Source organism: Dryas octopetala, chromosome 5, assembly GCF_963921425.1.
Source record: "Dryas octopetala chromosome 5, drDryOcto1.1, whole genome shotgun sequence".
Lineage (NCBI taxonomy): Eukaryota > Viridiplantae > Streptophyta > Magnoliopsida > Rosales > Rosaceae > Dryas > Dryas octopetala.
In genome coordinates, this window is record NC_141370.1 from 4,256,733 (window position 1) to 4,321,719 (window position 64,987).

The 64,987-nt window shown below is 36.6% G+C and overlaps 3 protein-coding genes across 3 annotated transcripts; 2 read left to right on the plus strand and 1 right to left on the minus strand.

The window, feature by feature from the left end:
• Window positions 1-254: 254 nt before the first annotated feature.
• FCLY (farnesylcysteine lyase) lies at window positions 255-7,041 on the plus strand. Its single transcript, XM_086245327.1, has 5 exons — window positions 255-1,016; window positions 1,120-1,293; window positions 2,669-3,028; window positions 3,148-3,323; window positions 6,598-7,041. The coding sequence occupies exons 1-5, from the start codon at window positions 468-470 to the stop codon at window positions 6,860-6,862; spliced, it is 1,524 nt and encodes a 507-aa protein (XP_086101453.1). The 5' UTR covers window positions 255-467; the 3' UTR covers window positions 6,863-7,041.
• A 3,551-nt stretch (window positions 7,042-10,592) lies between these two features.
• Window positions 10,593-15,058, minus strand: LOC147283651 (vacuolar protein sorting-associated protein 20 homolog 1-like). Its single transcript, XM_086244453.1, has 6 exons — window positions 14,832-15,058; window positions 14,338-14,490; window positions 13,980-14,132; window positions 13,049-13,132; window positions 10,896-11,040; window positions 10,593-10,818 (listed from the first exon to the last, which is right to left on the minus strand). The coding sequence occupies exons 1-6, from the start codon at window positions 14,931-14,933 to the stop codon at window positions 10,793-10,795; spliced, it is 663 nt and encodes a 220-aa protein (XP_086100579.1). The 5' UTR covers window positions 14,934-15,058; the 3' UTR covers window positions 10,593-10,792.
• A 41,378-nt stretch (window positions 15,059-56,436) lies between these two features.
• Window positions 56,437-59,856, plus strand: LOC147283652 (RNA polymerase II transcriptional coactivator KIWI-like). The gene is made up of 4 exons (XM_086244663.1): window positions 56,437-56,639; window positions 56,739-56,844; window positions 59,406-59,428; window positions 59,502-59,856. The coding sequence occupies exons 1-4, from the start codon at window positions 56,511-56,513 to the stop codon at window positions 59,559-59,561; spliced, it is 318 nt and encodes a 105-aa protein (XP_086100789.1). The 5' UTR covers window positions 56,437-56,510; the 3' UTR covers window positions 59,562-59,856.
• Window positions 59,857-64,987: the final 5,131 nt, after the last annotated feature.

The following is a 64,987-nucleotide window of genomic DNA, read 5'->3' on the forward strand; positions in this document are numbered from 1 at the left end:
ACAAAATTAGAACCCAAAGTTCACAACGAAACAACAAATTAACAAATAATAATGCTAGGTGTATCATATTTTGGTATCATTATGTGTATTACCTTTTTAATAGAGATGAGACCTATTTATATTAGTGGGTCTTACCTCTATTAGAGAGTTTGTACACGAGATAATACTAAAATGTGATAGATCTAATATTTTTTATTAACAAAAGTCCAAACATGTAGGCCAACAAAAACAAAAGTTCAGAACTAAGCAAAAGCCCATAGGAGGACTAAAGAAGCAATTTGAGAGTCAACGTAGCATTAGCTGCCCTGCAACTCTCATCTCTCTCACCCAACAAGAAACCAAAGAAGCAATATTGACAAGTGCCAACAACAACAAAAAAAAAGTTATCATTCTCCGATCTATAGAACCTCAGCTATATTGACAAGTGCCAACAACAACAACAACAACAAGAACGCTAAATTTGAAACATGTTATCATCAATTCCCCCAACAATCACCTTAATCTTGATGTTGCTCCTATCAATAACAACAACACCACCTTCCCAAGTTGTTGCTGGTCATCCTTCACCCACTGCCACTCCCACTCCCACTACTACCGTCTGCATCATCGGCGGCGGCATCGGCGGCTCCTCCGTGGCCCACTTCCTCCGCCACTACTCCCCCCCTAATCTCAACAGCAACAACTTCACCATCCGAATCTTCGAGCGAAATGCCGTCGTCGGGGGTCGCATGGCCACCGTCAACGTCTCCGGCCACACTTTCGAGGCCGGCGCCTCCATTCTCCACCCCAAGAACTTACACGCCTTGGCCTACACCAACCTCCTCAACCTCACCGTCAACGACCCATCTTCTGCTTCTTCAGGTTTTGGAATTTGGGATGGTAAAAAGTTCGTGTTCAAGACTCTCACCGTCAAATCCAAGCTTCCCTTTGTGGATAAGATTGTTTCGCTTGCGAATTCGCTGCTCTTGTTCGTTAGATACCGCTTCTCGCTCATCAGAATGGATAGATTTGTAGAGGTTAGCTACTGTCTTCTCTTTTTTTTTTTTTTTTTCTCATCTATGTATGTGTATATGTTTGTGTGGGTTTTATTGTTGATTGTGATATGGGTTTGTGGTGCAGAGTGCTGTAAATAGCTTCTTGAAGTATTATGAAAGCTTTGAGACAAGACCGGTTTTTGAGACAGTGGATGACATGCTTAAATGGGCTGGTTTGTACAACCTTACCACAAGGACTTTGGGTGTTGAATTGACTGATGCTGGGTTGTCTCCCTTACTAATACAAGAGCTTGTCACTGTAAGAACTTTTCGCTTCAACAATTTTGGAGGGTGTTTTGTTTAGTTATTAAATATAAAAAAAAAATGGCATTCTATAGTTTTTCTTTTTCTTTAAATATAAACAAATAGGGTGTTCTTTAGTTTTTGTTTGTTTGTTTATGGCATCCATTACATTTGTTAATAGTTTAACTTCATTTAAATTCTTTTGTGACTGTTATGTAAAAAGAAGATTGGAGTTTATGGTGTGAAGCAACTCCAAAATGCTAGATAATTAGGTTTGGATACGCATATGGTCCACATGTATGTAGCTTGTATGCCTTTAGAAGCTTTGAATTCATGCTATAGCAGTGTATTGGAGCCTCTGGAGCTTGTAAATATAGTAGAAAGAAGGGGGGGGGGGGGGGGGGGGGGGGAAGGGCCTTTGTGATTCTCTGATGGTTTTGTTAGAAACATGGTTAATGGGGTTTTGAAATTCAGAAATGTGGTGTGGGGCATGATCGACTTTCTGTCTCTACGTAGAATAGTAAGAGAACTCCCAACCAATAATTATAAACAAAATAGAAAGACAAAGAAACAATGCCAATCAAAATATTTCAGTTAGAAAGAGTTGACTGCTAATGTATAAACTAGTTAAGAGTGTGTGTGTGGGGAGAGGGGGGGAGAATGAATCTATTAGAATGGTAGCATGATTCTATTGAGCGTAACTTTTATTGGCAGTAGAAATGTAAAAAAATGGATACTAGGAACCTGCAAAATGTAGGATATCTTATGCTCTATTGTGAGTGGATTCAAAACCATGCAACTACAAGTTTTTTACAAAATTGGCACAAATCAATACAGTGTTTACTATCCTTTATGATCTTTCATGGGATTGCTAAATTTGCAACATATGTAGCTTAGAGTTGTAAAATGTCATTTTGGTGTTTAAAGTGATATTCTATGGAATTTGGTGTTTACTAGGAAAGGATATAAGTTTGCAAGACAGGGGATTGAATACAATGTATGGGGTTTACAAACTCAAATAAAGAACAAGCATATGCGACCCTGCTCACCCTACTGTGTTGGCCTAGCTTCAAGTTTGAAAATTACTTTCTTTGATTTTTGGTTTTCTTGTATGTGTATAAAATATTTGCTCATGGATGAGGATGAGGGAAATGTTTAGTTTTATGTTTTGTTGGAGTAGGCCATGTCATTCATTTTCCTTATCCTACAATTGTTATTGCAGTTCTTTTATGTTTAGATTGTTTTTAGCATATAGGGTTTCTAGTTTTTCTGGTTTCATTTCATTAAGTGTATATTTTGATATGTTGAACTATAAATTTCGCTAATAATTGTAGCAGTCTTTGAGGGTTTAGAAATTTCATTAGAAGTTATTACTCTTCTGAATTCTTCAGGTCATCACAAGAATCAATTACGGCCAAAGTGTCAGTATGAGTGGGCTTGCTGGTGCAGTTTCTTTGGCAGGATCTGGTGGAGGATTGTGGTCCATCAAAGGAGGGAACTGGCAGATGGCTGCTGGACTGATTGATCATTCAAATGTTGCATTGCACCTTAATGAAGAGATAGAATCTCTCTCTTCAAATGGAGAATATTATGAACTTAACTCCACCCTGAGAAACAGTTATACATGCGAAGTAGCAGTGGTTGCCACACCTCTAGATGAGTTGAGTATTCAGTTTACTCCTCCAATTTCAATTCCTAAGAGAGAGTTACAACACACACATGCAACTTTTGTTAGGGGCCTCTTAAATCCCGTAAGTAACCCGGCATGGATAAAACTCATGTGTGACTTCTATGCTTATTTATTTAATTATGTTTGGAGTTAAATTGTTTGTTATCACAAACCATTTTCTATATATTTACTTTGGGCTAGGTATATTTTGGTCTGAATGCTGTAGTAGAAATTCCAGAACTGGTTGGGACAGTTGAGGATCTTGACCTTCCATTCACAAGTATCTCCATTCTCAAGCAACATGATGAGAAGGACATCATTTACAAGATATTCTCTCGTAAACCAATGGCGGATGCAATTCTAGATAGCATCTTCAGGTAACAGTCTAAGTTTCTAACTAGCCAGCACTCATTTGCATTCAACAAGAAAAGAGAATATGATGGGTGCATACACTTCCACTGATGCAGGATATGATACTAAAGCCAAGATTAACCAGAATTAATTTTAAGCTTTGAATTTAAATTAGCTAACACCCACACTCATATAAGGAAAATAAGTAAATTAGTATGAAACGAATCAGCTTTAAACCCACATAAAGTTCCTTGTAAAATGTTGTGTTCAAGTGGTAATAATGAATGTGTTGAATCCTCTAGCTTAGGGTTGTTCTAATTTAATGCAGAGAACTAAATAGAATATAGTAGTGAGTTCAACAATAGATGTAAGATTGAAGAAACAAAGAAAGAAAGAGTTTGCAGGGAAAGGGAATAATATATCAAGGAACACTTACTTGAGAGATGTATAATGAAAGCTAAAAGACAAGAAAGATTAACCTCAAATTATAGACAGATAAAGTAGCTGGATGATCACAAGGTTTCACACCCAAAACTTGGCTTCACACCAAAAGTTCCCATCGCAGGAAAATTAACAAACCAGAAAATTTTTGATAAAATGTTTTATTCATCATCATCATTATTTTTCTCCAGCAAGATACATCAAAAAATACCTCCCAAATAGACTAGCATTAAAGTCCCAATTACAAAGAAGAACTCCCCAAATTCCTAAAGATAACTAATGCATAAGTGTCCTAATTAATTTTATGAAACTGAAACTTATGCATTAAAAGTTTATTTGAACTGAAACTGACACAAGTATTGAAGAAAATAAAACTGAAAATAAACCCAATAAATTGCTGGAAACAAAGCCATAAATGCAGAGAAGTAATGGTCTGCACTTAATCAAGCCACAATGAAAGGACTCGATCATTTTTTTTCTTTTTCCATCTTTTCTGCTCATAAACCTTGAATGGTTTAATAATGATGTCCTCATCATCTACCCTCAGAGCTTGCTCGGGTTTTTCGTATTTGGTCTAATGTCAATAATGTTAATCTTGAATCTTCAACATTGTTTCATTGTAAATCTTCTGTTCAACATCATTATATAAAGTGGACAGAAGAAAATCTTGCGACTTTGAAACCAGATTCAAAAAGTGACAGGATTAAAGTTGAATAACCTCAGATATCCCTTGTTTTTGCTCTCTCTCTCTCTCACACACTTTCTCTCTCTCTGAAATCTCTGTTGAAAATATTCCTAAACGCTCTCTCAATCTGTTGGTCTCTAGCATTTGGTCATAAAACTATTTCTTTTATTTTTTTTTCTTTTGCTGGAAAAACCATTTGTTTTAGTTTCTGGATATTATTTGTTTTTTGAGCAATAATATGTTGTAAATGAAAAATAAATTTTAAGTATCTTGTCTACATGGAAGTGACATGCTAGACCTTTCAGCTAACATAACGGCATTGGCCATTTGGTCATAATATGTTGTAACAATTTAAAAATTTCAGGGTTGACATTGTTGAAAACTTGAAATTTAGCCTGGGGTTAAAAATAAACATCGAGCAAACACTGAGGGTTAGAGGTGTACAGCACAAAATCTTTATGTTTTCATTTAATTTTTTTTCTTTTTCTTTTTGGGTCAATAGAGAACTAGGTAGTTTCAAAAGTCTATATTTGCAAATCTTAGTGAGATAAGAAATACAAAATGTTGATGTCAGCCAACAGCGGTCAACAGGTCCACTAGGCAGCTTTACCTTTTCTTGTTAGCTAAGTAGCTAATCTGTAATTTTAGAGTTCTTCTTGATTGGGGGGGAGTTTTGTTCTGAGTGCCTATCGGACTTTGGTCTTTTTTATGCTGTTTTAGTTGTTTGATGGACTTCTCATCCTTGTTGTTTGTAGTTCCTTCTTCTTTTCTAATTAAATTGTGTTTCTTGTAAAAAAAAAAAGTAGTATTTGGGTAACGTATTTGTTATGTTTGAGAAGCTAGATTGTTGAATGCAATTCAGTTTTGATTAGTTATTCTTCAGTTTTTGCTTAGATGAAAGGACTTTTTGACAGACCATTCCCTAATAATAATCCAATAGGTTGAGGTGCTATCGATTAATTTACCATTTTTTTAGAGTGCTGCTATTTGCACACCCTTTTTTTCTCTTTGCACACCCTTTCCTAAAAAAAAAAAAAAAAACCTCAAGGGAAAAGACCCTTATACCCCATTTATTTTTCTTTCTGCACACCCTTCCTAAACAGAAAAAAAAAACACACACCCAAAAATCACACACCCCATCCCCCATCTCCCCCCCCCCCGTACACACTCCCTCACCCACACACCCCATCCCCACCTCTCCTCTCTCCGGCACCACCTCTCCTCTCTCCGGCACCACCCCTCCCCTCCACCAAGCCTCAGCCCCGTCGCACCCTCCCTCCAGCCCACCTCCTTCCCCTCCACCCAGCCCGACCTCTTCCCTCCCCTCCACCCAGCCCCGGCCCCACTCTCTCTCCTTCCCTCTCTCTCTTTCTCTGTTAACACACCCGCGCAGAACCTTCTGCACCACCCTACTCGCAGCAGTACCACCACCGGACCTTCCTCGCGCGCAGGCCGTTCGGTAGTCATCCGCCGAAACCGGCGGGTTCGTTCGGTAGCCATCCGTCGAAGCTGTCAGTTTCGTTCGGCAGTCATTTGCCGAAACCATTAGTTTCGTTCGGTGGTTGTCTACCGAACCAACCGCAGCGACAGAGAAAGGGAGGGAAGAGAGAAGGGAGAGAGGAGAGAGGGAAGGAGAGAGAGAGAGATGGAGGAGCCGAGGAGGGGCTTCCGGGCTGGTTGTGGTGGCTGTTTTGGGGGTGCTGTGGTGATGGTGCATGCGGAGAGAAAGGAAGATGGTGGTTAGTGGTGGCGCGCGGTGGTGGTGCTGCGAGGAAGGTGGTGCTGCGCGCGGTGGTGATTGGGCGAGTGGAAAGGAGAAAGGGGCTGCCGGGCTTGGAAGGAAAAAAAAACAGAGGGCTGCGTGGGTGGGTGGGTGTGGTCGGGTGAGGGAGATGAAGGGGGGTGTGTGTGGCTGGGTGTGTGTGTTTTTTTTTGTCTGTTGATGGGGTGTGCAAAAGAGAAAAAATGGAGTTGGGGTGTGTTGGGTGAGGGTGAGTGTGTCTTTTCCTTTAATTTTTTATTGTTTTTTTACAAAAGGGTGTGCAAAAAGAAAAAAAAGGGTGTGCAAATAGCAGCACTCTTTTTTTATCCATAAACCATCAGAATCTTTGTTTGGTCCACAAAACGCTTGATCCTTTATATACTGATTATAGTTTTGCTTCTGCTACTTTTAGTGTGAGGATGGAGACAATTCGAATAAATTGGGGTGCATACCCACGATACAGTGCTCCTGAAGTTTTCGCACCATTTATTTTGGATGGTCAGCATTTGTACTATGTGAATGCTTTTGAGAATGCAGCAAGTACAATGGAGACGAGTGCTGTTGCTGCTGAGAATATTGCAAGACTCATCCTGTCAAGATTTTTTAGCCATGTACCTTTGAGTTTGGCAAACTTGAGCTCCCATTCCGATGGAGGGGCTCTTCATGTAGATCTGTGAATTGTACTTGTGTTTGCAAATCTTTAGTTTTGGTTGTAATTAAAGGTTAGGTGACACAAATGTAAGATTTTGTAATTCCTTGCAACAGTAAAAACAACTCAAAGAATGTATTGTTTATGAGTGATAGTGATACTACACAATATTTATTGTAGAATGTGAAGAACTTTAGTTTTTGTTTTTGGGCTGGTTTCAGAAGTACTGTACGGATTTACCAAAGTGTTGCATTCATAAAGCAAAAATTAAAATCCAACCTGCAATATTGTAGACATTAGTTTTGCCGACAAAAATAATTTATACTCTAACTTGCCTAATCTTTGGATTTTGTCTTTTTGGCAGCTAGGTTTGATGGTTAAATTCTTAAGTATGAATACTGAATGGTAACTTTTTTGCTAGTAGATTTCATCTGCAAGGATTAAATTGATAGAGCAAAAGCGTCACTATGAACAAATTGCCAAAAGCCAAAATACGGCATGAGTTTTGACCACAGGAGCTTTACCACTTCCCATCATCGGCTGCATTGGAGGAGCTTTAGCACCCATGTTTTTGAAGGGCATTATAGATTGTCTAAAAGGGGTGTATGTTTGGGAGTGTTTATGTAGAAAGCGTTTTTGCTCAAATGCGCTTTAACTAGAAGCGTTTTTGTTAGAAACACATAATTTTTTTAAAAAAAGTCGGTGTTTTTTGTAAATGTACTTGGAGGCTCTTTCTAAGGAAGCGCTTCCATAACCCAAAAATACTTTTAATTTTTTTTTTTTTCAAATACAAGCAAAAGCGTTTTTGACTATTTGAAATTAAAAGCATTTTTAAGTCTTCTAAAAGCACTTTTAAACAAGCCAAGTCTCTAGTAGTCCACAAAAAAATCTATTTATCATGATACTAGCAAAATTAAAGAAAAAAGAGAGGCCAAAAGATATTTTTGGTCATTGTCATTTGCCGCAACTTACACTTTTGTCCCGTAGTATTTTTTTTTTTGTCATTTTTATGCATATAGTTTCATTTTGTTTGCACTTGTGGTCCAAATCATCAAATGAGCTAATTTCTATTTATTTTCGGTGTTCATATTATCCATTGACAAACCCAATTTTAAATTGTTTGTTTTTGTTTAAAATGACCTTAGAGTTTTTAAAGAACTCTTTTTGGAAATTCTAATCTATTTTCAATTTTGATTTTCATGCTCATATGATGGGGTAATTGGTGTTCAAAGTTTTCTTAAGGTTTGATCTTAAAATTTGGGATTTATTTGACTCTGGTTTGAAAACCAAATTAAAGATTTTATTGAATCGAAAGAGTTTAACCAATTCCAACAAATTTACTTATGAATTTTAAATTTTCTTGAATTGGATCTATTTTAAATTTATATATCGAAAATATACTTACCTATATTCAATTGATACTAACCTTAGATTCTTGCCGTTGAGAAATGAATCAGTACTTCTACTCGAGCACCATCATGTACTATTTACTGCATGTTTTCGATCATTTGTAGTTTAAACGCATGAATTTAGATAAGTATTTCGAATTGATTTGAAGCATTTGAAGAAAAATTCATAGATGCATTTTATACCTCCCATGTTCAAATTGTCACTTTTGAGTTTCAATTTCTTTCACTCTATATAATTTATCAACCGTCAAATTTTTTTCATGATTTAAATTTATTACAAGCTTTAAACCCCATATAATTGTGTTGAGGAAATTACAGATTTAGTCCAGTTATTTTATACTTAGTTTAATTTTGGTCCACAATCTTTTTTAAGTTCTGTTTTGGTCCACTAATTGTTTCACTTGTTCAATAAAGGTCTAGATTTGTTTTCTCAAATTTGGCCTGCTTTTTACCCTATCAAATCTCACCCAAATTCAGCAAATATATACTTGTTTTAAAGCTATGCATTTATTCTTTACAACCATATAAAGATCATTCAAATTGGAGTTCTAAAACTCAAGATAATTGACCCTAAAGTAGGGTACCCAAAACTGCCAATTTTTCAAATTTCACCAAATCTCAATTCTCTTAGATTATAATACTCCAAATTTGTTTTTATGACTAAGAAATGATGAAATATAACTTATACTTCAATTATAATTGAAGAAAACACAACCCAAAAGATTTAAAGTCACAAATCTGGATCTTTATTGAACAAATGAAACAATTAGTGGACCAAAACAGAACTTAAAAAAGATTGTGGACCAAAATTGAACTAGGTATAAAATAAGTGGACCAAATCTGTAATTTCCTCTAATTGTGTTATTGAAATGAAGTTCTTACGGGTAAAAATGAGGCTGAACATCACAAGTTGTGCATGAAAAATCCTAGTTTTGAAACATTTAACCAAATTTACGATTTGGATTAACAATGTTAATAAAATGAAACTATAAGGACAAAAATGACTAAAAAAACTATATGGATGATAGTGTAAGTTGAGGCAAACTATATAATGGACTAAAAATGTATTTTGGCCAAAGAGGGGCCTGTTTGGTATTCTATTTAAAAACTATTTTTTGTTTTCAAAAACAAAAAAACAAGTTTTAGTTGTTTGGTAGACCATTTTTAAAAACAATTTTTAGAAAAAAATTCAAAAACATGCCTCTTTTTAAAAATGATAAAACATCGTTTTTCTCAATTTTTTTTACACTTTTTTTTTTTTTAGATGTCATCATTTTTTAAATTTAAAAATTGTTTTCAAATTTCATACCAAACACGTTTTCAAATTTTAAAAATTGATTTTGAAAACTCACATTAAAAAAAAAAATCTTAATTTTTGAAAAAAAAATTTGAGTAGATACTTCCTGGTATCAATTCTGGAAACTATTTTTTATTTTCATCTATAATATTTATAAATGAAATAAGAAGAATTTTTTTAAAAAATTTATAGATCTACAAAGATGTATACAGTATTATATAAAAAAGAACAAAATCAATCCTTACCAGCTAATTCTGTGTAAATTCAAGTCATAAAATTGCGTCCTATTGAGCTCTTGAAGAAGCCCTAAGTACTAACTGGCAAACTGCACTAATGCTTGAGTCCTCATGTTTGAGAACTAACCTTGTTCTTATGGCCAATCAAATGAACTCCACCATGAGAGAGAGAAGAGAGAGTTCGGGATGGTGAACCCCATCATAAGCTCATTTGATTGACCATGAGAATAAAATTGATCCTCAAACATGAGGACTCAAGCATTGCTTCTTTCAGATTGCCCAGATTTTTTGTTCTCTCGTCAAAGTTTACCCAAATTTGAAGTGCCACATTAGTACAGATGAATGCATCAAAGTTAAAAACTCCAAAACTCCACATTAGTGTTAACATTTTTTTTTTGGTTGGGCGCTAACCCCAACAAACAAAAGTTAATAACTTACAAGACGGCCTCTAGTGAGACCAACATAGTCCTTAAACAGTGATTGCTAGCAAACAGCAGGTGGGGGGTGTCAAAAACCATCAGACCCAGCTCCAACGACTGCCTGAGATTGGCAAACCCATCAACCACCATTTTAGACTCTTTATAGAAGTCAACATGTTTGTTTTGGTAGCAAAACGTACTAATTTCACAGCATCACAAAAGCCTACACAATGTGGATTATGCTCACAAACAGAACGATTATCTCCGAGCATTTGTTTCTAGTTTTCCCTTGTTCATTGTGTGAACAAAGACTATGATGAGGAATTGAGGTTTGATAGTACCCATTTAAAAGAATCAAGAGAGAACAAGGGCGGTTCCTTTAGTTTGCAGACTCAACTTAGGAAGGGAAAAACGATAATATATGCTGGAGCAATACATATCTGTACAATCCCATTTGGAAAATAAAGGTACACCAATCAAAGTCATTCAAACCAAATAATTTTTTACAAATGCATGCATGGTTGTGGACAGGATGGTCAAATTTAAGTTTGGAAACAGTTTGAGCAGATGACAACCCAATTCAACTGTTCTATCCAATCAAGCCGGCAATGGTTCCTCCATAACTGCATATCCAAAAATATGGTCAAGCATTTGCAATTGATTTGAAGTGAGAAAGTGAATGAGTGGGTGAGTGATATACCTTTTCTCTTAGTGGAAACTTCAGCATCATCTGTGACCACATCAGGTGCAACTGGGGCTTTGGTTGGTACATCAGGAAGGTCCAACTTCTCAGTTTCTTGAGATGGCACTGAAGCAGGAACTTTAGGCAGATCTTGATCAGTAATCTGACAAAGGGAGAGGAGTTTCTCTTTTAGATGAGATAAAATCATGCGTTCATGGGGTTGTTGCCCATATGCCAACATAGTGAAACCAACAAGACAACAAACAATCTAAATTACAGTTCATGCTATAAATTGATTTATGATTAGCTCAGAAACAATTTAATTGGAAATTTGTAATCGCAAGATCCAATTTCAACTTACATGAAGGTCCAATGAAAGACCTGAAGCATAAGGCTCAACAACAATCATGCTAAAGCAACACAATGCACACACAAGAAGTTCATATTCAACCTATATTTTGTTTGAAAGGTAAGAGAATTATGGGGGGGAAATAAATCATAACATATTCTAAATGTCAAAAACCCGAACAGGCATAGATTTGAATCAGAATTCCACAGATTTTGAAAAAAAAAAAAAGTGTTTTGGGGTTTTTCATGACCATTTTGCGGCAAATATACAATGTCAGTATTTAACATGGCATCACCTTGTGTATTTCAACAAGTCAAATCAAACAAAAAGTTATCTTACACACAATGTAGGATATGTTTTTTGGAGGGATGATCCTTTATGGGGATCTAAAAATGTAGGATTTAGATCATAAGACAACAATGTGGAATGGACCCAACACATGATCCTCAAGTTAGGTACTCAACTTAGGTCCTTAGGTCTTCTTTAGATACCTCCTTGTGTGTAAATATATGCATATATATATATAGTCTCTCTCTCTGCAGGACGTTCGTTCTTCAAGACACATATATTTTATGGTTTTTTATTCATCATTTGATCTTATTCTTGGCAGGGGTGTAATACTTTAGGGTATAAATCATCAACAAAGACATGTTCTTCGGTTTTAGCTCTCATGGTTTTTAACTCCCGTTCCTCAGTTAGATTTTAGTTTTAACTCTCATGGGTCATATCATAAAATGGCCCATGTCTAAAGAACGAGCATCCTACAGAGAGAACAATTAATTCTATACACTAAATATAGAACCTATACCCTAACATGTTGAACCCTGTAAAAAATGGCCTAAAAAATGACAAAATGTCATAGACATACCCATGTCCATTCTTTAGTTAAAGAATGGACATCCTGTAGAGAGAATTTGTGTGTATATATATATATATATATATATATATATATATATTCCACTTATATTATGTGGCAATTCCGCCAAGATCTCTTCTTTTGTTGGGGGAAGAATCCGCACGAATCGGATTTTTTGAGGAACATATCGAGAGAGAATTGGTTAGACAATGTGTGGTTGTTAAACAAGGATCGGTTTTTTAGCAAGGTACGGAATGTATCGTCAAATATTCAATATGATTCCACAAGATCTAGTTTCGTTCAAGTAACGGATTCTAGCCAATTGAAAGGATTGCTCTTAAAGGGCTTAAAATCAGTCCACAGTCCCAACAAAGTGGGATATGCATAATCTATCAATTCTCCATCCTAGAAGTCCTGCAGTAAAACTGCCGGAAAAAGGATGATAAGACACCACATTGCAATGTTCTGATGATTACACAAACTGGACGCTGCGCATTGAATAAAAAAAATAATTGGGGTGTAGCAAAATTGGTAATGGGATAAATGAAGAGCACCTAGGAGGAAGGGATAAATGAAGAGCACCTAGGAGGAAGGGATAAATGAAGAGCACCTAGGAGGAAAGAATCACTCTTCATCATGTTTAACAGTCTGAACAAAATGAATTGTAAAATGATCCTAAATACGGAACCTGGTTGCTATAATTCTCGGAGAGCAGTAATGCACTGTATGCTAATATTTTTATTTCTTTTTAGAGAAACATAATTTTATTAAATCAGAAACAGCTACTTACAATCCGTGAACAAGAAATCCACACCTATAACATCAGTAAATTGTGTGCTAATCACTAAATAAAGCCTAAATACGGTAATAGCTTGGCTAAATATAGAATAACCAGAAGGGAATAAATGACAATCAGGATGAATCGTTAGGTTTGTGGATCTATTATTTGAATAAAAGTTATCATACCTGAGCTTCCAAGTTCTCAAATTCTGCTAAAACTTCCTCTTCATCTTCTGTGGATAATTTCTCCCCCAAGATTGCATTAATTTCCTACAAAGTCATAATAAAGACGGAAGAACTTATTAAAGAGAAAAAAGTTAAGAGGGAGAAGATGCTAAGCAAAGAAGAAACGAAATGTAAATGTTAACACCATCATTGATATATAATAAGTCCATTAAAGGAATATACACAAGTGGTACGAAAAATGCAGGAGCATTAATTAAAGTAGGTATCTTTTGTTCCAAAAATGAGAAGGTAGGAGCTAAATGGTTCGTGACAAAAAAAATTCACTACATGGTTATTTAACCAAAGCAGAGATATGATCCTTTTGATGTCCAATATCCCCTTTAAGCAAACCAATTCCCAATATTCATGGTGCATCTTTTTTTGGAAACTAAAAACAAGTGCCTCATGAGTGGTTAAATATAAGAGAAAGTGGTCATACTATGCCATGGTTTCCTTCAATGCCTGTGAGGACAACAAGTCTAGGGAAACAAACTCAACTTAGAGGTAATCTTTTGTCCCATATTTCTCACTCTTTATTTAGAACCAAAAACAACTTAATACACCTGCCCCCCTCCCCAAAGGAGACAGGAATTCTTAATAGGAAGATATTAAATCACCCTTATAAGTTTTGGGAAAAAAAAAATTGCCCTTATAAGTGCCTAAAACCTGAGAGAGAGAGAGAGAGAGAGAGAGTATGGATCTTGCACATAACAAGCATAAGAAACTTCAATACTTTATAGAACTCTTCTCAAATGACCAAAAAAGTGTTTTGTAATTGGTTAGTGATACTCATTCTAAGAATGCAGCCCAAGCAAAATCAGTTGAAATACCAAATTTTTAACTGTGCAATTAAAGAAAAATGAGAAAAATAAAAGAGAAAAGTCAAGCTCACATCTTGGTAAGCCTTAGCTTCATCAGTATCATCCATTAGCTTTTGAACATCCTCAAGATTGATCTCACTTTGCATGGCTTTGATCGCGTTATTACCAGCCTTCAAACTCTCAAATACAGCTTTCTGCTTGCTTGTCAGTTCAATATCTTGCAACTGCACCAAAAGGTATACTGGAATGTCAACATGTTCTCTTCTTAAAGTATAAGATCTTATTAAAAAGCAATCTTGGCACAATTGTGAAGGTATTCAAAGGAGTGAAGTGGGTTATAGGTATATGTTTAAATCTTAGCAATGACCGGAAAAGAGCAAAGGAAACTGAAAGAAACAAAAGAAATTGGAGGTTTGCATAATTACTTACTTGTTGCTCAACATTAATAACCCAGGTATCTACTTGCTTCAATAATTCTTCTTGTGCCTTTTTCTTCTTTAATGCCAATAATGCTCTTTCCTTTCTCTTTTCACGAATCAAGTCCCTTGCAGCTTGCTTTTCTGCTTCAATTACAGCTTCAAGCTGTGAAAAATTATCAAGAGATGTGAATTCGATTGTTAACCTGGAAAAGTTGCAGCCTTTCAAAAGTGTATGCAAATTGATTTTCTTAATAAAATATTTCACTTAATTAAAAAAAAAAAAAAAAAAAAAAGAGGAACTCCTTTTACCACGTTATATAACAACATTCATTATGTTCATCATTTTCAACTGTTCATTATGCGATCAGAGATACAATTTTAAAGTTTCTCCAAATTCTCAGCGACCAAACAGACCATAACAAAAATTTTGCATAATACCCACAACACAAATTTAAAAAAGGAAACACAATTCACAAAAGGTAAACCCCAAAAATAATAAAGTACCTGTTGTTGGTACTGAGCAAGTTTGCGTCTCTGGGTCTTAAGAGAGAGGATAGCTCGATCGACCTCGGTGATCTTGGGCTTCTTCACGAACAAATTCCCCATCTACTCGTATATCATTCCGTTCCAATAAACCAAAGATGGGTTTGCACCCAATACTCCAATAGAGAGAGAGAGAGAGAGAGAGAGAGAGAGAGAGAGAGAGAGAGAGAGAGAGAGAGATTCAAGCAGCCGGAGAGTCCAACAGAGACAGAGAGTTTTGGCTGTGCTGTCCTGTCTCCTTTTTCAGAGAGCTCTTTTAAATCTGGACGGTTGTTTTGATCCAACGGTTCACATCGCATTGTGTATATATTTATGTTTATTTTTTTGAGCTACTACTAATAAACATTAAACTCAACCGTGCCGGCATTTGATGGGTATCTAGTTAGAATTTGGAAGGTGATAAAATTACCCATAATACATCTAAGTTCGATCCCCCTCTCTAGACTCCAAAAAAAAAAAAAAAAACCCCAACTGTGCCGAGTCATCACATGGTCAACGTCTTAAAGACACATTACACTCTCAGATTTCTTGTAGGAGAAGAATCCATGACATCCTATTTTTAACACAAATTTTTAGTGGGGCCTACTTCATATAGGAATTATTATAATCAAATAGCTAAATGGATTTCGATTTTGGATATTTTTTACAGGGATGATCTTTGAAGTATGGCCTAAAAAATAGACGGTTCGGATTTTGAGATTACATTGTGCAGTGGGCCCAACAGAGTGGTTAGCTTTGTATTAATGAAGGTTGGTTGGTATTAGGTGATTTATTAAAACTACAATCAGTAATCGGACTCCAATTTTTGTTTACGTGATGACTCAGAGACTAATCAAACAGATTTAAATCTGAAGCTACAGATTGACACTTCAAAAACCAAATACAAATTTTGTAGCCAACACAAATCAAACATGCCCAAGGATTAAGTGACAACCTATACACTCAAAGGATCCATCACAGTAGGCATCACAGTGTTATCCACAACCACAGTGGTGTGTGATTAACTAAATAGTTCAATATGAAATATAACAACATTAAATACAAATGTTCAAGGCAAATTCGTGTTTAAATGTTAAATATGTCAGTAAACATCATGACACAGAATAGAAAAGAAAACACACAAGATGTTTATCCAAAAAAACCACAAAGGGTAAAAACTGGGGGTTTTTTTTCAGCTGATCGGACAATCCACTATGTAGGAAGTTCAATACAAAGACATCATATAACACACAAGCTCAATCACTAAGTCCTAAACTAAGTACGTGGCAGCTTCTTACCCCTTTGTACTACTTCCATAAGCTAGGCAATCAGTCAATCATGAAGTAGGCAACTTAATCTCCAAGCTTATCAACGCATGGCACCGATTCACACTAAGCACAGTGGATTCTCCAATGTATGAACATGAAATGCAGATTTGAATTCTATAGAAATCAGCTTCCTCAAGTTAAAAAACTTAAAGAAGTTGATGAAGAATCTATATCTAAAATCTAAATGAATGTATGATGAAGAAAAGAACACTCAAGACCCACTCAGATTTTAAAAACCAAAACCCAGATTTAGAAAACAATTTTCATAAGAAAAATGATTTTTCTTTACTAGTATAACAAAAAGACACTCTCTCTAGAAATGCCACAGACATAAATTCAGAAATGAAAGAGGTGAAGAGAAGTGTGTGTCGTACCCAATGTTTTGATCAAAACCAATTTCACCAACTCTTGGACAAGTGGAGGATTCCATTTGGTTTGAGCTAAAAACAAAATGACAACAAATAGAATATCCCAGAATAGAATCCTAGGTTGGTTGTTGATAAAAATGATGATGTGGAGAAAAGATAATATTGAGCAAAAATTTCAGCTGTGAGAGTGTCTCCAGCTATTTGCGTGAGTGTTGAAGAGGATGATGAATAGTGCATGTGAGATGTATTAAAAACATGTGAGTGAGAACATGTGCACATCACATGACTTATTAAAAGAAGCTGGGCTTGCAGATATGACAATGTATGACTGGTTCAACTTTAGCACAATTTAACACATGTAATAGGCTGCGAAAGAAATGGGCTTTAAAAGCCAATTCACGAAATGAGCTTTGAAGTATCAACAGTCATTTAAGTGATGAAAATGCATGTGCAGTGCACGTGTAAAGAAAACTGTTCTTATGATGAGTGTGTGGCTAGTCAAACAGACACAAAACTGATTTTGTGAAATGCATGAAATGTATTATACTTTAGAGCCTTTTGCATTGTAACTTCGATCTTTATTTCTTCATCTCAAGTGTTTTAACCTTAATTCTAGCCTAGAGCTTGTAAGTGAATAATTAAAAATAAATACATTAATTTTGGCAAGGAAAAGCCAATTCACATTAACCAAATTAATTAAGGGTCGAACCATATAGAGTCATGAGTGCAAACCAAGACATATAGATATAACTTCCATATATCAAAAATTGTCCATGCAACAATTAACCATGGAATCAAAATTGGAATTAATATTTGTTCATAAAGCAACTCATACTCTACATCACAGATTTAACAAGAGCCATTAAATAATTAATAAAGTATATCCTCGAATCAAAACATTCAAATGCAATTGCTTTATTCCTATACTTATATATATATATATATATATATATATATACACCCAATAAGGCAATAATGCATAGATGAAAGAGTTCCTCAAGCAGTCATTCAAATCATTCAAATTTTACATGATTCTTTATCCAAGTAATTAACATAAGACATATAAAAAAAAAATCTTACAAGTCATATAATCACACACGGTATACATAAGTCATGATACTTTTCTTTCTAGATCAAGATTTCAAATTAATCAATATATAACATAAATCAACCAACACAGATTGATATCGTCATTAGTGGCGCTTATACAAGAGCATGCAGATTCATAGCACCATTAATTATAAACCGAAACATGAAAGATACATAAAGCCAAACAGTACCATGACACCCAAATAATATATATGCCGATCGATATGATATTCAATCAAGATAAATTAATCATTAAATTCAATAACGGAGAACGATGAGATTCTTAAACCATGCTTTGATACCACATGTAAGCTTATATGCATGTAAACTTTATATTGAGAAATCATTAGACTCAATCAATAAATCTAAGACTAGAATTTCATGATTCTCACAGTTACTTAAGGCGGAAATTCAATTAACATAAATACATATCTTGATCCATGAGACTCGATACTTGAATGCGGAATAACAATTGACAATGAGTTGCTCTCGAAGCCTAAGAACTGGAATTCGAGTTTCTCTCCCTTCTGTATAAACCGAAGTCATAAAAGTGTATTATGCGTGTGTAGGGTTTTAGATGGATTTATCCTACATATTTATAGAGAGAGATGAGTGAATTTCCCATTACAATCCCTTTAATCTCTACCGTCCATCATAGTAGATATAGACTAGGAAACTAACCCAAATCCTTTTATTATTATGACTATATCAATTACAATCTTTATTAGTTCGAGATTGTTATATAGACCACAATTAATAGGATATTTACTTGTCGGGCAAATAATTAACTCCAACATGGTGTGGTGATCAACACAAGGTGAACAGAGAGAGGCTTTGGTGGTTCACTTGGCTAGGGCTCCTATCTAGAATAAGAGGATGTTGTTTAGCTTATGTTACCATGTTATATGTTTCCATTAGAATCTCATGCTAGTGTCATTTCACCAAGGTCGTGTTTGTTTGGTTGCTATCCTGAACTTTAATGGGAATACGTTTCCTATTTTATTTAAATGCGGTGTTTGGTACGTTGCACTTAACCTTGGAAAGGAAATAGAAAAATTGAAATTGACGAGAGTCAAACTCCTGAAGATAGGCGTAATAGCAATACCAGGGAGGGGATGGTATTGCAATTACATCCAATAACTAGAATGCAAATTACGCTTATTATCCCTATAAATATCAACAAGTATAAAAGAAAATTATAGAATATTGGGAACCCTTGTTAGACTTTCTTTCTTCCGTGAAGGCTTCCGTCAACCTTGTTGAACCTGCTTCTTGAAGTCGACGCAGAGAAGCAAATATGGCTTCTTACTTCATGCTTTCACTTTTGAGAGCTTTGGATAAAAGCCCATTTCGGCAATGCAATATTGGATTTAACCCAAGGATTTTTGTCTTTGGATTTTAACCCATTGTTTATTTTTGTATGTCCATTTTGCCCATTTATATAAATAATGGAAATAAATTAGAAATCCCTAATTTTAGGCATTTATTACTCATAATTTTGAATTTTAACATTTTTATTTCCAAAAGTTTGATGACACCTGCATCTAATTAAAAAAAATCGTTAAAAAAATATGAAGGTCAACATATAAAAACCTAATTTTCATTAACATGTTAAACACCCAATATATATTTATATAACTTACCTACTATATAGTGGAAAAAAGATCTATCATAGTTCAAAAAGCTAATTATCATTAACATGTTAAACATCCAATACTTCTATCATAGTTCAGAAAAAAAAAAAAAAAAAAAAGATGATACCTCTCACTTAGGTAAAGAAAAATATAAAATACAAATAAGAATAAGAAAATACCTAACTTAGAAGTTGAGGTTGAAATGAAAAAAGGCACGAAGAAGATCGAAAAATAATAATATACATCTAGTTAAGGTAAAAGGTATATAATATAGAATTAACAACCTATTTGTGAGGTATATAAAACATAAATCAAAATATGCACCAATATCTATAACTTTGGTTGAAAAAAATTGAAAAAAGATATCTCTATGTCAGGTTTTTTAAAAAAAATATAAGGAAAAAATAGAATAATAAGGAGATACCTCTAATTTAGGCCGAAAAATGATGCAAGAGAAATAGGATACCTCTAATTTAGGTTAGAAAAAGATAGAATTAAGAAAAAGAAGAAACCTTTGACTCAAGTCGAAAGGAAGACGAAAAAGATACCTCTAGTTCAGGTAAAAAAAACATATAAGAAATACAGTGTCACTAAGAGCAAGATCAGTAGTAGACTAGAAAAAATCACTGAATCAGTACCAAAATCAACAATTTAAGCTGATTCACAAACTACCCAAATTGAAGATCTGAATCTACTAGCAAAACATCAAATTTCAAAAACAAAACAAATACTCTGGGAGTTGAAATACTCTATCTAGAAAATTACATTGCAATTATAAAAAAATGATAAATAAAAAATGGTGAAAGTATTACCACTGCGGGATTGAAGGAGATTGAAAAGGCAATATATAGAAGCTTGTGCAAGAGAAGCCATTGGGTTAGAGAGAGAGAGAGAGATCAAATATCGAAGGAAGTGAAAGAGAGATCGAGAAGAACTTAAGGTGTGATTTTTATTGGTTTTTACAAACAACTCATTTTTATTAAGAAAGTTTTTCTCTATACGAAATCAACTTAAATAAAATGTAATTATTATGAAAATCATAATTAAAGATTGTTTAATATAAAGAATTAATTGACACGACATTAAAACTAGTCATTTGTCAACTAAAAGGCAAAATAGACATTCAAAATAAATAAAAAAATACAGCAAAAATATAAATCCAACGTGTCAAGATAAAATAGGGTCTAATTTGATAACCCAAAATTGTGGGTTTAATCCAAAATCAACGATCATATTTGGGTTTTTATCCAATTATCTCTTCACTTTTTTGGGTTATTATTCTATAAATTTTTCCTTTCTTTTGAGTTTTTTTTTTTTTTTTTTTTTTTTTTTTTTCTGCAATTTTAAGCTCAATCTGGACGATGAAGAAGAAGACGATGTGCCTTTTAGATATTACAAAAATTATTGAATCTCGTGTTTTGGTGAATAGCCCAATGCGTTGTTGAAGTGCTTGGCATACTTGTTTTTCTTCTACACAAAAATCAATGTGATAATATAAAATATTAATCCTTTTTTACTTTATGTTACAGTTGGTGATGAATGAAGACTGATTTTGATTTAATAATATTTCATGACTTGTTGTATTGTCATATTAATTTATTAGTTCAACAATTTGTTTTGCAAAATAAATTTATGATACAGTCATATAAATTGTTATCATTGGTTCTACATTTTGTTTTGGCATTACTTTATTATAGTACTAAAATATATATACTTTTAGTATTGAAAAATTGTTTTTTTATTTTTTGAAAATTATTATGCTTTTTCATTCCATTCATGAATTTACCAAACACTAGATTAAAAATGGAAGTCATTTCCTAATCTTGATTCCATAATTGTTCCAAAAGCTGTAATGGAAATCTCAATACCATTTCATTCAAAGATAGTAATGTAATGAAATACAATTTCAATTCTCGTTCTTAGATTACGGTCAAACAAACACGACTCAAGTATAATTTACATCTCATTTTAATATAATATGTCATATTTGATTTTAGTTTATTCAATGTACCTACATTTGAATGATTTTTATTTTTTGTGTACATTATGGCTTTAAATATAAGCCAATTGGCTATGAAAAATAGTTGCCTAACCTATTGTTTGGTTTTGGTTTTTCAAATGGCCGACATATAGATTCCTAAATATACATAATATATGTTCATTTTACTTAATGGTCAAATGCATATACAATTTGGAATATGCATAAGAGTAACTTGCAAAATTAATATATTCAAAAAGTATGAATTTTGCAATTTGTGAACATTTTGATGACACTTGGTCATAAAAATATTTGCAACCTTTTTTTAAATATCTAAAAAGGATAATGATCGAAAAGTACGTCAAAGAAGGAAAGTAGGGTGCTAGCAACCGCTAAAGTGAATCATGCCACAAGCCATGTTAATCATGGTGTCAAGTCCGAGAATTGAAGTTCAATAAACTTGACTTCGAGTTATGGCAAACAAAAAATTGTATTAATCATGGATCAAATAAAAAATCTTCAACTTGTTATTGATGAGTTTTATACTTATGACATGGAAAGGCTTACGTAATTGAATAGTAAGAGAGTAAGAATTTTGTAAAGAGCTAATTTTTATATATTTTTAGATCTTCCTAGTTTTCAAATTGCAGGGCCTCTGTGATGTCCTAGAAAATTCACTAATTTAAATAGAAGATATTTAAAATTTTTTGGAACAATTTGAATTTTTTAGAATTATCTTATAAGAAATTAGAAAATTTGTCTTTTTGGATTTACAAAATGACACACGGAAGTCATTTGGTCAAAATGAGACCACAGTCAAGAAGTGCTTAATGCCATGAACCAAAAAGCAATTCAACTTCTTAGATCGGAATCCAAGAAAAAACGTTATGATTTTTCAAAGTTGGACGAGAATTAAATTATTTTAATTTTATGGAATTAAATTAACTAGCTACTTGGATTTTTTCATAATCTTTAATTCTCGTCCAACTTTATGGGACATTTTCGGAGTCCCGAGGTAATTTTTGGTGAATTACTGAAGTTGAATAGAATATTGAAAAATAAGAAAATTAGTAGTTCTTCTTCAGTAGTTGTTGCTACTTCATTTGTAACCAACACAAGTAAGGGACCCTGAACCTAATTTCGTTTGAGCCTCTGAGCAACCAGCAAGTGGCTGCTAGTATTGGAGGGCTATAGTACTGTGATGGTGGGGCCATTGTAAAAGGCAACAATGAGAGACCCAGCAACCATTATTAGCATACCTAGCAATTTTGCTTGGCTGCGCCTCTCAGTAATATTGATGGGCTCTTACCTATCACAAGAGAAAAACAAATCAAATGTAAGCACATTTCATGACCAAAATCAAATAGGATATGTTATACTAATATGAGATGTAAATTACTCTTGGGTTAAAGTTTGGAACATACCCACAAAGCCATGCTACAAAGAATGTTAAAGCTGGACCAGTGACAGTCATGCAAGTCGAGAAACTTGCAGACGTGTATTTTAGACTGACATACAAACATATTTGATCTATCACTGGCCTGTTCAATGAAAATTAAGCAAAAAAGTTATTATCTAATAGAATACATAAGTTTTTGTTTTATTTTCATTTTCACATAATCACTTACTCGAGTACGCTCAAGGCCACAATAGGCACAAAAATCTTGTGCGTCATCATGGGCCTTGGGGTCCTATATGAAAAACAACATTATATCAATTAACAGTTTTAATGCAACTTTAAATTACAAAGCAAAACAATGTGAACTAACACACACCTAGATATTATTGCAATAACCAACAACATAATGTCACCTACTATGTTTTTATAGAATAAAACCACACTAAACTTCATGCCTTCACTAAAGGCCTTCTTGGTTACTATTGCGTTGCCTCCCAAAAGCAATGTGTAACGACCCGAACCCAAGTCTTAATTCTTTAATAAAAAAAAAAAAATATATATATATATCTTTTGGACGGACCTTATCAAATTTTTGGAAGGGAATTCTAGCATTTAGAGGGGAGTTTTAATTCAAAATTTGTAGCCTTTAAGTTCGAGACGGTGAATTAGAACTCTAGTTTCCAAACGCGTAGACAAAAACAGTGTTCAATTTGAGAATTTTAGTAGAAGGGTGGAGAATTTTCTAGAAAGGGGCAATTGGGTAATTTCAAGCCCAAATACCACCATTTAAAATCAGCCATCTCTCTCTCTCCTCATTCTCTTTCTCTAGAACTCTCTCTCCCTTTCTCTTCATCTTCTTCCCTCACCGCACCCTCCCCTGCGCGCGTCACCAGCCCCCACCAGCGATCATCAGCCACCACCAGCCACCACCAGCGACCGTCAGCCACCATCACCAGCCACCCATCGCACCCCCCAGTGCCGACCAGCCCCCCCGAGCCTAGTCTCTCTCTCTCTCCCTTTTCCTCTGTGCGCACTCAACCTCTGCACCTAGTCACCATTTCCGTTCACGTCGCCGGCCATTCCGACCACCTGAGACCTCTGGCGACCCTTCCTTTGGCCGACCGACTTAGCCTGGCCCTCCTCCTGCACCGAGCAGCTCCCACGGGTCGGAAACGACTCAAGAACCACCTCAAAACCGCCAGCCTCATCCTCCAATTTCCGGCCAGTTTTCACCACCAATTTTCGAGGATTTAAATGGGGTTTTCTCATTAAGGTATGGGCTGCCAATCTCCCAGTTTTTTTTGGATGTTTTATTTTGAGTAATTGTAGAGAATTAAAATTGGGGTTTTAGGGCCATTTCGGGTTTCAAGTTGGATTTTTAATTGGGAGCGAAATATTGTTGTTATTTTGGGACAATTTGATTTCTAGAAATTTCAATTTATGCTTAGGATTGAGAAATTGATTGGGCCTTGTTGAAGTCATCCTTATTTGGTTATTTTAGCCTTGAAAATGGCCACTTTGGGCGGCACTAGTGGTAGTCGTGCTCACCGCTGTCATAACGTGAAATTTAGATTTGCTCCAAGAGCAATTTCTAAGTAGGTTGTGGTTTTGGCTAGGTCCGGAGTTGTTGGAGAAGCCGAGAAGTATTGGACATAAATTTGTGACCTTGCCGATACAAAATTCATCTTAGGAAGAATTTTCCGATCAAGGTAAGACCTTCCGCTGATTTTCTTTAGTTTATGATGTGTTTTGGTGTTGTGGTTGAGGGTGGATTGAGCCAAGGAGATTCGAAGAAGGAAGTAGTGCTTACGGGGTTATTGTGCATTAAGTAAATAAATCCTCGGGTTAATTGATAAATGGGCGTGGCAATTAGGTTCAATAATTCTTGTACACACTTTAATTATTATCGAGTCAAGACTAATTGAAATTTATGGTTTATTCTTTAGGTGAGACGACTGGGGTTCGTGACGATCCGGCGGAGGATCGAAGTTAGAATTTTCTCACTGTGAGTGGACATTACTTCCTTAAAATGATAAAATTTATGAAATTTGCATTTTTATCTTGGTTAATTGAATTTGATTTGGGATTTGATAAAAATGTTAGATTTCGGATTTCAAATGCTTTATAAGAAAGTTTTTAAAACATATATTTACATGTTGATTTTAGTGAGTTGTTGGGTTTTGGAAAAAGAATTTAGTTTCTCATTTTATATACAAAGTTCATTTAATATTTCAAATTTGTCGAAAAGTATTAGTTTGATTTATGTATATTGAATTTAATTCGGATTTCGTATGTTGGCTTATGGATTTTAAGTTTCTTTTTGAAAAAGTACCTTGATATTTATTTTTGGTGGAAAAAGGATGTATTTGGTTTATGGAAAAATGGTTTTCAAACCACCTTTGCAGTACCCTCCAGGTTATCAGATTTAATAGGTCTTTGGGACCCATCACGATGCACATATAGGCTTTGGGCCGTGTGTCGGGATGTTTCGCCCTTTGGGGGCCGCTCTGCGTGCACGTACGACAGATTTTTAGGCTCTGCATGTGTATGACAGATTCTCGGCTCTGCGCATGTATGACAGATTCTCCGGGTAACTGACTGGTGTGTGTTTTCAACTGTTAAGTATTTTAAGTGATGGGTTTATGGCAGAAAAAAGGTTTTTAAGTATGACGGTTTCAGTTGAACAGTTTTATAAATTTTTTTTGTATATTGAGAGTGGTTTGAGAAAGAAGTTTTCAGTTTAAATTATTTTATTACAAATGTATTATACAGTTTTATTTCGATATTTTATTTTAAATTTATAAACTACTCAGAACTTTTAATGTTTGAAGTTTTATTCGATAAAGAGTTGGTGCTTTGGTTTAGTTTTACAATACTCTTAGAGCGAAAATGATTTTAAAACTGGGGGGTGTTCAAAGAGCGACGTGAGGTTTTAGAGTTAAAAATATTTAGACTTGATTTCATTTCCATTTAAGTGTCCACTCACTGAGCCTGTCTCACGGTTTGTTTTGTTTTGTCTTAAATTGTCCCCCCAGGTAGTGGCTTTGGTGGAGGTCGAGCCAATAACGTCGAGGCATTCGCGTCCATCTCCCTAGTCGGACTCTGTAGGCGACACTTTATTATATAAAATTTCCTTGTAATAGGATAGGAGCTCTGATAACCACTCTAAAAATTTTAAGTTGGTTTCTCTGTGAAATTGTTGGGTCTGAGACCCTATTTGGTTGTGGTAGAGGTGGTTGCTGTTTAGAAGTGTTTTTAACAGGTTTAAAATTTCTGGGTTAGTCCATTTTCAGGGGAGGTTCTGCCGAATTTTCGGTAGGATTTTCCTTGAATTTGGATTCCCGCAGGACCTCTCCGGGTTTCAGGGTGGAATCCGGGGGTGGTCCTGTCAACTTGGTATCAGAGCATTAGGTTTTAGATTCCTCAGTTCTGCACTGAATGTGCATCCCCATTATTGATAAGAGTTTTGTTTTCTTATAGGTATCATGCCTCCTTGACGACGTGGCCGACCACCGGGGACCCACCATAGGGTAGCAGAAGGTGTCGATGAGACGACACAAGGTTTTGAGCAGTCTATTATAGGCTAGCCGAGGCAGTGACTACTGCTGTTCGTACTAGAGCGTTTCCTGAGGGAGAGTACAGCATTGAGCGTGCCCGTAAGCTCGGGGCCTCAAATTTTTCGGGTACTTCGGATCCCAGTGTGGCTAACGAGTGGATGATACAACTCGAGAGGATCTTCGAGGTTATGGGATGCCCTGATGACCGAAAGTTAGTCTTGGCTACCTTCCTGCTAGTGGGTGACGCTTATCACTGGTGGGACTCCGAGCGCTTGGGACTCACGGCAGCTGACATCACTTGGGATAGATTTAGGAGAGTCTTCTATGAGAAGTATTATCCCCGAGTTTATTGTGATGAGAAGAGGGCTGAGTTCTTGAGGCTTAGACAGGGGTCTATGTCAGTAGTAGAGTATGAGAGAAAGTTTACTGAACTTTCTAGATTTTGCCCAGCACTGGTGGCAGACGAGGCAGACCGATGCTCGAGATTTGAGGAGGGTCTGAGAGACTCTATTCGCACAGTGGTTACTGCAGCTAACCATTCCACCTTTAGTTCATTGCGGGATGCTGCCATGAGGGTGGAGAGATCTTTAGCGGAGCGGAATAGGAGTGAGGTGAGACGTCGCCCTCACCAGAGTACCTTTGTGGGTGGCCCTAGTCAGGGACCATCTAAGAGGGGTAGTTTCAGCTCTGGTTCTTCTGGGAGTGGAGGATTCAGAGTTGACAGACAGAGTTCTGGGGGCAGTGGAGGATCTGGGTACAGTCAGAGCTCGAGTCATCCTTCAGGGGGTAGTTCAGCCCGAAACAAGGAATTTTTGGGCAGACATCAGAGTCAGACTGGTGGGAGTTCACATGTCCAATGCCGCAGTTGTGGTAGATTTCATAGTGGGCCTTGTCAGAAGGGTAGTGCTGGTTGTTATCAGTGCGGACAGATGGGCCATATTCGGAGGGATTGTCCGAGGTCGCGACAGAGTGATGGGAGAGCTGCAGGGCCCGCCATCCATCAGGGACAGACTTTTGGGGCACAGAGTCAGGGCCAGGGGGCCGTTCAGACTGGGGGTGCCACTTCTAGTAGTGGCGCTCAGTCTAGTCATGCTGGCAGAGGCGGAGGACAGCAGAGGAGTCAGCCAGGACGTCCCAGATCCCAGGGCAGAGTTTTCGCCATGACACAGCAGGACGCTTTGGCTTCACCGGACGTCATTATGGGTACGATTTCTATTTTTGGACGAAATGTACATATATTGATGGACCCTGGTGCCACACACTCTTTTGTTGCACGTAGACTTGCTTTATCTGCCGATAGGATGCCGACCCCGTTGGAATCTGAGTTAGTTATAGCTACACCAGCCGGGGTTTCACTCTTAGCTTGTGAAGTTTTTAGGGGCTGCCCCATCTTAATTGACGGTCATGAACTGGAGGCAGATTTGATTCCCTTGGATATTTTTGACGTCGACCTTATTTTGGGTATGGATTGGCTTGCTACTCACCACGCCTCTGTTGATTGTTTTCGGAAGATAGTGACATTCAGACCCCCAGGGCGACCGGAGATTGTTTTTCATGGTGAGCGTCGAATCCTTCCATCTTGTATGATTTCAGCTCTAACTGCTAGACGTCTGTTACGAAAGGGATGTACGGGGTACTTAGCCCACATCATTGATAGTTGAGTTAGTGAGGTGAGACTGGAGGACATACCGGTGGTACAAGACTTTCCGGACGTATTCCCAGACGACCTTCCAGGTTTACCTCCAGAGAGAGAGATCTACTTTGCTATTGATTTGGTTCCTGGCACGGCACCTATTTCTTTGGCACCATACAGAATGGCTCCAGCCGAGTTGAAAGAGTTGAAAACTCAATTACAGGAATTAATCGAGAAGGGGTTTATTCGACCTAGTGTTTCTCCTTGGGGCGCACCTGTGTTGTTTGTAAAGAAGAAGGATGGAACTATGAGGTTGTGCATCGATTTCAGACAACTTAATAAAGTCACGGTGCGGAATCGATACCCCTTACCTCGTATTGATGACTTGTTTGATCAGCTGCAGGGCGCTAGGGTATTCTCTAAGATTGATTTGAGATCGGGCTATCATCAATTGCGAATTAGAGAGACGGACGTACCCAAGACTGCCTTTCGAACTCGATATGGACATTATGAGTTCTTGGTCATGCCATTTGGGCTGACTAATGCCCCAGCAGCGTTCATGGACCTCATGAATCGGGTTTTCCGTTCTTACCTAGATCGATTCGTCATTGTTTTTATTGATGACATATTGGTGTATTCTCATAGCGACAGAGATCATGAGGAGCACTTGAGGATGGTTTTGCAGACTTTGAGAGAGCATCAGTTGTATGCCAAGTTCAGCAAGTGCCAATTTTGGTTGGATAGAGTAGGATTCTTGGGACATGTGATTTCAGCTGAGGGTGTTTTTGTCGACCCACAGAAGATTGAGGCAGTCATGAATTGGGAGCGACCGACTAGTGTAACTGAGGTGAGGAGTTTCCTTAGCTTGGCGGGTTATTACCGTCGTTTTGTAGAAGGGTTTTCCAAGATAGCAGCCCCCCTTACACGGTTGACCAGGAAAGGAGTGAGGTATGTGTGGACTGATGAGTGTGAGCAGAGTTTCCAAGAGCTTAAGAACCGACTGACGTCTGCTCCTGTTTTGACACTTCCTGATGGCAGCGGTGGATTTGTGATTTACAGTGATGCTTCACGTCAAGGCCTGGGTTGTGTGTTGATGCAGCATGGTAAGGTTGTTGCTTACGCATCTAGACAACTCAAAAAGCATGAGTTGAACTATCCGACCCACGACCTGGAACTTGCTGCAGTCGTGTTTGCTCTTAAGATTTGGAGGCATTATTTATATGGAGTGACTTGTCAGATCTTCACTGATCATAAGAGCCTCAAATACTTGTTCACTCAAAAAGAATTGAACTTGAGACAGAGAAGGTGGCTAGAGTTGATCAAGGATTACGATTGCACTTTAGAGTATCACCCTGGAAAAGCTAATGTGGTGGCGGATGCTCTTAGCAGAAAGACTTCAGGCTCTTTGGCACATCTTAAGGCGGTACGCTTGCCTTTATTAGTTGAGTTGAGGACTACAGGAGCTACCTTGGGTGTAGATCATTTTGGAGCCTTGCTAGCTAGTTTTCGAGTAAGACCAGTATTGCTTGATAAGGTACGAGAGGCACAACTTCAGGATTCCGTGTTGATGAAGCTAAGGGATGAAGTGGGAAGTGGGTTGAGAGCTGATTATACGGTCAGAGATGACGGAGTTTTGGTCATGGGTACGAGGTTATGTGTGCCTGCAGATGAGGTGCTCAAGAGAGAGATCCTGGAGGAAGCTCACAGTTCAGCTTATGCCATGCATCCGGGCAGCACCAAAATGTACCGTACCCTCAGAGAACATTATTGGTGGCCAGGAATGAAAAGAGAAATAGCAGAATTTGTTGCAAGATGTCTGATTTGTCAACAAGTAAAAGCGGAACGCCAGAAGCCTTCAGGACTCATGCAGCCACTTCCGATTCCCGAGTGGAAGTGGGAGCACATCACCATGGACTTTGTATACAAACTCCCACGTACTCAGAGTGGGCACGATGGTATTTGGGTGATTGTTGATCGACTCACTAAGTCTGCGCATTTTCTACCTGTTCGTGAGACTCACTCTTTGGACAAACTGGCAAAATTATTTGTAGATGAGATTGTGAGATTGCATGGTGCCCCCGTGACTATTGTGTCAGATAGAGACTCACGATTTACTTCTCGGTTTTGGGAGAGCTTACAGCGGGCTTTGGGTACAAAGTTACATTTTAGCACCGCCTTCCACCCACAGACCGATGGACAATCAGAAAGAACTATACAGACTTTGGAGGACATGTTGAGGTCTTGTGTCTTGCAGTTTAAGGGCAATTGGGATTCTCACCTACCATTGATGGAGTTTGCCTACAACAATAGTTATCACTCGAGTATTGGTATGGCTCCTTATGAGGCCTTGTATGGGCGACAGTGTAGGACACCTATCTGTTGGGACGAAGTCGGTGAGAGGAAACTTATTGGGCCGGAATTTGTACAAATGACATCAGAGAAAGTACAAGTTATTAGGAGCAAGTTGAAGGCGGCTCAAGATCGACAAAAGAGCTATGCTGATACACGCAGGAAGGATCTTGAGTTTGAGGTGGGTGATCAAGTTTTCCTAAAGTTATCACCCTGGAAGGGTGTAGTGCGCTTTGGGAAGCGCGGGAAGTTAAGTCCTCGTTTCATTGGACCATATGAGATTTCGGAGCGAATTGGTCCAGTTGCATATAGACTTGCCTTACCTATAGAGCTCTCTCGGGTCCACGATGTGTTCCACGTGTCTATGTTGCGTAAGTATAGACCGGATCCTTCTCATATTTTGGAGAACCAGCCTGTTGAGTTGAGAGAGGATTTGTCATATGAGGAGCAACCTGTTGAAATTTTGGACCGTAGAGAACAGGTCCTTCGTACTAAGACCATTCCTCTGGTTAAAGTTCTATGGAGAAATCACACAGTGGAAGAGGCGACGTGGGAACCGGAGGAACAAATGAGAGCTCAATATCCACAACTCTTCGCATGACAGGTACAAATTTCGAGGACGAAATTTTCTAAACGGGGGGAGGTTGTAACGACCCGAACCCAAGTCTTAATTCTTTAATAAAAAAAATATATATATATATATCTTTTGGACGGACCTTATCAAATTTTTGGAAGGGAATTCTAGCATTTAGAGGGGAGTTTTAATTCAAAATTTGTAGCCTTTAAGTTCGAGACGGTGAATTAGAACTCTAGTTTCCAAACGCGTAGACAAAAACAGTGTTCAATTTGAGAATTTTAGTAGAAGGGTGGAGAATTTTCTAGAAAGGGGCAATTGGGTAATTTCAAGCCCAAATACCACCATTTAAAATCAGCCATCTCTCTCTCTCCTCATTCTCTTTCTCTAGAACTCTCTCTCCCTTTCTCTTCATCTTCTTCCCTCACCGCACCCTCCCCTGCGCGCGTCACCAGCCCCCACCAGCGATCATCAGCCACCACCAGCCACCACCAGCGACCGTCAGCCACCATCACCGGCCACCCATCGCACCCCCCAGTGCCGACCAGCCCCCCCGAGCCTAGTCTCTCTCTCTCTCCCTTTTCCTCTGTGCGCACTCAACCTCTGCACCTAGTCACCATTTCCGTTCACGTCGCCGGCCATTCCGACCACCTGAGACCTCCGGCGACCCTTCCTTTGGCCGACCGACTTAGCCTGGCCCTCCTCCTGCACCGAGCAGCTCCCACGGGTCGGAAACGACTCAAGAACCACCTCAAAACCGCCAGCCTCATCCTCCAATTTCCGGCCAGTTTTCACCACCAATTTTCGAGGATTTAAATGGGGTTTTCTCATTAAGGTATGGGCTGCCAATCTCCCAGTTTTTTTTGGATGTTTTATTTTGAGTAATTGTAGAGAATTAAAATTGGGGTTTTAGGGCCATTTCGGGTTTCAAGTTGGATTTTCAATTGGGAGCGAAATATTGTTGTTATTTTGGGACAATTTGATTTCTAGAAATTTCAATTTATGCTTAGGATTGAGAAATTGATTGGGCCTTGTTGAAGTCATCCTTATTTGGTTATTTTAGCCTTGAAAATGGCCACTTTGGGCGGCACTAGTGGTAGTCGTGCTCACTGCTGTCATAACGTGAAATTTAGATTTGCTCCAAGAGCAATTTCTAAGTAGGTTGTGGTTTTGGCTAGGTCCGGAGTTGTTGGAGAAGCCGAGAAGTATTGGACATAAATTTGTGACCTTGCCGATACAAAATTCATCTTAGGAAGAATTTTCCGATCAAGGTAAGACCTTCCGCTGATTTTCTTTAGTTTATGATGTGTTTTGGTGTTGTGGTTGAGGGTGGATTGAGCCAAGGAGATTCGAAGAAGGAAGTAGTGCTTACGGGGTTATTGTGCATTAAGTAAATAAATCCTCGGGTTAATTGATAAATGGGCGTGGCAATTAGGTTCAATAATTCTTGTACACACTTTAATTATTATCGAGTCAAGACTAATTGAAATTTATGGTTTATTCTTTAGGTGAGACGACTGGGGTTCGTGACGATCCGGCGGAGGATCGAAGTTAGAATTTTCTCACTGTGAGTGGACATTACTTCCTTAAAATGATAAAATTTATGAAATTTGCATTTTTATCTTGGTTAATTGAATTTGATTTGGGATTTGATAAAAATGTTAGATTTCGGATTTCAAATGCTTTATAAGAAAGTTTTTAAAACATATATTTACATGTTGATTTTAGTGAGTTGTTGGGTTTTGGAAAAAGAATTTAGTTTCTCATTTTATATACAAGGTTCATTTAATATTTCAAATTTGTCGAAAAGTATTAGTTTGATTTATGTATATTGAATTTAATTCGGATTTCGTATGTTGGCTTATGGATTTTAAGTTTCTTTTTGAAAAAGTACCTTGATATTTATTTTTGGTGGAAAAAGGATGTATTTGGTTTATGGAAAAATGGTTTTCAAACCACCTTTGCAGTACCCTCCAGGTTATCAGATTTAATAGGTCTTTGGGACCCATCACGATGCACATATAGGCTTTGGGCCGTGTGTCGGGATGTTTCGCCCTTTGGGGGCCGCTCTGCGTGCACGTACGACAGATTTTTAGGCTCTGCATGTGTATGACAGATTCTCGGCTCTGCGCATGTATGACAGATTCTCCGGGTAACTGACTGGTGTGTGTTTTCAACTGTTAAGTATTTTAAGTGATGGGTTTATGGCAGAAAAAAGGTTTTTAAGTATGACGGTTTCAGTTGAACAGTTTTATAAATTTTTTTTGTATATTGAGAGTGGTTTGAGAAAGAATTTTTCAGTTTAAATTATTTTATTACAAATGTATTATACAGTTTTATTTCGATATTTTATTTTAAATTTATAAACTACTCAGAACTTTTAATGTTTGAAGTTTTATTCGATAAAGAGTTGGTGCTTTGGTTTAGTTTTACAATACTCTTAGAGCGAAAATGATTTTAAAACTGGGGGGTGTTCAAAGAGCGACGTGAGGTTTTAGAGTTAAAAATATTTAGACTTGATTTCATTTCCATTTAAGTGTCCACTCACTGAGCCTGTCTCACGGTTTGTTTTGTTTTGTCTTAAATTGTCCCCCCAGGTAGTGGCTTTGGTGGAGGTCGAGCCAATAACGTCGAGGCATTCGCGTCCATCTCCCTAGTCGGACTCTGTAGGCGACACTTTATTATATAAAATTTCCTTGTAATAGGATAGGAGCTCTGATAACCACTCTAAAAATTTTAAGTTGGTTTCTCTGTGAAATTGTTGGGTCTGAGACCCTATTTGGTTGTGGTAGAGGTGGTTGCTGTTTAGAAGTGTTTTTAACAGGTTTAAAATTTCTGGGTTAGTCCATTTTCAGGGGAGGTTCTGCCGAATTTTCGGTAGGATTTTCCTTGAATTTGGATTCCCGCAGGACCTCTCCGGGTTTCAGGGTGGAATCCGGGGGTGGTCCTGTCACAATGGGATTAAGAAACCCATCAACCATGGAGAAATCCTTCTAAGCTTTTCCCAGTGCCCTGGGAGTGGTAGTTCTTCTTCAGCAGTTGTTGTAGCTCCATTATCAGCAATTTCAAGAATTTCTTCAAGCTGTTGAATCTGATGTTTGTCTATATGACTAGACTTTCATGCATATTCTAGACATATCAAAGGTTCTATTGCTACCGATTTTATGAAAAGATGTTCAGAAATAATTTTTTTGACGGATTTTAAAGTTGGGTCACATACACTAAATTTTTCCTGACAGTTTTGATGTAAATTAAAAGGATTTTGAAATACTTATCTAATGAACTCCAAAATATGTGATATTTTGAGGGATTGATCCTTGATGTGTGAGTTTTTTATTTTATAATTTTAGACTTGTAGAATATGCATTTCATTTTTGGCGATTTTCAAAATAGTCCAACACATTAGTTAGAGATCGAAACTTTTTCAAAACCTCAAAAGTAAGTTAACTTAAGACCTGTTTTGGTTACTAAATGGAAAGAAAACAGTTTTCTATATATATATGTAGGGGAACCACTGGGAGAAGGTTCTTGATGTCACTAGTTTGGAGTTAATTAGGATTAATTGAGTAGAGACACATGTTTAGAACTGTGAATTTTTCATGGTTATTAAGAAAATACAAAAAAAAAAAAATGTAAACAAGCTCATTTCCAGACATTTTTTGTAATTTTTAGAAAATGAGTAAATTGTGGGAAAAACCGAGACCATAGAAAAATAGTATTGAATGAGACGAATGTCATGGTGTCGACGAATTCTTCATCGGATGACAAGAGAATTTCTGGTGAATTTTCACAATTCGAAGAGAAAACACACTTGGATTAAAAGAAAATAAAAAAGAAATTAGAAATACATGGATCGATAATGTGGCATCATCCTAGCCGTCCATCAACTTTGATCCAACGGTGGAGATTGATCAAGGGAGGAGCAAGACACTTGGCGTGAGGGACTTGTGGTGGAAATGCATGTTGCCACCTCAATTGCCGATTGTTCATTATACTCACTAGCTAGCTTTCTTCACTACTTTCTTTGCTAAGTGTTGAAACAAAAAAAAAAAAATCTCACCTTTGAAATTTGAAATGAGTGAGGATTATCCCACGTGGGAAGCTTCCAAAAGGTATTAAAGTCTTAAAAAAATAAAAAATATTAGAGAGAAGAGATAAACAGATAAAGAGGATCAGATAATTCATTTGAATTTAAACTGAAGTGATCATCAACGCTTTGAAGTTTAGATTGAATTTTATCTCTATCTCATATGTGGCCTCTAGTGTGGCCTATAAAAGGGGCATTCAGGCTTTGAAAAAGAGAAAAAAGAAAAAAAAAAAAGGAGGAATTAAGTTAACAAAAGGCTGAACGAACAGAAAGAAAAAGGAAGACATTTCTTTTCAAAAATTCAAAGGTGCTGGAAAGAGTTAGTCTAAGGTATAACTCTTGTATGAGGATAAAAGATTTTATTTTTGAAGGCCGGTTACAGTTTTTTTTCCCATCAGATTTCTCAAAGCCTTCTTTCATTTTGTCATTAATCTAATAGCAGCGAGCCTTTGGGTTAGTTGGTGCCCATGGGCACTATGAACTCAATGCTAGGCTACTATTTTCCATAGTGGCCGTGGTCACTACAATCCAAATCGGTGTCCACACGGCACCACAAATGACCAATCCAAAAGGTAGCCATGGATTCTAAACGAATCTGTTGGGTCGTTCTTCTTTGGATTCTAAACGAATCCATTGGGATCTTCTTTGAATTCTAAGCGAATCCATTAAAAATATGTGATCGAGTCATCACTGTCCCCCTTTGAAAATACACAAAAATGGGCAAGAGCCAAGAATCACCTGAGAAAGGAAAAATGGGGTCAAGCCGTGTAAAGATGTAAGCAAAAAATGGCTTCTCTCAACGGTGAAGTTAAAAAAAAGAAAAAGAACATTGACCTTTGGAGGGCGATTCGCAGAAGATAAATGGGCTTTGTTCTCGCCGCTACAACAAACAAATAGTCAAGTTTATTAATTGGGCGAAACAATAAGAGCTTACAAAGTGAAAGTGAGATGGATGTACCTATCTCTTTACTTTGGAAGACTGAACTTTGTTTCTGCATAGGACTGACACCTGGAAAGAAAAGAAAAGAGTTAGCTCTTTGGTCTACAACAGGTCAAGAGGAATAAAAAAAAAAAAGGGACTTTGTAGCAGGGTGAAAGTGCAACTTACAACAAAGCCATGCGACTACCTTTAAACTTTTTGACCACCGCTTGGACCGTTGGAAACCAAGCTGGTATGATATTTTTGTTTTAACAATTTGCTGAAAAGATAGTATATTGTATAAGACAAAATGGACATAGAAAGAAAAATAGGAGTAATAAGAGAAAAAGGAAATATGCAAGGATTTGTCATTCGTACAGTAAGAAAAGAGCTTGACTTTTCTTTGATTAATCAAAGTATGTCATGGAAGGAAAAGATCTTGTTTTACTCCAATTCCCCGCGTGATAAGCCTAATGTTAGAAAGTTCATTGGATGTTGCAAAGCCTGCACAAAACAAGCAAAAGTTAGTCCGCCCATGGTGAAAAAAAGGATTCATATTCAATCAATGAATGGATTCCTTACCTCAGAACCCTGCTGAGAACATCTCGCACGCACGCTAGCAAAAGAAGTCACTCTTTTTTTTTTCTCTCTCTGTACTAACTCGTCTCATCCCCAGCTCACAGGTTCTATTTGAAGGGGAGGATTTGTAGGTGTTGTGGGATAAAGATTCTCATTTCTTGTTTATCTGAGGAAGTCCCAATCCAAAAGAAACAAGGATTCATGTGCATCCTGATATGTTTCTAGCTGGCTTAAACAATGAGCTTTATGCCTTGGGAGTTGGGATTAAGTTTAGCCAAACTTATGCTCTGTTAAAATCAAGCATGTTAGAGTGGAGGTTAGGTCCATGAAAAGGGTTACCCAAAACTTCTAGTTACGGGGAAACAATAAAGTCTCTTAAAACTTAAAATTTCGGATAAATGGGTTATTAAAATCTTCCATTATTTTTTGGCTCAGCCCAAAATCCTAATCAAAGCCTCTGGGCCCGTCTCCCAAATTCTTGTTGCCCATTACAATGAATATATCAATTTAGAAATAATTGATGTCAAATATTGGTGGACACTTTCCTCAAAATCAGATCATAAATCTCAAATCTCAAATCAGATACTCAAAATGGTACAAAACCATATCTCAAATTGGTGCGTACAAAACCATTTCTCTCAAATCGGTACAAAACCAAATCTTTCAAATCCAAATCCTAAATTCAACTCTAAAGTGGCATAAAGCCAACCAAGTCAAATTCTGTAGTGAACTACGTCCGGTTTGATCCCACAATGGGTACGTAGGCAATGCGGATTAAATTCGCATACAACCGCATCCAAATCAAATACACCCAAATTTCCCAGAAATTTGTCTCACACACAAAGTCCCTGAGTTAATTTCTCAAATCAAATCTAAGGGCTCTAAACCCTACCCAAATTACACAATTCATTTAAATGGGTCATTCACCCATTTAATTCCTAAACCTTGGAACTACGTGTGGTTTGATCTTGCAATGGGTACGTAGGCAACCTAAAATATGGGTGCAACTGCAATCGTAAATAAATTTGTTTTCAATGGGTCTTTCACCTATTGGAAATCCAAACACTCACAAAGTGATCCGTTGGTTTCATTGCAATTGGAATCAAAGGGTATTCCCTTGAATCGATGGACTGTAATTAAGAGATATATTTCATCTTGAATGGGTCGTACCCAAAACAATAAAACTCTCATTCCATAAATGAATTTGGGTGAAATTATGTTGGGTAATATTATGGTTTATTAACCATTTTTGTTCAACACTAAGTGTACCTACCTATCAAGCCTAAAAATACTCAAGGCTTCCCCTTCATTTTGCCACACTTACACTTATGGTTTTGGGAGCTTCTCAATCCTAAAGGCAATGAGATTGACACTTAAATAGTGTCCACAGTTATAGTCATTTGGATTGGAATGAGAGAAAGACTGAATCATATTGTACTCATAACTGAATAGGTTCTCACACTGCCATTTACCTTAGTTTGGGTAGCCATGACGCATAGCGAAGTGTCAATCATAAGCTTGTGGAACTAGAGAATTAATACAGAGTTTTTTTAATTCTAATTATTAGGAAAAGTTAATAGATTTAAATTGGTTTAAATTCCACGGCCAAATTAGAGGAACCTATGAGGCCTCACAGCTATAGATGAATGATGAAAATGGCACGTGTAGAATGAGTGAATAAATAAGAGAATTTATTCTAAAGAAAAACTACTTAAATTAGTGATCCAAATATGAGAATTAATGTGATTAAGGTATGATATTGTCACACATGTCACATTTAATGTGGACATATACCTTAGGATTTTGACTTACATGTACCTAGTCAAAGACATGGGGTCATAAGCATAAATTTAAATATTTGATGGATAGAAAAGAATAGGACACAAAGTACATAAGATTTAATGGATAAGGATTGCTCATTTTAATATTAAAGGGACATAAGATTAATCTAAGGGTTATAATTAGAAAAGATGAAGAGAGATAAAAGATAGCTTTATAAGGGATCAAACCCTAAGCTACTTAGTGAATGCCGCACCCACCTTTCACTCTCTTCTCTCTCATCTTTTTTATTTTGTTTTCTCTAACCATCTCATAGAGATCAAAGGGTTTTTTAGCAACCCTTTTCAATATATACTCATTCCTCCCATCATTTTATCTAGTGTGTTAACCTCTACAGAGTTCATATTTTTAAGTTTTAGTGTGGTAATTAACACAAGGTGGAAGGAGAGAGGCTTTGGTGGTTCACTTAGAACATGAGGATGTTGTTTAGCTTCCATTCTCATGTTCTATGTTTCCATTAGAATCCCATGCTAGTATCATAGTTACCCTTCACCAAGTGTAATTTACATCTCATTTTAATATAATATATCATATTTGATATTAGTTTATGCAATGTACCTATATTTGAATGCTTTTTATTTTTCTTGTACATACATGGCTTTAAATATAAACTAATTGGCTATGAGAAATAGTTGCCCTACCAATTGTTTGGTTTTCCAAATGGCATATAGATTCTAAAATATACATAATATATGTTCATTTTGTTTAATGGTCAAATGCATATACAATTTGAAATATGGATAAGAGTAACTTGCAAATTTAATATATTCAAAAAGTATGAATTTTTCAATTTGTGAACAGTTTAATGACACTTGTTAATCATGGTGTCAAGTCCGAGAATTGAAGTTCAATAAACTTGACTTCGAGTTATGACAAATGAAAAGTTGTATTAATTATGGATCAAATAAAAAATCTTCAACATATTATAGATGAGTTTCATTAGTGATTATTTTTTTGTGTCTATAATAAATATGTTTTGTCCAAAATTATTTTGTTTATCATGCAAAAACAATTTATGGAACCCCTTTAATTTCATTCCTTCTTCATTTATTAAAGCCTAGCCTTTGTATTAGTTACTAGTCCTTTCTACTCTCTTTCCTTATCGCCAAAATTACCACGTGTCCAAAACAATCACATCCCTTTGTCGGTGGAATGTTGATTCCATTCCACTCATTTTGTTGATTGGCATTGGCAGAAGTTCTTCTCTTCGATAGGGGTGCATGGGACTGTGACAACAAAGTCCACTCGTCTGTTTCTATATTGAAAAATGCTAGCATAAGTGTTAGAAATTTATCATAAAAATGCATCAGAGAATAAAAATTTACATAATCGTCATCGGATTGATACATGATGCAAAAAAACAAAAATAATCATGGGAGCATTCATACCTTGTTGCCAAAATTGAAAACCGATCGTGTGAATCAACGTGCCATTCACTAAAAAGTTGTTCTTAATATTTCAATCACTACAGTGAGTGAATGATCTCTAAGAGCATGTACAATGGGAAAAAACTAAAATCTATGCTAAATGCTATATTTTTAGCTTTTTGTTATAGCTTTTTCTCCAATGGTACAAAATCTATAATCTTGTGTTTAACCAATGTGGACAAGTCATGTGTATAGCAATTGACTCCAACACCTTCAACATCTTTTTGTTCTTGTTGAAACCCTAACCTGAAGAACTACTGCTGCTGCACTATTCCAAGAGCAACTCCAGCTCTTCTCTTGTGCCGCTGCTAGCCTATCTTCCTTTCTTAAAATCCTAGTCAAACACCATCAGCAAACCCTAACCAAACAGAAAGGTGCCGATCAGTGATCAACCAAGCTGAAACCCTAGCCTCAATCTTTCTTTGAACGAAACCGTAGCCGCATCCTATATCTGACGAAATTGTCACTGCCTTTGCCAGCAAGACTCTTGTGATTTCTAAAAACAAGATGCATGTCATCCATTGTGACTTTTCAGGAGACCTCTTCTCCAATCCATATCAAATTGGATGGTACTAATTATCGCATTTGGTCTAAGTTTTTGGAGATGCATATTGCCGGCAGAAATAAAAAGGGCTATATTACAGGAAGGAAGGTTGCACCTACAGAGACTAATCCGACCTATAATGAGTAGGAAGCTGCGGATGCCATAGTGAAGTCATGGCTCATCAACTCCATGACGCCCAACTTCATGTCTCATTTCGTTCAGTATGGAACAACGAAGGAGGTTTGGGATGCTGTTAAGAGGAGCTATTTGATGCCTCTGACTCTTCTCAAGTTTATGAATTGATGAAGAAGACCTTTCAATTGCGTCAGGGTAGCCGGCCTCTCACTGAGGACTACAATGAGCTGAACTCCATTTTCATGGAGTTAGATTATCGACGGCCTAATGATATGGAGTGTACGGTTGATGCTGAGAAACAGAGGAAGCATATAGCTGAGGATCAGATTTATATGTTTCTTGCAGATCTTGATCACAGTTTGGATCAAGTCAACAGTCGTGTTTTGGTTGCTTCTCCTTTACCAAGCCTGGAAGAAGCCTACTCACTAGTTTGTCGCGAAGCACAACGACAGGTCACCATGGGAACTGAAGATACTTCTGTGGCTTCAGCCCTGGTGGCCTAGAAAAAGCAGCTTTCGGCCAGACCCTCCTGCTGGTTCCTCTAAGCCTTCTGCTCGCCTCTGCACTCATTGCAATAGTACTCGACATACAATGGATGTTTGCTGGAAGAAGCATGGTTACTCGGAGTGGTATAAGCTTAAGCAAGTCGAAAGGAGGAACAAGAAACCCTATCAGGCTGCCCTTGCTGACACATGTCCCTCTTCTACTTCTTAGGTCTCTCGAGTTTCTTCTCAAGGAGGAGGTAATTTTGGTTTTGCCTTTCTTTCTTCTACTAACACTTGGGTTATTGATTCAAGGGCTACTGATCATATGACTAGTAAGTCTTCCTTGTTCAGTTCCCTAATACCTCTGCCCGTTAAGTTTATTCAGGTTACCGATGAGACTCCCATGCCGATTACAGGGGTCGGGACTGTCTCTCTTTCTCCTTCATTCTCCATGTCTTCTGTTTTGCTTGCACCTAATCTCTCTAATAGTATCCTCTTAATTAGCCAAATTACTAAAAGTCTTCATTGTTCTGTAACCTTTCATTATACTCATTGTGTGTTTCAGGACAATCTCACGAAAATGACGATTGGCACTGGTAAGAAGAGATGAGGTCTTTAGTACTTGGAGGGAGCTAGGCAATTGCAGTCAGAGTCTAGCTGTAGGTATCAAGTAGCAAGTGAAGGGTCTGAAAGGGAGAAGATTCTTTTATGGCATTGTCGTCTAGGACATCCATCTTTTGTCTATCTAGAACGTTTGTTTCCTAGGTTGTTTATCAATACTCATGTTTCTAGTTTAAGGTGTGAACAGTGCATTTATGCAAAAACCCATCGTGTCCCTTTTAAAGTGAGTTTCAATAAAAGTTCTATTCCTTTTTCATGTGTGTTATATAGATGTTTGGGGTCCATTATCTACTTCTTCTGCTTCTGGTCATAAATATTTTGTGTCTTTTATTGATGACTGTACTCGAGTGAGCTGGGTGTACTTGCTGAAGTCTAAGAATGATGTTATCCATGTTATTCCTCAATTTTACAAAATGATTATCACACAATTTAATTCTCAGGTTCAGTTATTTCATTCTGACAATGGTCGTGAGTTTGTTAATCAGTCACTTACTGATTTCTTTACACAACATGAGATCATCCACCAGACGACGTGTGCCACAACAGAACGACATAGTAGAACGTAAGAACCGTCATCTTCTTGAGGTGGCACGGGCCTTATGTTTTACTATGCATGTTCTGAAACTCTTCTAGACTAATGATGTCATGACTACTGTCTTTCTTATCAATAGAATGTCTGCTCGTATCATTGACTATCAGACTCCATTGCGGATATTGTCACGATTTCACTCTATCCCTTTTGCCCTAAATCTTTGCCCTAGGGTGGTTGTGTTTGTTTTGTTCATGTTCACTCTCTTCATAGGGATAAACTTGATCTCCGTGCTCTTAGGTGTGTTTTCTTTGGTTACTCTAATTCTTAAAAGGGGTATAAATATTTTCATCCTCCTACAGGTAAATTTTATGTGTCCATGGATGTTGAGTTTTGTGAGCGTGTGTCTTATTTTTCTGGGGAGGTTTCTCTGGTTCCGCTTTAGAGGGAGATTCGAAGTAAGGAAGAGTTTATACCACATTACTATGACACTTAGAAGCTGCTTTGGTGAAGATGTGAGACAAATAATTTTATATAAATTTACAAGAATAAAGTGAAATTGATAATTATTCTACTCATAAAAGCATTGAGCTCATCCTCTTACCAGAATGCATTTCTACAATAACTCAATCTCATTATCTCAATGACCTCAAACATATTTATGGTCTCTTCCTAAAGGAAAATAAATCACATTTTCGCCATCAAATTTCAGTTTGAAGTTTGATAAATGATACTGAATCCAGCATAACGTCACTGTCAAACAGAGTTCCCCTATATAATTTTTCTTTTATTATACATATATATATACATATATATATGTATAGGGGACAAGAACAGTTGATTTGCTACCAAATAAAACATTGTCAACAAAAGTAAATGTTAGTGTTCTATTGCATTTACAACTCTAGAAATATTATTGTTCCAAAACTACAAGTTTTGCAACAAGAAACACAAAAGAGACAATATTTTTGCCAACCACTAGCACAGAAGTAACACTCAACTGCAATTCTTATAAGCTTGACTCACAACCAACTCAAGTTCTACGAACCTGAAGGCAAGCATATTAAAGCACAAACACGCACGCAGAGAGAGAGAGAGAGAGAGGACTTTCATTCACAAAACTCATAGCTAATGATCCAAGGTTTCTGCTCTTGAAAAAAACCCAAAAACTATGCAGAAAAAACCCACAAAATTACTCCAAAAAAACCCAAAATATATGTAGAAAAACCCAATAGGTCAAGCCATCAAAACCACAAAAAAACCCGAAGATCTGAAATAAAAGAAAGCAAAAGCAAAGAACCAACACATCCAGTAGAGTGAAAAGAAAATAAAAGAACCAAAAGCAAAAGAAAAGAGTCATCATGAAATAAAATGTGAGAAAAAGAGAGAGCTGACCTTGTGAGATTTGAAGCAGAGGAAATTTGAGGAAGACGATCAGGAATTGGCGAGCGTCGAATGTCAAATGCCTAAGCAGATCAGCTGCTATGTAAGAGGGAGCTTACATAGTGAGGTGTGTCTACACTGTGCTATGTGAGAAGGGCTAAGCTCATTTTTTGGGTTAGGCTGGACCCCATAGTCCAACTTAAAATTAGAATGGTAACAACCAAACATGGGATAAGGGTGTTATTTAACACAATCCTAGCTAGCACGGTGAAACAAATGTGGCCTAGGTGTTCACCTAGTGCCCCAATTTATAGTTATAGATATTGGATCATTATGTTTGTATTCATTTCATGCATGAGTTGGTTGCCCATGGTCTAAATATGATATTAAATCTTGAATCTATTGATATTTTAAATGGTGCCATATTTTTTACTTAGAAAATATTGGACATCCACAAATGTCGTATTTTTTTTAATTGATTAATATGTCATCCAATTAAGCATGTCTAAATATTAATAGTTTCATTCCCTTGAAAAAAATTTTGTGTTGTGTATTGTTAGAGTTGATATTAATGTTTTGAGGATACTTATATATTGCAGTTTCAATTCCTTTCTCCCTTCATTTGCAAGCCTCATCCTTTCCTAAATTTAATGGAACTAATTTTTCGGAATGGAATGAGCATGTTCAGTTCAGTTTGGGTGTTCTAGACCTTGATATGGCACTTCTCGTTGATGAACTCGCTGTTCTTACTGACTCAAGCAACGAGGATGAGAAGTGCATTCATAAGGCATGGTCTAGGTCCAACAAACTCAGTCTGATGTTTTTGTGAATTACACTTGCTGCAAACATCAAGCATCCCCAAAGGAAATCGATAAGGCTAAAGATTATCTGAACAATATTAAGGAATGTTTTCGCATTGCTGATAAATCTTTTGCTGGGAAACTCATGGGTGATCTCATCACTATGTGTTTTGATGGTACTCGTACCATGAATGAGCATATTATTGATATGGCTAATCTGGCAGCAAAGCTTAAGTCTTTAGGCATGGTGGATGATTCTTTTCTCGTCCAATTTGTCCTAAATTATTTGTCTCCACAGTATGAACCTTTTCAGATTCATTATAACACTATTAAGGATAAGTGGAATGTAAATGAACTACAAAGTATGTTGGTCCAAGAGGAGAGGCGACTCAGGAAGCGGAATAGTCATGTGGCTCATCTTATGATCCAAGGAGCTAGAGAAAGCAAGGCTAGAAAGGGCAAGATCATCAAGTGTAGCCAATCCAAACCAGCAGAACATAGACAATCTACACCAAAGAAGGAAAAGAAAGATAGTAAGTGTCACTTTTGTAGAAAAAGTGGACACTTTCAGAAAGATTGCCTGAAACGTAAGGCATGGTTCGAAAAGAAAGGTGAGCTGGCTTTTGTATGTTTTGAATCAAATCTAATCTATGTTCCTTCTAACACTTGATGGATTGATTCTGGTTCTAACGCTCATGTTTCGAACACGATGCAGGGGTACCTTACGACCCAAACCACAAAACAAATGAGGCTTTTATTTACAAGGGAAATCGGGCAAAATCACAAGTTGAAGCCATTGAGACTTTTAGTTTAGTTTTAGACTTGGGATTTTGTATAGACTTAGACGAAACTCTTTATGTTCCTTCCGTTTCTCTTAATTTAATTTTTTTGTCAAAACTTGCTGCTGATGGCTTCTCTTTTCATTTTAACAGTAAAAGTTTTAGTTTATCTAAAAATTCTTGTATTGTTGGTTCTGAAATTTTGGTGAATGGTTTATATCAAACGTGGCTCATTAAATGAGTTTTCATCTTATTTGTGGCATAAAAGATTAGGTCATATATCCAGAAAGAGAATGGAAAGATTAATAAATGAAGGAATCTTGCTAAATGTGGATTGGACCGATTTTGGTATGTGTGTGTGTGTGGATTGTATTAAGGGTAAACAAACCAAACACACAAAGAAAGGGGCCACAAGATGCACACAACTCTTTGAAATAATTCATACAGACATATGTGGACCTTTTGATTTTCCATCTCTTGGTGGAGAAATATATTTCATTACCTTTATTGATGATTTTTCACATTATTGTTATCTATACTTACTGCATGAGAAATCACACTCTGTCAATGCTCTTGAAATTTTCATTACTGAGGTTGAAAGACAATTGGATAGAAAAGTGAAAATCATTAGGTTTGATAGAGGTGTAAATTTTATGGTAGATATGATAAAATAGGGCAACATCCTGGCCCTTTTGCTAAACTCCTTGAACGTTTAAGTATTTGTGCACAATACACAATGCCGGGCAGAATGGTGTAGCTAAAAGACGCAGTCGTACCCTTATGAACATGGTTAGGAGTATGCTAAGTAATAATGATTTACCCGTATCTTTGTGGATGCATGCTCTTAAAACCGCTGTGTATATCTTAAATAGGGTTCCAAGTATGGTAGTTCCAAAGACCCCTTTTGAACTGTGGAAATATTGGAAATCCAATTTAAGGCACCTGCATGTTTGGGGATGCCCAGCGGAAGCTGTTTCTTTATTGGGTATCCAGACAAATCAAAGGGATATAGGCTTTATTGTCCTAGCCATAGTACAAGAATTATTAAAATCGGAAATGCCATATTCATTGAGAATGGTGAAATCAGTGGGAGTGACAAAATAAGAGATGTTGTAGTTCAAGAAGTTAGGGTACAATTCTCATTACCCCGAGTTCATAATGATATTGTTGTTCCTAACAATGTTAAACGTGAAAACAATCTTGAACAACAAGTGACTGAACAACATGATGAGATTGTCACCACTGAGTCCATCGTAAAGGCACCGCAAGAAATAACATTAAGGAGATCTCAAAGAAATAGAAGATCAGCTATGTTGAATGATTATGTGGTGTATTTACAAGAATATAAATATAAAATAGGAGAAATTGATGATCCGGCCACATATTCACAAGCCATTAATAGTGATAATTCTACTAAGTGAATTGATGCCATGAATGAAGAATTAAAATCTATGGATTACAACAAAGTCTGAGAGTTGGTCGAATTGCCTGAAGGACATAAAAGGGTTGAGTGTAAATGGGTCTTTAAGACCAAGCGCAACTCAAAAGGCAATATCGTTGCCAAAGGTTTTAATCAGCAATAAGGCATTAATTACAACAAAATCTTTTCTCCTATTTCTAAGAAGGATTCGTTGGGAATTATCATGGACCTGGTGGCTCATTATAATTTAGAGTTACATCAGATGGATGTGAAAACAACGTTTCTAAATGGGAGTTTAGATGAAGAAGTCTACATCTCATAGCCAGAAGGTTTCATAAAGGAAAGAGAGAAAGACAAAATGTGTCTATTAAGGAAATCAATATATGGACTTAAACAAGCTTCCCGACAATGGTATTTTAAGTTTCATGATACCATTACCTTTTTTGGGTTTAAGGAAAACAACGTTGATCGGTGTATATACCTAAAGATCATTGGGAGTAAGTTTTAGTTTTTGGTACTATATGTTGATGACATACTTATAGCCAACATTAACCTTGGTTTATTATGTGAAACCAAGGATTTTCTTTCGAAAAAACTTTGAGATGAAAGATATGGGCGATGCATCCTTCGTGATAGGAATAGAAATATTTTGGGATAGATCACGAGGATTGTTGGGATTGTCTTAGAAGGCATATATCAACAAAGTTTTAGAAAGATTTTAACATGATGACTTGCGGTTCCACCATTGTTCTAATTCAGAAGGGGATAAGTTTAGCCTAAGTCAATATCCTCAAAATGATTTGGAACGTGAACGTATGAGAGACATTTCTTATGCTTCTCTTGTAGGGAGTTTGATGTATGCACAGGTCTGTATCAGGCCAGACATTAGTTTTGTCGTTGGGATGTTAGGGAGATACCAAAGTAATACGGGATTTGATCACTGGATAGTTGTAAAGAAAGTGTTGAGGTATTTGCAAGAGACGAAAGACCAAATGCACACGTTTAGAAAGAGTAATCATCTTGAAGTGATTGGTTATGCAGACTCAGATTATGCAGGGTGTGTAGATATCTTAAAAAGGACCTTCGGCACTCCTTCTTGCAGGAGGCCAGGGGTTGTTTCATGGAGAAGTGCTAAGTAAAGCATCATTGCTTCATCTACCGTAGGAGCTGAGTTCGTAGCTTGTTTCGAAGCTACAAATCATAGATTATGGCTACGGAATTTTATTTCAAGACTTGGAGTAGTTGATTCTATCTCTAGGCCGCTGAGAATTCATTCTGATAATGCCGCATCAGTGTTCTTTTCAAAGTCCAATAGGTACACTAAAGCTGCTAAGCACATTGAAATGAAGTACCTATCGGTTAAGGAGAAGTTCGGAAGCAACGAGGGTCAATTAAACACATTAGTACGAGTGTTAACATAGCAGATCCACTCACGAAAGAGTTACCACCAAAGATATTTATGAAGCATTTTGTAGATATGGGTCTTGAGTGTAGCCATTAGAATAACTTAATTGTGGATTCCTAGTGCTTATTTGTTTGACATTATACTTTCTTGAATTTATAAGTTTTATGTCTTGCATTATTACATACATGCATGTGAATGAATGAATGTGACAGAAATAGTCTTTCAAAGACATTATGGGACCATTAATGAATGACTCAACTTATAGGCCTAGCTAGATAAGCCATTGTGTCGTAGTACATGGAAAGAACCCTACTTTTGAATAGTATAGAACCGCTATGACTCACACTGTAGTTTGTTTAACTAAGGTAAACCATTAGAGTGACTGTTTCAATTTTATTGCGCGCTTATGTTCCTTAAATTAATCAAATCATAAAAGTTAGGATTATTATAAGGACCAAGTGAGAGACTGTTGGAATTAATTGTTTGCCCAACAAGTAAATTCCCTATTAATTGTGGCCTATATAACAATCTCGATCTAATAAGAATTATAATTGATATAGTCATAATAATAAAAGGATTTGGGTTAGTTTCATAGTCTATATCTACTATGATGGACAGTAGAGATTAAAGGGATTATAATGGAAAATTTGGTCATCTCTCTTTCTATAAAAATGTAGGATAAATCCATCTAAACCTACAAACACGCAAGAATACACTTTATGACGTTGGTTTATAGGAGAAGGGAGAGAAACACGAATTTCGGTTCTCAGACTTTGAGAACAACTTATTGTCAATCGTTATTCCGCAATCAAGTGCCACGTACAATGGACCAAGGTACCTATCTCTCAATTTTATTAAGTTGAACAATATGTGTGAACTATTGTTGATCAAAAATCCTGAAGATTATAGTGTGTATGTGATTAATTCTTACATTTTTTTATCAATTCCACTAGGCTTTGAGCATAGGATTTAGCCATGTCATTGTACATGCTCTAATAAGTCCATGCTATATGACGCCCTACGTCACAGCGGCACTTACCTTGAGAACATTTATAACAATTATACCTCGACTATTATAATCTCAAATATTCCCAAAATAGATTGCCAATAGAAATAATTAATTTAAAGGGATTAATGTCATTTTGCTCCCCAGACTATTACACATGTATCAGTTTGCTCCCCAGAATTCTAATTTGGAAAATTAAGGACCCTGAATTTTTCAATTTTGCCAATTAAGGTTATTCCGTCAATTTATACATTTTTCATCTAAAATGTCGAGATGATCAAGCAAAATTTAGCAAGAAATAAAAGAGAAAAAATGATAAGATCTAATTGGAAGGGACCATTTTGCCCTCAAAGATTTGGATAAAAAATGTGTAAATTGACAAAAGAACCTCAATTGGCAAAATTGAAAAAGTCAGAGTCCTTAATTTTCCAAATTAGAAGTCTGGGGAGCAAACTGATACAAGTGTAATAGTCGGGGGAGCAAAATGGTATTAATCCCTTAATTTAAATAAAACATTTATTTATAAAAAAATCAACCTACCAAAGTTACAGATAAGACAAAAGTAACCTTTAGAAACACCAAAATATTATCATGTTACAAAATGGTACCAATCCAAGGATAGACACTAGATGTTTGAATTATATAAACAAGTTAAAAATTAAGAATACAACAAAAGCTGCAAAAGATCAGCCACAACATTGACCTGCCCAAGAAATGATCTAAACCAGATAGAATAAGGAGCTGACAAGAAGAAAGACCGCGCCTTCAATCCAAGTCGTCAACCGAAACATGATCTGCACTCAAATAGCACAGTAGGAGGTAAGCATCATATACATTCATAGCTTCACCTCAAGGGACCCTATCTAGGTTTGAAAATAATAATCAAAATATTTACTACTTATTAACCAATGAAAAACATTAGAGATCGATAAGCATGAGCACACAAACTAGAGAATCAGTATCAGTTATCAAAACCAGTTGCATGCTCACACATGTCACAAAACATTTCAGAAGCATACGAGTTTAGAATCATACCTGATGATCGAACTCATAATGGCCAACTACTACTCAACTTGGGTTATCAGTGAAAATTGAATTGGTAGCGAGATCGAGCTAGTATCCATTCTTGGTTATAATTTAGACTTGAAGCCAAATTGACATGTACCAGTCTAACCGTATAATCGCCTTTAAAGGTTTAAGGGAGAAACCCAAGGTCATTAAAAATGTGACCCTTTACTCTCAAGTCATCCAACAAATCAAATATCACAATTTTAGATAAAAACCATGCAATAGATGGCATTAAAAAACAATGCAGCTTTAACATGCATCAATATTTAGTTAGCATAATACATGCAATTAAAATGTCTCTAGCAGGGTGTGAGTTTCCCCTACCTTGAGTCGAAAGCCTGGCTTGATCCCCACAAGTATAAATCCAACTTACAGCTCTTTGTCGTTCAACGGATTCTTTGATCGGGAAACTGGAGTTCCTAGTTCGACAAATTTTACGGTGTTAAAATTAACCTAACTTCGGTTTTAATTAGCCTCATGACTTGACCAGAGTTACATCTAGTCTGTCGGGTTCGTAGGTTCGGTATTCGCATAGTTGCTAGACTTCTTAGGCCCTGTTTGTTTGACGAGAATGTTAGTGTAGGAATATGAATTCAACTCTTTTTCCATTCCATCCCTGAATGGAATAGTATTAACATTTCCATTCTAGTAGTTGGAATAATTAAGTAATCAAGATTAGCTAACGATCAGAATTGACTAAAAACTTTGATATTATTCCAATCATACCCTTTTTAATAAATAAAACAAAACACACATCGTCATTACTTTCTCCAATACTGCTACAATATTCCACCAACTCCAACACTACTACAACAATTCACCACCATCTCCTCTATTATAATTTATACCATTGTCATTTCATATTAATAGCATTGATTGGTCGCCATAATTCCTTAAAACTTCAAGATCCCCAGTTTCAATATAAACAAAAATATTAATAAAATTGATCAATTTCTAAATGAAAGAAATAGAGTAGAAACGAGATATCAAGCCATCAAGTTTTTGTAAATCCTTCATTTATTAAGAAATGTTTTTAAAAATCCTTCTTATTGAGAAATGAGGCAGCCCACTAAAATCCCTTATATATATAATCATAAACTCACCCAAACATATATAATCATAAACCCACCCAAACAGGATGATAGAAAGATTCAGTATAATAAAGAAAGCTCTAGAAACCCACGATTTATTGTTGTGGAAATGAAAGAATCCAAATCAATTTTTCCAGATCTCTTAATGAAAATGGGTCATCTCTGTTAATGGAGGAAGCATCCTTTTGGTTTGCAACGAAGGGAGAGGGCGAGGGGTTCAATGGAGGAGGCAGCACTACCATATCTTATTTAGGGTTCAGATCTTCTAAAGGGTTGTTAGAATAATTACTTGTGTCTTCTTCCTCAACAGAATATAGATATTTATATAGATTAGATAGGATGCAAAGTGAAGCAAGTCATTTACTAATGGCTCTGCACTAGAGACTGATAATGAAGTTTCCATATTTTTTAATTTATATAGTTAATGAATTTTAAAAGGTTAATTGGTGTAATTTTCCATTCCATATGTCGAATGGAATAGAAATACCACATCTCCATCAATATTTCAATTCAGGCCATTGAGCGGAATAGAACCTACTAACAGTTCAATTTCTGGGACCTAAGGGTATTTACCTAAGTCTAATTTTAATTTAGGTCGAGAAAGTTGATCAGATATGAACCTACAATGTTACTAGGTTAATGCATGGAAAAACTGAGGGAGCTCTGCCTTAATACTCAATGCCCGTATGCTAATGGATTGACCTTAGTCATTGCGTCATTTGGTTACCACTTATATGACCTCAATATTTAATTAACTTGTGTTGAACAGTAAAAATAAATTCAAAAAAATTCAAAGGTTGAGGTTGAGATAAGATCTCCATGTACCATGTGCCACATTAATTTCAAATGAAAAACATGTTTGAAAATGAGATAATGTGGATTTATCTGGAAGCTTAATTATCTCTTATCAGATTTGTTTAAATTTAAATGGAAAGAGTTATCTCATCTCCATCTGATCTCATCACTTGAACCTCTCATGGACTCTATAAATAGAGTAGGGAGGATCCAGAGAAAAAGAGAGAGAAGACACTGAAAGGCTGCAGGAAGAAGAGGAACGCGCGTCTACCATCACCAAAGCTTTGCTAGTTATGTAGACGACACTTCCTTTAATTTTTGTTCCTTTCAGTTTCCTCAAATTGGTTTCGGCTGAAACCACAAAAGCTCCATTTCATTTTCTCTCAATTGGTTTCGGCTGAAACCACGAGAATTCATAAAAGGATTCGGCTGAACCCATCCTCTTCTAATCGGTTTCAGCTGAAACCACAAAGTTTATCAAAGGATTCGGCTGAATCCATCTCTCAATTGGTTTCGGCTAAAACCATAAAAGATTCGGCTGAATCCATGTATCTCAAGCACTAAATGGATTCGGCGGAATCCATGGTGAGAAAAATGGCGAATGCTCTTAACCCAAAAGAAAAAGAGCAAGTTTCCTAAAATGCATTGAAGCTCCTGCCTCTTCATAAGTCACGACATTGCAACTCAATTACAATGCTGCTACACTTCTGCCAGCAAAAGACAAAAAAATAAGAGATGAAGCAAAGGTTGATATGCCTCACCGCCTGCACCCCAAGTCCATTCCTCCGATGATCAGCAGTCCTTGGTTTGTCAAATAAGGTGGCATTTGAGTTTGTTAAAGTCAGATTCAAGCAAACCCTTGAAATAAAGAGCTAGACTCAATGACAATTGCAATCGCTGCCACCTGACTTCATGCATGCAGTAAAGACTGTAAAGTGGCTTCCAAAAAGAGGAAGTCAAGTTCTCTTGGAAATTGACTCCAAAGTATATTAAACTACAACTACAAGTCCAAAGGTGTCCTTCGCACAACAAGCATTGAAAATTCAAAGTGATGCTTGTGCATGCAGTGTATGAGCTCTTTACAAAATTAGCCTTTGGGTTGACTTACAAATCAAGTGGCATTCGAACCATCGAAGCCATGTTGTTGAGAACCAAATCCCACAATAATAAAACAGGGTGCAGGTCTTCTCATGGCATTTGAAATAGATGGGTCAGTCCCACAAGAAAATGGAGACCAACTTCTATTTGGATTGCATTTGTTGTAACTTGGCTTATATTACAAAATAAAAAATATATGACGAGTATCAAACAGTGAGCCAATCAAATTTAATGGGCTTGTTTTCAAAGTTAACATGCCCATTCAGAAATTAATGTATCAATTACTAAATAACTGATACAAGTCCAATGGACCCTTTTTCTCAAAGCATGTAGCTTGTCCATTAATAAATAAAAGTGTGTCAATTACTAAATAATTGATACAAAATAATTAGTGGGCACATATCAAATCCAACTCCCCCAAATTCATTTTTACCCATTAATAAATAAAAGTGTGTCAATTAATAAATAATTGATACAAAATAATTAGTAGGCACATATCAAATCCAACTCTCCCAAATTCATTTTCGCCCATTAAAAAATAGGCTTATTTACACCATTGCCCCCTGTAAGATACACTTTTTTTCACTTTGCCCCCTGAAACTTAAATCCTCTCAGTTTACCACATGAACTTCACAAAGTTATTGCAAAAGACCCTATGCCGTTAACTTTGTCAATTTTTCCGTTAAAATAGCTGACGTGACACCTATATGGCATGAGTGAGACCCTTTTTTAGTTATGTAAAATCCATGTAGACAAAAAAAATAATTTTTAAACTAAAAATAATAAGATCCATGTCAATTTTTTATAATTTTGCTTGTCTACATGGATCTTACATAACTAAAAAAAGGTCTCACTCATGCCATATAGGTGCCATGTCAGCTATTTTAACGAAAAAATTGACAGAGTTAACGGCATAGGGTCTTTTGCAACAATTTTGTGAAGTTCAGGTGGCAAACTGAGAGGATTTAAGTTTCAGGGGGCAAAGTGAAAAAAAGTGTATCTTACAGGGGGCAATGGTGTGAATAAGCCTAAAAAATAAATGTGTCATTTAACAAATAAATGATACGAAAATATTAATGGGCACATTTTCTTCCATCCCAAATCTCAAACACAACTCTCAAATGGTATAAAACCATATCTTTCAATTGGTACAAAACCAACCTTCCCAAAATGGCACAAAGCCAACCAAGTCAAATTTTTTATTGAACTAAGTCCGGTTTGATCCCATCATGGGTACGTAGGCAATGTAAGCGAAATTCACATTCAACCGCATCCACAAAATTCTCCAAATTCCCTTAGGAATTAATTCATACAAGTTTCTTTGAATTAATTTTAAACCAAATCAAATATATCCAAATTCTCCAGAAATTAGTTCTACACACAAAAGTCCTTGAATTAATTTCTCAAATCAAATCCAATGGCTCTAAACCCTTCCCAAATTACTCAAATCATTTAAATGGGTCATTCACCCATTTAATTCCCAAAAGTTTGGAACTACGTGTGGTTTAATCCTGCAATGGGTACGTAGGCAACCTAAAATATGAGTGCAATCTCAATCGCAAATAAATTCCATTAAAATCTTTTACCAATTGGAATTCATTGGTTTTATTGCAATTGAAATCAAAGGGTATTCCCTCGAGTCAAAGGACTGTAATTAAGAGATATACTCTATCTTGAATGGGTTGTATCCAAACTAATAAAACCCTTATTCCATTTATGAGTAAAATTATGACACACACACACAAACGAAATGAACAAATTAATATTTTGTTCAATAGGCAAACCAAGAGAAATTCTTAAAAACCAATGAGGGAATAAAGAACTTACCACCTTGAGAAGAAGCCATCTTAATTGAAGTTTATATATACTGGTGAGCTTTGAGACACTTTGGTAGACAATTAGATACCTTGTAATGGCTTGTTTGAGTACCAAATTAAAACAATATCATCACAACTCCTACTGAAAAACAAGTTCACAATCATTCATTTTGCTTGAAAAACAAGGTTGTTAAACAATTAATATTGATTAATAGGAGCTTGTTTCATGCCATTATAGTTGAAAAAGTCATTAGACCCATGCCGTAACATATACATATATATTGATTAATATAGGTAGGTATATATACTCACACACATATTGATTAATATGTTCATATACCCATGTCGTAACATATATATCTATATATATATATAACCTCAACTTATTTATGTTGAGGTATACTCTATTAGGGCCCACACGAGTCGTTTTGTATCGATCCGAACCGTTCATTTTTTACATCTCCGTTGATAAATCATCTTTGCAAAAAATTAGCTAAATCGAAAATCATTTGTCTATCTAACTTTGATCAAATAAATGGACAAACTAAATATTTTCGATGAAACCGTCCATTTGTATTATATAAGTTACATAGGCAAATAATTTTTGATTTGACTAATTTTTTGCAAAGATGATCAATGAAGATGATCCTTGCGAACGGTTCAAATCGACACAAAACGACTCATGTGGGTCCCAACAAAGTTATACCTCAACATAAATAAGTTAAGGTATACCTCAATAGAAGGAGCGTGTATATATACATATATATGTTCATAGACCCATGTTGATATATATATATATATATGTTCACAAACCCATGTCGATATATATATATATGTTCACAGACCCAGGTCGTCAGTCATGATCAGATTGTGGGCTAACATATATATATATATAATTGTTCCTCTACCTATAAATTTTATTTGCAATCCTTCATAGACCCATGTCTCAATTCACCCAAAGAAAATTCATAGATTAATCATCAAATCATATTCTGAATAAGAGAGAAAGAACTCATGAGTATTTGTAGTGAAATAAAATTAACATACTTGAGAAGGGAAACAAACCAGCTAATCTCTTCAGCATAGCACCATGGTGACTGATTTGGTTGGGTTTTTGTCGTTCTGCTTCTATTTTTGTAGGGATCGGGCTGCTTTGGGATGTAGAGTAACACCTATGTACCTATGTTTGTTTTTTGGGTAAGATGGAAAAGGAATTCCCGCTTGTTTTTATGAGTAATTTGTTTTTTTAGAATTCCCAAATTTGTTCCCACTTGGAAAAGAGAATTCTTGCTTGCATAAGAATTGTAAAATGACGCCTATTTTGTTGAAATTTAAACTCAGGATTTCAGCTCTGCAAATTTCACAAATATTTCTCTCGTAATTTGTGAATTTCCCTATTAATTTGGCCAAACACTGAACTTTCAATTTTTTACGCGTGAAATATTGACTTTTTTTAAAATTTCAAGTTTTTTTTCCTGTATCCAAATACACTGTTACAATGTGTTTGAATAAAATTATGTTGAGTAATATTATTATTATTTATTTACAAATTTTCGTTCAACAACTTGATTAATTAAGGTCTAAAGAATAATTAATTGATTTAACTAAGCATGAATGCATGATTAAATAATGGTAGATTTTTTTAAATAAGACACATACTTGACATTTCGTCACTTCTATCAAAACTTTTATTAAAAAAAAATCTATGTGACAATTAGGTGACTTTTTTAAGGGTTAAAATTGTCATTAAAATTAAAAAAGATCTTAAAACTAAAAAGAAAAAAAAAGAAAAAAAGAAGAAGAGGAGATATATCATATATCAGTATATCACCACCAAAAATAAAAAAAAATACCAGTTCAAACTCCAGTCTCTCACTCTCAGACAAGTCCTGAAAGACAGCGAAAGAAGAAGAAAAAGGAAGAAAATGTCGTGGAGAGGAAAGAGAAAGGACGAGGCGGAGCACGGGACGTCGGACGGTGACTCTGAGCCCCCCAAGAAGACCGCCAAGAAGGACTCCTCCGACGACTCCTCCGACGACATCGTTGTTTGCGAGGTCACCATCTCTCTCTCTTTCTTTCTTCTTTTGTCTGCGTCTCTGTATGTATGTATCTATCAATACCAGTGTGTGATTTTAGGGTTTTGGGAATTGTAGATATCGAAGAATAGGAGGGTAACTGTGAGGAACTGGAATGGCAAGGTTGTCATCGACATTCGTGAGTTCTATGTCAAGGATGGCAAGCAAATGCCCGGAAAGAAAGGTTTGCTGTTCTTTTATTATTTATTCATATTATTAATCGATTGCTTGTCTGTTTTTTGTTTTTCTTTTTTTGTGATAGTGTTCAATTGGATGTCTTGGTTTTGAATTTCTACGTTTTAGGGTTTATTTACTGATCATTGTCCAATTCGCTAGATGGGTTTTTTTACTTCGGTCGGATTTGAGGTTCAGAACAAATGATGATATTGCAATTTAAGATTTGAGCTTGTAGTGTTGGGAGTCTTGTCACAATTGAAACTTGAAAGCCTAATGCTCAACATTAACAGTGGAAAACTTAGGTGGTGTTTGCTTTTTGTAATCTTAAATCTAAATAGACCCTGATTGAACTGAAACCGTTATAGATTTAATACTTATAATATGTTTCTACCTTGTCTGAAATCAAAATATAAGTTTTTTTTTTTTTGTAACAGAAAAATACCGCTAGACTAACAGCTACTTAGCACATTTGCCCTTATAATTGTTATGTGTTATGCTTAGATACAATCAACTTAAAACCAACAAAATTGTGTAAATTTCAATAATGCATTACAAGGTAAGAGATAAATGCATGTAAGAGAAAACAACAAAATTGATTTATTACATGTATTTCTTGTATCTCATTATAACCGAACAAAGCAGGGGCTTAAGCTAGGACAACCGAACTATTTAGTTAAAAGATCTCTCTTGTCGCACCCACGTTCAAAGGTTTCTCCAGATTTTAATGGTAACTAGGGGCAAAAGGAAGGCAATGTTAGACTGTTAGTAATCGAAGCTATCTTCAGCCTTCCCTGAAGATTCTCTGTCACTCACAAGGTGAAGGCAAGGTCAGAAATAGGAAGTTTTGAGGCTTGGTTTATCAGATAAGAAAATGGCTGGTTTCTACGATGCAGCAGGGGTTTTGGGTAATAGAGTAGCCATGTACCAGGAGGGTTCTGCTTTAGGGAACTTTAAGGTTTTGGAGATGTGAACACTGAACAGCATTTTCATTGGCAAGCATTTTGTTAGTTGAAGGGTAAGGATGGGTAAAAAGGTAGGGGAGGGTGAAGGATTGGTTCATGATGAATTTGGGGTATTCTGTTTTTCTACTATTTATTGTTAACTTTGGTCATGTATATTTTTTTTTTTTTTTTTTTTTTTTTTTTTGTTTCAAGTCATGTTGATTGTGGTTGTTTTGTTTGGTCTGATGAATGGTAGGTGTATCCCACATGGGTCTGTTGGTTGATGTCAAAATTCAATTAAGATTGCCTTATTTTTTTGGATGGCATTTGGGCTCAATTTCCATAATGTTTAGTTCCTCTTTTAAGTGATTTTATGCCCTAGTCATAGCAAAAGTAAAAGTTAGGGTTAAAATGCCCTATACCTAATTGGGACTTATTACGCGCCTCATGCACTGAACATTGTTGGATCTGAATTCAGCACCAAGCATAGCTTGATGGGTGTGTACATGGTTTGTGAAACCCAAGTTATTAGCTCCTTTGGTTTTGACTTGAGAAGGTAGGTGAAAAGTTGGGAGGGAGGGGGGGAGGGAGAGGGAGAGGGAGAGATGCAAGAGCTAAGTTCAAATTAATAAATAAAGCCATCCAAGTACCGAGCACCATATGATTAAGGGTCTTTGTACTTTTTTATGTAATAAATGCAATTTACACATGTATTTTAGGTTCTGTGCTTTGAGTCTCTGTATGTCACACGATGAATGTATTAGGTGTCGTGAATTGTGTGTTTTAGCATTTTTAAATGTTTTAATTTGTGTCTTTTTAATGATTCATGTATCCATGACCCTATAAAAGGGGATACTTTGGAAGCCTTGAAAGAAAGTTAATAGTGAAAGAAATTGAAGTTCTTGTGATTTCTTGCTCTTGTTTGAAGTATGAGTTGACTTGGAGTGATTCCAAGACACCATCTCAGTAATGCAATTTTTTCTAATTTCTTTTTAGAAGTGATTCCTAGAACCCTACTGATGTGACGCTGGTAGTTTCTATCCATTTCCCGCGTCCATAACATTCCATTTGTGCTTTATCTACCAACAATGTACAGCAATCAAATCCCACAATAGCTTTCCGCATTTTATTCCTTTTTGTCCTACATCAGGTAGAGGGAGAGAGGGCAAAAAGTTAAGATTGCTGCTTTTCTCCCCAATATTTTTCAATTAGTACTTTGTATTTTGATAGGTTTAAACATTTCCATTGGAATTCTCTGGTTGAGCTTAGGAATTGGACTCTTCTGCTCTGCCTAGGAGAAGTTTAAATCTGTGTTTTTCAAAAAGACTTTGAGGCTCCCCTCAAAGCATAACTTCAGAGGATTTCAGTGCATAATGGTTACTATAGGAACTGGTTTAAATTCGTGAATATAGTACTTCCAGGATTGGTATACGTTCTTATTGTCTGAGGCATTCCAGAATTGAAGTTAGAGGATCATTGGATTTTTTACCTTTTGGCATGAATATAGTACTTCACGTGCTCTTTCCAGATTTAGCTCACTATGCATGTAGTTGGTGAACTGTTATCTTGAGTAGGCTTTCTATTCATTAATTGGTGCCTAGATTGACGCTCTTTCCCTTGTTTTCAGGAATCTCACTAACGATGGATCAGGTATACATCTTGATATTTATACATTTCAATAGCTGTTGAGAGCATTACTTATGTATCATTTTTCCTTGTGCAGTGGAATGTTTTCCGGAATCATGTGGAAGAAATTGACAAGGCTGTTAAAGAGACCTCTTAGCAAAAAGCTTTTGTTCTAATTAGAAAATATCTAGCCTACAGGGTTACTTTGTTTTGGCTGTCAGAAACTCAAATCAGGTGCTGATGTTTTGTATTAAGCTAGAAGTGATAACTGGATTGAGGTTACTGACATTAATACTGGATTTTTGTAATTGAACCTCGCTTCGGTGTATGTAATTACTTGATCAACTATCTCATGGAATAGGTTATCTCAATTGAACCTCTGATCTGTGTATACTGCTGCCTTCTAACGGCAGTCTTTGTAAACACTACAAAGACAAACGTTTCACATTTCATTATCGAGATATTGACCAGTCAGAACGATATAAGCAAACTTTCTCTCCGAATAGCTCTCAGGGGCAGACCTTTGGGCTTTAGGGTTGAGAAAAGAATTATATTTGCACTCTGTAATTGTATTGATCCACGCTTGTTCGAGTGGTACAAACATCACTGTTATATTGTCCGTGTTATTTGCACTCATCTAAAGAGTGCGAGAAGCATTTAGGCAAGTTCATATGCTCCTATTTGAAAAAGAGTGTATTTTTCAAGCTATGGCTCTCTTTTAAAACCATTTGGGTTTCTATAACCCAAATAAAAGTAGTGTTTTGATTTTTTGATTTATGATTTGAGCTTTTTGTCCTCCATCTGGTGGGAGAATTTTATTTTATTTATTTATTTTTTCTAATTTATGGTTTTGTTTTTGTTTTTGTTTTGTTTGTTTAAGAGCATGTACATTGCTAAAGGCAAAAGACAAGATTTAGCTATTGCCTTTAGCCAAATGCACATACTTGTTCATTGCTAAAAAGCTAAAGGCTAAAAACAATCTATTTAATTTATTAAGTATATTCATATATATTCTTATAAATTAAAATTTATAAATTAATTTAGTTTAATAATTATATCATTGTAATTATTTTAAGAGATAATTAGGCTTAAGTTCTTTAGAAAAACAGTTTTTAGATGGAAACATAGGGTGTTTTAAAATTTATAAGAAAATTTTTTTAATTCATAATAAAGTCATTCCCCGATTTGAAGGGTATTTCTCCCTATTTGAAGGGTATTAACCCTCCTAGAGTGTAGAGTGGGCTTTTATAGAGGCTTCTGCCCAAAATCTTGGAGTTAAAACCTAACATAAATCCGTCAAAAAAGAAAAATAAAAGGACTTAATTAAAATCTTAAATCACTACCGATCTTAGTCTAAGAAAGACTCATAAAATGGACTATACTCTAAGTCTCTCTTATTTTAATGAAATCTTTAATATGAGTATAATATTGAATATATTTAAATATTATTATTTTAATACACATATTAAGATTTGTGTATTAATATGAGTATTAAAATTTGTGTATTAATTATGAAAATTAATATGGGTATTAAAATTAATTGGTATAAATGTTGGAGGCCACATGGCATCACCCCATTGGCTAGGGCAATTATTAATCAAAAAGCAACGGGTTGTTGTCACGCTGGTGGGTTTAAAAAAAAATAACAAATCAACCAATAAGTGGGCTAGCAGCGGCATGTGTCACGCACCCATTGGTGCCGCTGCTGGTCTTGTCCCCCACTATCAAAACAGTTGCATTTGTTCTCTCCAATCAGGCGCTGACACATGGACTCCACTAACTTTACATCAGCTATTTTTCTCTCTTGTGGGCTCCACTTATCTTGACAAAACAAAGACAATAGCAAGATTTTGGGCCAAATTTAGCCTAAAATCTTGCCAAGGCAAGAATTGCCTTGCTTTTGGCTTAGCATTGTAGAGTTTTTTAAGATTTTGGGCTAAATCTTGCCTTTAGCCTTGCAATGTCCATGCTCTAATGGTCAGAAGATGTTCACACTAAAACTTGTTCAACTATGAGTAATGTTTGTCAAGGATCATGTTCAGTCTTATGGTTGAAAATACACAGCTGAGTTACTGGAAGTTCAAGCAATGAATTGATTTTAGTGAGCTTGGGGTTTAGGACATGATTGGGTGAGATAATGAGTTAGGATTAAGGATGGGTGGGGTAATGGGTTAGAATTAGGATAAGCTCAATTCCTTCAATATAACAAAAATAAATGCTCTCGGTTGTTGCTTGTTACTATGCCTTGATTTTGACTTAGCCTAACTGGAATATGGGATTTTCTATGATGATGTGGGGGGAACAAGAGCATTAGTTCAAAATCAAATTGGATAAGGAAAAGTATTTGATTGAAATACAATGAATAACAATGGAATATCATGGCTTTTGTAACAAGGGCAAATTTTTGACCTCCAAAATCACACAAACTGCCCTTGTTATGGTAGTGTGATACACTTGTAGTGAATTAACACCCCCTGTGATCTTGTCCTTGATGTATTCTAGAGTTAAAACAGATATAGCAAACAACACACAATATGGCAGCAAAAGTAAACACAAAGAACACCAAGATTTGTTATCGAGGTTCGGCTAACTTTGCCTACGTCCCCGTGTGATCCTTAGAGAATCACAGCTGCACTATGTATAGAATAAGAGTACAAGAACTTATTGAAACCCTAGACTACCCAACTCGCAGCCGCTCTCTTCTCTCTTGCACAAATAGCTCTCTTGTGTTTTTCCCTCTTGAAAAACCCTTCCCTTGAAGTCACTCACCCTTGAGTCTCTAACCCGAGTCTCCCTTTGAGTTTCTTCCCTAGAAGTCTCTAGCTATATATTTTTTTTTTATGAGACTTGCAGCAGCCTATTTATAGAGCATAGACTTACCTCTTACAATATGGATTCCTAATCCTAATAGAATTAGGTAATCTACTTATTAGCTAATTCTATTCCCTTGTACACAAGGAAAACCCTTTAGAACTCCTTCCCACACTAGGAAAGTCTTGTGCAAGTCCTATTTGTCTTCCAAAATCGTACCCCACTAGGAAAACAACAAACTACCCCACTGCCCAATCTCCCTACTGCTCTTGGCCAGAACTGTAGCTTCCTCCAGCAATTTCCGACGAGACAAAACCACAACAATCTCCACCTTGGCGAGTCGGAACCAAAGCCATGAATGTTGTACCTTCGAGATATTCTCTAGTCTTGAAGTAACCTCGAACAAACCTCCAAAACCCCTTCACATTGGCAAAAAACCTATTGCCTCAATGCACCTTAAGTGAGAAGGTGCTCCACCTCAATCAACTAACTTTGAAGATTGAGCAAGCTCAACCCGAGCTTGTACCTTCGAATCTTAATTGCAGCCTCAAGATTCTCTTCGCCTTTTGTTCCATAAACCCATTCATAGCCAACGTTCTCCTTGGATTTAGGAACTAACTTCCAACTGAAGTTCCTTTGTAGAGACAACCTAGCACACCTCCGACGTTCCCATTCCTTACTCTCACAAGCCCCCTTGAATGTAGCCGGATTTCCCTTACTAACACCATAGTAACCTTTGTCCTTTTCCCACCAAAACTTATGAGTTAGCTTGATGGTACTTTTGGGCTTGGACTGCCTTGTGCTCTTTTTCTCCACCTGTTCTTGAACCTTTGTTGATTGTTGTTGCTGCCCAAACTCTTCAACCCTTGTGTTATGCTCCACCAGCTCAGAGTTGGCCTTCTCTTGAACTGGATTTACCTTCATAACCACCTTGATTGCCTTTATGGTTGCATCTTCCTTAACAACAATCAAACCTTCCTCATCTTTATTGACTTCCCTTGCTGCATCCTTGAAGTCAATCTTTGATGAATAACTAACCAAGCAACAATCATGATTTGTTGCTTCTTCTTCCTTAGCCGTAGCACTTATTTGATGAGACTCTTTCTTTGTGAGATGATGCCCTTGCTCTCCCTTGTTACAATGCTCCATGAGCTCAACATCCAAGCTCTCTTTGGTAGACGCAGCTGCTCCACCTATCACTGTAACCCCGGAAAGCTTGTAGAGATTATTAGATTGCACAACTCCCTTCAGGATCACACTTAATCCTTTTGAGACTTGGAGCTTCCCTGCTCTAGACTTGAATGCATACCCATTCTTCTCTAGAGTTCCAAGAGAGATAAGATTTCTTTTCAATGTAGGAATATATCGCACATTCCCAAGCAACCTAACAATTCCATCTTGCATCTTCACCTTGACTGTACCGACGCCATGAATCTTGCACACAGAGTTATCCCCCAACAAAACTTTGCCCTTACTAGATTCCTCATATGTATGAAACCACTCCTTGTTTGCACACATATGAAAACTACATCCGGAGTCCAAATACCAAGCATGTGGAGTAGAATTACCTGAAGATACCACCAAAAGCTCCCCATCGTCGACCACGACGTTACTTGAGTTTTCATCCCTTTTCTTCTTCTTCTCCAGCCATATCTGGCAATCCCTTTTCCAGTGGTCTAGTGAACCACACTCGAAGCAACCACCTTCTTCATCGGAATCATTGGACTTCCCCTTTTTGCTAGATCTGCCCCTCCTTTCCTTCCCTCGACTCTTCTCCTTGCCCTTAGCGTAAAGGCCTTGTGATGACTGAGTGCCTTCAGTTAAATCATCTAACTTTGCATATGACTGGAGCGCTTGCACCACGTCATCAAGCTTTAGAGTCTCCTTTCCAAACATCAAAGTTGTTCGGAAGTGCTTGAAAGAAGATGGCAGGGATCTCAGCAAGATGATAGCCTTATCATCATCCTTGTAAACTTCTTCGACCTTGTCGAGATTAGCTATGCAATGCTGAAATTTGCATACATGATCCGCTACATCTCCACCTTCTTCTAGTCGAAGCCCGAAGAGTTCATCCTTCAAGAAGAGTTTATTGGACACCGTCTTGCCCATATAAACACTCTCTAACTTGTCCCATGCTTCTTTTGCTGTCATCGCCTCTGTGATGTGAGACCTCACGGATCTTGTGAGGTGGATCTCTATTGAACTCTTGGCCTTCTTGAGAACCTTGTTCCATGTTCCTTCTGACGTGGTTGTCGGCTTCTCACCAAGAAGTGCATCATCCAGATCCTGCTGCACCAGCACGTTCTTCATCATCCGTTGCCAATCTGTAAAATCATCCTTGCCATCATATGGCTTCAAAGCAGGCCTTAAATCCCCTAAGTCCATGCTTCGACCTCCTTTAGACATCGCGGACACCTATTACCAACCTGGCTCTGATACCAATTGTAGTGAATTAACACCCCCTGTGATCTTGTCCTTGATGTATTCTAGAGTTAAAACAGATATAGCAAACAACACACAATATGGCAGCAAAAGTAAACACAAAGAACACCAAGATTTGTTATCGAGGTTCGGCTAACTTTGCCTACGTCCCCGTGTGATCCTTAGAGAATCACAGCTGCACTATGTATAGAATAAGAGTACAAGAACTTATTGAAACCCTAGACTACCCAACTCGCAGCCGCTCTCTTCTCTCTTGCACAAATAGCTCTCTTGTGTTTTTCCCTCTTGAAAAACCCTTCCCTTGAAGTCACTCACCCTTGAGTCTCTAAC

Excerpts from the sequence above, each read along its gene's own strand:
- FCLY (XM_086245327.1), top strand. The coding sequence starts at position 468 with ATGTTATCATCAATTCCCCCAACAATCACCTTAATCTTGATGTTGCTC. Across the intron at positions 1,017-1,119 it reads GAATGGATAGATTTGTAGAG|AGTGCTGTAAATAGCTTCTT; the intron begins GTTAGCTACTGT and ends TTTGTGGTGCAG. Across the intron at positions 3,324-6,597 it reads ATTCTAGATAGCATCTTCAG|TGTGAGGATGGAGACAATTC; the intron begins GTAACAGTCTAA and ends TGCTACTTTTAG.
- LOC147283651 (XM_086244453.1), bottom strand. The coding sequence starts at position 14,933 with ATGGGGAATTTGTTCGTGAAGAAGCCCAAGATCACCGAGGTCGATCGA. Across the intron at positions 11,041-13,048 it reads TTGAGAACTTGGAAGCTCAG|ATTACTGATCAAGATCTGCC; the intron begins GTATGATAACTT and ends TCCCTTTGTCAG. Across the intron at positions 10,819-10,895 it reads AGTTTCCACTAAGAGAAAAG|TTATGGAGGAACCATTGCCG; the intron begins GTATATCACTCA and ends TTGGATATGCAG.
- LOC147283652 (XM_086244663.1), top strand. The coding sequence starts at position 56,511 with ATGTCGTGGAGAGGAAAGAGAAAGGACGAGGCGGAGCACGGGACGTCG. Across the intron at positions 56,845-59,405 it reads GCAAATGCCCGGAAAGAAAG|GAATCTCACTAACGATGGAT; the intron begins GTTTGCTGTTCT and ends CCTTGTTTTCAG. Across the intron at positions 59,429-59,501 it reads TCTCACTAACGATGGATCAG|TGGAATGTTTTCCGGAATCA; the intron begins GTATACATCTTG and ends TTCCTTGTGCAG.